This window comes from Equus caballus, chromosome 23 (assembly GCF_041296265.1).
Source record: "Equus caballus isolate H_3958 breed thoroughbred chromosome 23, TB-T2T, whole genome shotgun sequence".
Taxonomy (NCBI): Eukaryota; Metazoa; Chordata; class Mammalia; order Perissodactyla; family Equidae; genus Equus; species Equus caballus.
The window spans coordinates 10,238,113-10,310,201 of record NC_091706.1 but is presented as its reverse complement, the minus strand read 5'-3'; the positions used below and the strand labels follow the sequence as shown (position 1 = coordinate 10,310,201).

At 35.3% G+C, this 72,089-nt stretch overlaps 1 protein-coding gene across 1 annotated transcript; it reads left to right on the top strand.

The window, feature by feature from the left end:
- The first annotated feature begins 55,432 nt into the window (after positions 1-55,432).
- On the top strand, positions 55,433-56,663 carry OR2AJ14 (olfactory receptor family 2 subfamily AJ member 14). The gene is made up of 2 exons (XM_023634841.2): positions 55,433-56,330; positions 56,569-56,663. Exons 1-2 carry the CDS (start codon positions 55,433-55,435, stop codon positions 56,661-56,663), a joined length of 993 nt encoding a protein of 330 aa, XP_023490609.2.
- Positions 56,664-72,089: the final 15,426 nt, after the last annotated feature.

Here is a 72,089-nt window from a genome sequence, read left to right as displayed (position 1 = left end):
GTAAGAGACCACCAGAGACTAGACTATATTATACACGAGATTCTAAATACAAACTTCAAGGTAGACACTAAAATAAAGTAAAGAACAGAGTCACAAATCATAGATAAGGAAAAATCTAAGAAACCCAGCATAAGAAATTGCAGTATTAAATGGGTAGTCTAAAGCACACAGGAAAAGAAACACAGGAAAACAAGATAATGAGTGACAGATTGACAGCATTAAGTCCACATGCATCAATAATCACTCTCAATGTGGACGGATTGAACTCTCCAATAAAAAGACACAGAGTGGTAAAATGGATTAAAGAACAAGATCCAACAATTTGTTGCCTCCAGGAAACACACCTCAGCCCCAAGGACAAACACAGACTCAGGGTGAAGGGGTGGAGGACAATACTTCAAGCAAATAGCAAGGAAAAAAAGGCAGGTGTTGCAATTCTCATATCAGACCAAGTGGATTTCAAAATAAGACAGGTAAAGAGGGACACAGAGGGACAATATATAATGATCAAAGGGACACTTCATCAAGAAGAAATAACGCTTATAAATATCTATGCACCCAACACAGGAGCACCAAGATTCATAAAGCAACTATTAACAGACCTGAAGGAACATGTTAAAAACAACACAATAATAGTAGGGGACCTCAACACCCCACTCACATCAATGGACAGATCATCCAGACAGAAAATCAACAAGGAAATAGTGGAGCTGAATGAAAAACTAAAACAATTGGACTTAATAGACATATATAGATCACTCCACCCTGAAGGAGTTGAATACACATTCTTCTCAAGTGTACATGGAACATTCTCTGGGATAGACCATATGTTGGGAAACAAGGCAAGCCTCTACAAATTTAAAAAAATTGAAATAATAACAAGCATCTTCTCAGATCATAGTGCTATAAGGCTAGAAATTAATTACAAGAAAAAAGCTGAGAAAGGCACAAAGATGTGGAGACTAAACACCACGCTACTGAACAAGCAATGGATCATTGAAGAACTTAAAGAAGAAATAAAAAAATACCTGGAAACAAATGAAAATGATAGCATGCCATACCAACTCATATGGGATACAGCAAAAGCTGTATTAAGAGGAAAATTCATCACAATACAGGCACATCTTAACAAACAAGAAAAATCCCAAATAAGCAACCTTAAAGCACACCTAACTGAACTAGAGAAAAAAGAACAAATGAAGCCCAAAGTCAGCAGAAGGAGAGAAATAATAAAAATCAGAGCAGAAATAAATACTATTGAAACGAAAAAGGCAGTAGAAAGGATCAATGAGACAAAGAGCTGGTTTTTTGAGAAGATAAATAAAATTGACAAACCACTAGCCAGACTTACAAAGAAAAAAAAGGGAGAAAGCTCAAATAAGCAAAATCAGAAATGAGCGAGGAGAAATAACAACAGACTCTGCAGAAATACAACAGATTATAAGAGAATACTACAGAAAACTATATGCCAACAGAATGGATAACCTAGAGGAAATGGATAAATTCTTGGACTCCTACAATCTCCCAAAGCTCACTCAAGAAGAGGCAGACAATTTGAACAGACCAATCACAAGGAAAGAGCTTGAAACAGCAATCAAAAACATCCCAAAGAATAAAACCCCAGGACCAGATGGCTTTCCTGGGGAATTCTACCAAACTTTCAGAGAGGATTTAATACCTATCCTTTTCAAGCTATTCCAAAAAATTAGGGAAGATGGAACACTTCCTAACACATTCTATGAGGCCAACATCACGCTGATACCAAATCCTGACAAGGACACCACGAAAAAAGAGAACTACAGGCCAATATCACTGATGAACATAGATGCAAAAATTCTAAACAAAATTTTGGCAACCAGAATTCAGCAATTTATCAAAAGAATCATACATCAGGATCGGGTGGGATTCATACCAGGGACACAGGGATGGTTCAACATCCGCAAATCAATCAACGTGATACACCACATCAACAAACTGAGGAATAAAAACCACATGATCATCTCAATAGATGCAGAGAAGGCATTTGACAAGATCCAACAGCCATTTATGATAAAAACTCTGAACAAAATGGGCATAGAAGGAAACTACCTCAACATAATAAAGGCCATATACAACAAACCCATAGCCAACATCATACTCAATGGGCAAAAACTGAACCCCATCCCCCTGAAAACAGGAACGAGACAAGGATGCCCTCTATCACCACTCTTATTTAACATAGTACTGGAGGTCCTGGCCAGAGAAATCAGGCAAGAAAGAGGAATAAAAGGAATCCAAATAGGGAGGGAAGAAGTGAAACTCTCGCTGTTTGCAGACGACATGATCTTATATATACAAAACCCCAAAGAATCCATTGGAAAACTGTTAGAAGTAATCAACAACTACAGCAAAGTTGCAGGGTATAAAATCAATTTGCATAAATCAGTAGCATGTCTATACTCCATTAATGAACCAACAGAAAAAGAACTCAAGAATACAATACCACTCACAATTGCAACAAAAAGAATAAAATACCTTGGGGTAAATTTAACTAAGGAAGTGAAGGAGCTATATAATGAAAATTACAAGGCCTTTCTCAGAGAATTGGATGACGACATAAGGAGATGGAAAGACATTCCATGTACATGGATCGGAAGAATAAACATAGTTAAAATGTCCATTCTACCTAAAGCAATCTACAGATTCAACGCCATCCCAATCAGAATCCCAATGACATTCTTTACAGAATTAGAACAAAGAATCCTAAAATTCATATGGGGCAACAAAAGACCCCGAATTGCTAAAGCAATCCTGAGAAAAAAGAACAAAACGGGAGGCATCACAATCCCTGACTTCAAAACATACTACAAAGCTACAGTAATCAAAATAGCATGGTACTGGTACAAAAACAGGTGCACAGATCAATGGAACAGAATTGAAAGCCCAGAAATAAAAGCACACATCTATGGACAGCTTATCTTTGACAAAGGAGCTGAGGGCATACAATGGAGAAAAGAAAGTCTTTTCAACAAATGGTGCTGGGAAAACTGGAAAGCCACATATATAAGAATGAAAATTGACCATTCTTTTTCACCATTCACCAAAATAAACTCAAAAAGGATTAAAGACCTAAAGGTGAGACCTGAAACCATAAGCCTTCTGGAAGAAAACGTAGGCAGTACACTCTTTGACATCAGTATTAAAAGGACTTTTTGGACACCATGCCTTCTCAGAGAAGGGAAACAATAGAAAGAATAAACAAATGGGACTTCATCAGATTAAAGAGCTTCTTCAAGGCAAATGAAAACAGGATTGAAACAAAAAAACAACCCACTAACTGGGAAAAAATATTTGCAAGTCATATATCTGACAAAGGATTGATATCCTTAATATATAAAGAACTCTCACAACTCAACAACAAAACATCAAACAACCCAATCAAAAAATGGGCTGGAGACATGAACAGACATTTCTCCAAAGAAGATATACTGATGGCCAATAGGCACATGAAAAGATGCTCATCATCGCTGATCATCAGGGAAATGCAAATCAAAACTACACTAAGATATCACCTTACACCCGTTAGAATGACAAAAATATCTAAAACTAATAGCAACAAATGGTGGAGAGGTTGCGGAGAAAAAGGAACCCTCATACACTGCTGGTGGGAATGCAAACTGGTGCAGCCACTATGGAAAACAGCATGGAGATTCCTTAAAAATCTAAAAATAGAACTACCATACGATCCAGCCATCCCACTACTGGGTATTTATCCAAAGAGCCTGAAGTCAGCAATCCCAAAAGTCCTGTGCACCCCAATGTTTATTGCAGCACTGTTTACAATAGCCAAGACGTGGAAGCAACCTAAGTGCCCATCAACAGACGAATGGATAAAGAAGATGTGGTACATATATACAATGGAATACTACTCAGCTGCAAAACAGAACAAAATCATTCGATTTGCAATAACATGGATGGACCTTGAGAGAATTATATTAAGTGAAATAAGCCAGCGAGAGAAAGATAATCTGTGTATGACTCCACTCATATGAGGAATTTAAAACTATGGACCAAGAACAGTTTAGTGGATACCAGGGGAAAGGTGGGGTGGGGTGTGGGCACAAAGGGTGAAGTGGTGCACCTACAACATGACTGACAAACATTAATGTACGATTGAAATTTCACAAGATTGTAACCTATCAATAACTCAATTAAAAAAAAGAAACTTACTTGATGCTAGGTTGCCACAAACATTTAATTTGTAAAAAAAATTGCAATATATGAAAAATACAATAAAGTAGAATAAAACAAAGCATGCCTGTATTTATTTTTGCCTTTTAAATATTTTTATATCAAAAATTTTATTCAAAATATTTAATTCATTTTATATAGAAATTTAATGTATTTTAATACTGACTCTGTATTAGATCACTTTGCTATATTCATATATTTATGTCAGTTTTTTTAAGAAAATTAACTTGCATACTTAATCAAAGAACACATGTAAAGAAAGAAATCACAATGGAAATTGTCAAACAAATATTAATAATAATAAAAAGTAATGACATGTAACTAGTCAAGACATGCTATAACAACAATAAGAAATCAAGATTCAGAAGATTTAAGTGGTGAACCTAATCAAATATTTAAGGAAAAAATATACAATGAAATATATCTCAGCCATAAAAAATGACAGAATCATGCCATTTGCCACAACATGGATGGACCTTGAGGATATTGTGCTAACTGAAATGTCAGACAGAGAAAGATAAATGCCATACGATTTCACTCATATGTGGAAGGTAAACATATAGATAAGGAGAACAGATTGGTGGTTACCAGAGAGGAAGGAAGTTGGGGGAGTGCAAAAGGGATAAAGAGGGACAAATATATGGTGACAGATAAAAGGGCACATATATATGGAAATGGCTTTTCGTGGTGAATACCAAAACTGCCCAGGATACATTTGAAAATCACCTGTTATAAATTGAAACAAGAAAATAGCAACTTGAAAATCACAATCAACAGATATTTACACTCAGATAATACAGATGTTAGATTTATTTGACGTGCACTTTAAAACAGCTATTATAAAGTTAATTCAATGAGCAATTGAAAACACAGTTGAAATAAAACATATAAGCTAGCAACAAATAAATAAAAATTCTCAGTAAAAACAAAACTAGAAGATACAAAGTAGAATCAAAAGGAAATTATAGACCTCAAAAATACAACACCAAAATTAAGAAAAAAAGCATTTTGGAAGGGTTAATTAGTAAAACGGAAAAGATAAAGGGAAGAATCAGTGAATATGAAGGTAGAATAATAGAGATTCCTCTACCTGAAAAAGAAGAAAATAAACTTAAAACCCATGAATACAGACCCTAGGACCTATAGAACTATAATTAAATAACTAGTATTCATGTAGTCATATCCCTGCCAAAAAGAGTATAAATAGGGAGGCTGAAAATGTAGAAAAGTAATCAAAGAAATAATGGCTGAGAATTTCTCAAATTTGGCAAAAAACATAAAATTAAAGATTTAATAACCTGAAAAATCACCAAACAGGAAAACCCAAGAGAAATCCAGATTGCAACACATCATTATCAAACTTTGAAAAGTGAAGACAAAATAAAATTAAAACAAGCAAAAAATGACTTTACATAGAGAGAGAAAAAATTCTCAGTGAGTTTCTTATCAGAAACCATTAAAACCCAAAGGAAGTGAAACAACACTCTTCAAGGGTAAAAAGAAAAAAAAACTATATATGTAGAATTTTACATCCAAGGAACATATTCTTAAGTAATAAAGGGAGAAACAGGCATATTTGAAATAGGGGAAAATGTAGCAACAGCCAACCTACCTAAACGAATAACTATATGAAGTCTTAAAACAGAAAGGAAATGACAACAGGAGGAATGTTAAAGTATCAAGGAGAAAGACAAAAGCAAAATACACGACATTTTCCTTCTCCTCAGTTCTGTAAATTATATTTAACAGTTCAAAAGAAATTAGAACATTATCTGATGCTGTGCTCTATGTATTAAAGGATGTGATTATGACAATTATGCATAAACCAGAATGGGTAAAGAGACTAAAACGAAGATAAGGTTCTAAATTTTGCTCAAACTTAGAAATGTCAACACCAGTAGAATATGATAATTTATGTTTATATTATATAATGCCTAAAGAAACCACTAAAACAAATTATAATGCAAGACACACTGAAAGAACGGATAATCAAAATGGAATTAAAAAATAATTTCAATTAACCCATAGGAAACCAGCAAAAAAACATAGGCAAGAAACACCAACAAAAATGAAAGACGTCTGAACTTATCCATAATCACACTAAAGATAATAGTGTAAACACACCAATTAAATCACAAAGTCTGGCAGAATGGATAAAAAAACGCATTTAACTATATATTTCTACAATAACCTCAATTCAAGCATGATGAAATACAGAGATTGAAAGTATAATTATGGAAAATTATATGCAATGGAAATATTAATCAAAAGAAATTGAGTGGGTATATCAATAGCAAAGTAGACTTTAGAGCAAAAACATTTACTTTGGAGAGAGAAGAAAGTTACATACTATTAAAAGGGTTAATTCACCAGGAAAACATCCTAGTCTTGCATGTGTGTGCATAAACAACAGAGCTGCAAAATATGTGAGGCAAAACCTGCTGAAAATGAATGGAGAAATAAAGAATTATAGTTGTGACATCAAAAATCATCTCTCAACAATGGATAAGACAACTACACAGAAAATCACCAAAGGTGTAGAAAAACTCAACAAAAGCCTTATTACTGGTAGAATTGTATCCTTCCCCTCCCTGACTCCCCCCAAAAAAGATGTTGAATTCCTAACCTCCAGTTATTTTGAAAGTGAACTTATTGGGAATTAAGATCTTTGTGGATGATCAAATTTAGTTAGGGTCATTATGGTGTGCCCTAAAACCAATATGACTGTGTCTTAATAAAAAGGGAAAATTTGAACACAAAGGTACACAGAGGGAAGATCCTATGTGGAGATGAAGACAGAAATCAAGGTAAGGCATGTCTATGTCAATGAAAGACAAAGATTGCCAGCAAAGCATCAGAAGTTAAGAAAGAAACATGAAACTGATTCTCTTTCAAAGACTTCAGGAGAAATCAATGCTGCCCAGCATCTTGATCTCAGAATTCCAGCCTCTAGAATTGTGACACAATGCATGTTGAGTAAGCCACCCAGTATGTGGAACTTTCCTTTAACATCCTTAGTAACTAACACAAGTGCTAAAAACATTTTCAAAAAGAAACAATTGAAATTTATAGATTACTTCACCCAAAACTCGTAGAATATGCTTTCAAGTGTGCAATGAATGTTAACTATAATATAGTATATCTTGGGCTATTTAAAATAATCCTGAGAATTGTTTTTAAATTTATACAGAATGTGTTCTTCAACCACAATGGAATCAAACTAGAAATTAATGTTAAAAATAACATAAAAATGTATAAACACTTGGATAATAAATGCCAGCATATTATATATAATTATTGAGTCAAAGATAAAGTCATAATAGGAATGAATAATACAATCAAATTGAATGCAAGTGAAAATACATGTCAAAATGCGTAAGACACAGTTAAAAGAATGCTGAAAAAATTTATAACACTAAAGGTATATATCAGAGAAAAATGTATCAAATGAACAAACTAGAAAACTATGAAAAGAAAATCAAAATAAATTTAAACAAATCAGAAGGAAATAATAAAAGTCAAAGCAGAAATCAATGAAACTGAAAACAAAATAAAGACAAAAATCAATGAAACAAAAAAGCTGATATTTTGAAAAGATAAATAAAATGAATAAGCCTCTATAAAGATTGCCAAAAAGTAAAACAATACAAATATCAGAAATGAAACAGAGATATCACTGCATAACACTCAGGCATCAAAAGGATGATAAAGGCATTCCTCAATAAACTGAAAATTTATATTAGACAACTTAGATAAAAGTGAAGCATTCTTCAAAAACTTCAAACTTCCACAAGCTTTCTTATATAAACAATACAAATAGCTCTGTAACAATTAGAAAACTGAAACAATAATTAAGTCCCCTTTTCCCCCAAACACTTCAGGCCTAGAAGATTTAGCTGAAAGGGTCAATCAAATGTTTAAAGATAATTAGCAATTCTACATAAACTCTACCAGCAAAAAAAAAAGAGATAATACTGCCCAATTCATTTTGTCTGACCAATATTACCCCAATACATAAACCAGACAGCAAAAAAAAATAAAATAAAATGAAATGGGGCGGGCCTGGTGACATGGTGGTTAAATTCACATGTTCTACTTCAGCGGCCCGGGCTTGATGGGTTTGTGTCCTGGGCTTGTTATCAATATATTAGCAAATAGAATTATATGTCATGACCATCATGTAAAAGTGCTGAAATGCTTCATATTTGTAAGTCAAACAATGTTATTCAGCATTTCAAAGGCTAAAATAAAAAATTACGTGTTCATTTCAATTGAGGCATAAAAAATCCTTTTACAAAATTTAACATAAAAAAAACTTTGGAGTTTGTTCTCATAACTCTTATTCAACACAGTTCTGGAGTTTTTGCCAGTACAGAACAGCAAAACTATATACTTCTATATGGGAAAAGATGATATAACACTTTCTATTTGCAAATAGCATAATGGTCTCTATAAAAAAATATCCTAAGCTTCTACGAAAACACTGCTAGCAATCAGTGAATTCAGGGAGGTCATGTAGCTCAACATATAAAAATCAATTGTAGATTTATGTAGTAGAAATGAACACATGAGACCTAAAATAAAAATTTGAGTGCCATTTTTATTTGCTAAAAAATGTATGTAAACTCTAACAAACTTGTATAGGATGTGTACGCTGAAAACTACAAAATACTCATGAAAGAATTCAAAGAACATCTAATTAAATGGAAATACAAATATGTGCATAGGGTGTAAGACTCAATTTAGGGAAAATATCAATTCTCCTCAAAATGTTATGCAAGTAATGAAATTCCTATCAAAATCATAGCAAGACTTCTTCTAGATATAAGCAAGATTATTTTAAAATTTATTTACATAAAAAGCAAAGAAATTAGAATAGCTGAAATAATTTTGTAAAAGAAAAATAAAGTGGATGGAATCACTGTATCTGATATCAAGGCCTACTATATAGATACAGTAATTCAACATCATGGTTTGGTGAAGGGATAAACACATAGGTAAATAGAAATATATCTCATATGAACAACAACCTGATTTTTGGCAAAAATACAGTAGAGGAGTCTTCTTCAATCAAATGAAACTCACTACTTGGATATTAGTGAGAAAAAATGAAATTAGACTTACATACCTACCTTAATAGAAAAATTAACACAAAATACATTATAGATTTAGATGTGAAACAAAATTATGAAAGATCCAGAGGAAAACATATAGTGAGGAGTTCTTAGATATAAAACCTACCGCATGATTCATAAAAGAAACTAAGGAATTAATTGACTTTAACACAAATATCCATAACAAAATTTCTTGTTATTGTCAAATCCTGGAAACGAACCAAATATCCATCACCAAGTGTACAAAGTGAGGAGTACCTATAAAATAAAATAATGCTCTGCCATAAAAAAAAACATGTATTGAGAGACTCAATAAAATGTATCAGTGAAAGAGTACAAAAAATAAAGACACGGATACTATAAGAGGAAAAGCAATTGGTTATGAATGGAATTTATAGTTATGTAAATTGAAAAATCTATGTGATTTTAATCAAATTTCAAGATTAAATGTTAATATTCAGGTTATATATATAAAACTTAAGAAATTTTCTCTACATAATAGCAGCATAAATTGGAAAATTTAATTTTAATTATTCTATTTATAATTGGATGACAAAATTTAAAACATTTAGGAGTAATCCTTTCTTCTTGATGAGGAAGATTCACCCTGTGAGAATTTCCTCTTTTTGTTTTCCTTGAGGAAGATTAGTTTTGAGCTAACGTCCATGCCAATGCTCCTCCATTTTGTATGTGGGACACTACCACAGCATGGCAGGTGAGTGAAGCAGGTCCATGCATGGGATCTGGACCCATGAACCCAGGCCACTGAAGCACAGCATCTGGACCTTTAACCACTTGGCCACAGGGCTAAGCCCCAAGGAGTAATTTTTTAAAAGTTGTATTTGATCACTATACTGAAATTTACAAAAAAAATGCTGACAGAAATGTAAGAACTTTAAGTCAATAAATAAAATTTTAATTTAACCAGAGTTAATTTATATATTAATACAATTAGAATCTTAATCTCAGTATGTTACTTTCAATAGAAATTTATGAAGTTACTTCTACATTTATTTCATATATATATAACAACTTCAATATGGAAATTATTTTTTTCTACAAATGATGAAGGAAAAACAGGATATCTCCATGAAAATTTGGACCTCTATCTAAGAATATACACAAAACTTAATTTGGAAAGGATTATGAAGCTAAATCCAAGAGTTAAACTATAAATCTCACCTGGAATAAGAATATATTGCATAAAAAGGAAACAGAAAACAAAATGATAAAAGAAAAAGTTGATGCATTTAACTTTATTGGTACTTTAAAAAATGATAACCATCCAAAATAATGATGAAAATATAAGCCATAACCTGGAAGAAAAATTTTTCAATGCGAATATCTGAAAAAGCACATTTTTTGAAAAGAAAGAAATAAACACATGAACTTTAACAGAAAGACAAATTGTTATATAAAAAATGAGTGAATGTCTTAAAAAGTCACATGAAAATGAAATGAAGATATATGGATGATGAGAAACAATGAAAAACATATTTAACACCATTAGTGATAAGGGAACTATAAATTGAAAGTAAGTCGAGATACCACTCGACATCAACTACAAAATCTAATATTAAAACACAATAAAAATTTCAAAATGAAAGCCAGAATTCTCATGTTTTTTTTTAGGTAGGTAAAATATTTAACCACTTTGAAAAATATTTTTGCAATCTTGTATAAAGTTAAATATACTCCTCTTCTTTGAAGGAGCAATACTAGTCCTAGATATCCAAGAGAAAGAAAATAAAAACATGTCCACAAACTAATTACAATAAATTTTCACTACAATAAAAAACAAATGAAAATGCCCATCAACATGAAAATGGATTAACCAGTGAATTTCATATGATATGACATTGCTCATAAATTGAGAGAAACAATTTTGGATTTACACAACAAAATTTCCTTGCTCCCCTTCCCAGTCAACTTCCTCCCTATATGTGACCATCAATTCTTAGTATTTCTATCACCAATAATTGATTTTCTGGAGAAATAATAAAGAAGAAGTGAAACGTCAAATACAAAGAGAACAGTTTGAAAGCTATTGGAATAGGTCAAAGAGGAAATGAAGATCCCAACTAGGCACTCCTTATAGTATCTAAAAAAGGAGACTGGATGGAACACATATCATCAAGTGTTAACTAATGACTGAATAGGTTTGACAGAAAAGGTAGGTTCCTCCAAGATTTCTGTATAAAAGACCACACAAGAATCCTGATATTATCTAATATTTCCTGTTAGAACAAAATGTTCTTTTGAGTTGAATATTTAAGAACCATTTGCCCTATCTTTTTCTTAATTTATAAAGAAAAGATGTGTTTCATGTGGCTATGGGAGGTGAAAGCAAAAAGCTTATTTCTAGTCAAGAGATATACTCTATGTGATATATATATATATGTGTGATGAATATATTTAGTTATATATTTAAATATATATTTATATGTAAATATTCTTATATACATTTATATATAAAAGTATATATATAACATATACACGTTATATAAATATCTATAGATACACATGTATATATTATAGACAAACATGTAAAAGATCTTTGGAACAGAATTTTGAATTTTTGAGAAAACTCCAGAGGCCAATGTGGCAAGAGAGGAGCATGCAGAAAAAGGAGTGTCTCCAGATGTAGATGGAAAGGAAGCTGGGATCCCAGCCATTTGCAGTGTGCTGGCTATGGTAACAACTTTGGATTTTTCCCCAAATAATAGAGAGGTAGTGGATGCTAGATAGCAAGAAAGTATGAAGTCTACATTATAAGGAGAGTTCACCAACATTTTTATTTTTCTCCCATAAGACTAGGATTTTAACAAACTGCATTTTAGTAAGTCAGTCTGTGAAATGTTTTTACTAGCTTTGTTTCTACTTATCATTTATAAGGCAGAGATATATGTTCCTTTGTTCCTAGATTTTACAGTAGAAACAAAATCTTTATCTATGTGTGTTATTTTCCTATGATTTTATAAAATATGGGCAAAATTGTTCTGTGAATTCAGTGTTGCTATTAAGAATGAACATTTCTTTTCCATAGTGTCATATAATTGGAATCAGAGAGAATCTTGGAACATTTCACTTAGTGATATAGATTTAAGTTATCTCCAGACTTTTTCATAGCTAGATAACTCATTTCTTTTTATCAGTGAGTATTTTTTTTAGGATTGGCACATTACCTCACATCAGATGTCAATCATTTTTTTCTTCTTTTTTCTTCTCCCCAAAGCCCCTCAGTGCAGAGCTGTTATTCTAGTTGTGAGTGCCTCGGGTTGTGCTATGTGGGACGCTGTGTCAGCATAGCCTGATGAGTCGTGCCCAGTCCACGCCCAAGAACTGAACTAGCAAAAGCCTGGGCCACTAAAGCAGAGTACATGAGCTTAACCTCTCGACCATGGGGTCAAGTAATAGTCCATTGTATCAATTTGGCACAGTTTATTTATCCATTCATTTCTTGAGAGACCTCTTGGCTTCTTCCAAATTTTGGAAAATATTTTTTAAAATGCTATAAACCTTTATGTGCAGGTTTTTAGGTATGCATGCGTCTTCAATTCTGTGTAAATACTAAGAAATGTGACTGACATTTTATATGGTAAGAGTATGTTTAGTTTTGTTAGAACATGACAATTTGTCTTCCAAAGTGGCTGTATTATTTTGAATTTGAACTATCAATGAATAAGAGTTCCTGTTACTCCAAGTTCTTGTCAGGATTTGTTGAATTTTGATTTCTAGCCATTCTAACAGGTGTCTAGTGATGTCACGCTGTTATTTTAATTTGCAATTCTCTAATAACATACAATGTTGAATATCTTTTCTTATGCTTACTTGCCAACTGCCTGTCTTCTTTGGTAAGGTATTTCTTCAGATAATCTACCCATTTTTAACTGTGTTTTATTGTTTTCCTATTGTTGAGTTTGAAAAGTTCTACATATATTTTGTATAGCAGTCCTATATCAGATATGTGCTTTGCAAAAATGTTCTCCCATTCTGTGATTTATATCTCTATTATCTTGGCATTATCATTTGCAGAGCAGAAGTTTTTAATTTTAATGAAGTTCAAGTAATCCAATATTTTTGGATTGAGTTTTTGTAGTTATATCTAAAAAGCGATCACCAAATCAAGATTATATTAGAGATCACTGAGGTTATAGCCTATGTTGTCTTCTAAACTTTTTAAAAATCATTTTCTTGAGGTCGTATTGGCTTATAACATTGTGTAAATTTCAGTTGTACATTATTATAGTTCAATTTCTGGATAGAATGCATCATGTTCACACCTAGAGTCTAGTTTTTATCTGTCATAATACATTAGTGCTCATTTAACACTTCTGCACCTCACCTAACCATTTCCTCTCTGTTAACTATGATTCTATTCTACTTATCTATGTTTTCGTTTATCTTCCATATATGAATGAAATTATATAGTATTTGTCTTTCTGTGTCTGACTTATTTCACTTAGCATAATACCCTCAAGGTCCATCGATGTTGTTGCAAATGGTATAGTTTGGTCTTTTACACGGCTGAGTAGTATTCTATTGTGTGTGTGTGTATATATACATATATGTACATATAGTCTATATATATACATACTACATCTTCTTTATCTATTCACCCATGAATGGGCAATTGGGTTGCTTCCATCTCTTCACGATTGTGAATAATGCTGCAGTAAACATAAGGGGTGCATATATCTTTTTGAACTACTCATTTCATTTTCTTTGGATAAATACCCAGTATTGGGATTGCTGGATCAAATGACATTTCTATGTTTAATTTTTTGAGAAATCTCCATACTGTTTTCCATAGTCATTACACCAGTTTACATACCCTCCAGCAGTGTATGAGGGTTCTCTTTTCTCCACAGCCTGTCCAACACTGGTTCTGTCTTGTTAAATATAGCCACTATATCAGGTGTGAGATGATATCTCACTGTATGCTTTATTTGCACTTCCTTAACTGTGATGTATACTATCTTTTCATACTCCTATTAGCCACCTGTATATCGCCTATTAAAAATATATGTTCATAACCTCTGTGGGTTTTTTATAAGCTTGTTCATTTATTTTCTGTTGAGTTGTTTAAGTTCTTTATAAATTTTGAAAACTAACTTCTTGTTGGATATATGATTTGAAATCATTTTCTACCATTTGGTGGGTTGTCTTTTCATGTCCTCGATGGGTTTTTTTGCCATACAGAAGCTTTTTTTCTGATGTAGTGTCATTTATTTATTGTTTCTTTTGTATCCCTTCCTGAGTAGAATGGTGTTCCAAAAGATACTGCTAAGACTGATGTCAAAGAATGTAGTAACTATATCTTCTTCTAAGTGTTTTAGCCCTTACATTCAAGACATTAGTCCATTTTGAGTTACTTTTTGTGTATGATGTGAAATAATTGTCTACTTTCATTCTTTTGCATGTGCTTGTCCAGTTTTCCTAACATTATTTATTAAAGAGATTTTCCTTTATCCACTGTATGTACTTGGATCCATTGCCCAAAATTAGTTGTCCATAGAGGTGTGGTTTTACTTCTAGTGTCTCAATTATGTTCCATTGATGAGTGTGTCTGTTTCTCTGCCAGTATAATGCTATTTTGATTACTATAGCATTGTAGTATATTTTGAATTAAGGGAGTACGACACCTCCAACATTGTTCTTTACAAGAAATGTTGAAAGGAGCCCTACTATCTGAAACAAAAAAGCAAATGGCAGTATTAATACCTCATATGTCAATAATCACTCTAAATGTAAATGGACTGAATTCAACAATCAAAAGACACCAAGTGCCTGGATGGATTAAAAAACAAGACTCAATATGCTGCCTCCAGGATACAGCTCTAAAGACAAACATAGAATCTGAGTAAAGGGATGGAATCTGATGGTCCAGGCAAATGACAAGCAAAGGAAAGCAGGGGTAGCCATATTTGTATCAGACAAAGCACACTTTAAGACAAAAAACATAAGAGACAAATATGGGCATTGTATAATGATAAAAGAGACATTCCACAAAGAATATATAACACTTAGCAATATATACGCACCTAACTCAGAAGCAACAATGTATATAAAGCAAATATAAACAGATTCAAAGTGAGAAATTTACAGCAACACAATAATACTGGGAGACCTTAAAACCCCAATTATGTCAATGGAAAGATCATGCAGACAGAAATCATGCAAGGAAGCAGTAGCCTTAAATAAAACACTAGACCAGATGGACTGATTAGATATATAGAGAGCATTCCATCCCAAAAGAGCAGAACACAAATTCTTCTGAAGTGCACATAAAATATTCTCAAAGATGACCATTTCTTGGGAAACAAAGTAAGAATCAATAAATTAAAAGAAAAGATTGAAATCATACCAAGCATCTTTTCTGACCATAATGATATGAAACTAGAAACCAATTACCAGGGAAAAGCTGGAATATCACAAATATTTGGAGACTAAATATCATACTACTTAACAGCTATTGGATCAATGAAGACATCAAAGGAGAGATCAAAAATACCTGGAAAAAATGAAAATGAAATCACAACATGCCAAAATTTTTGGCATGTAACAAAAGTGATACTAAAAGGGAAATTTTTAGCAATACAGGTGTTACCTCAAGAAATAAGCAAAATCTCATATAAACAATCTTAAACTACCTAAAAGAACTATAAAAAGAACAAAGACAAAAGTCAGTAAAAGTACAGAAATAATAAGCAATGAGAGAAGAAATAAACAAAATAGATATGAAAAAATGCAATAGAAAAGATCAATGAATCCAAGAGCTGTTTTTCTAAAGGATAAACAAAATTGACAACCCTTAGCCAGACTTACTAAGGAAAAAGAGTACTCAAATAAATAAAATCAGAAGTAAAAGAGGAAAACTTACAACAGACACCACAAAAATACAAAGGAGTATAAGAGAATACTACAAAATGCTATATGCCAAAAATCTAAAAGAACTGGATAAATTCCTAGAATCATACAACCTTGCAAAACTGAATCAAGAAGAAATAGAAAATCTGAATAGACCAATGACAAATATAGAGTTTGAAATAATAATCAAAAACCTCCCCAAAATAAAAGTCCAGGACCAGACAGCTTCTCTGGTGAATTCTACCAAATATTCAAAGATTTACTCACTACCATTCTCAAACTCTTATGAAAAATTGAAGAATACAAGATGCTTCCTAACTGTCCTTCTAAATGTTTGACAGTTTTATTTTTTACATTTAGAAATATAACGCATTTTGAATTATTTTTTGTAAAAGGTATAAGGTCTGTGTTTACATGCTGTATTTTTGGATAGATACCTAGTAGTGCAATAGCAGGATCATATAGTACTTCTAATCTTTTGAGGATCCTCCATAATTGTGGGTTCACATAATGGAGGGTTTCCATTCCCACTAGCAGTGTATGAGTGTTTCCCTTTCTCTACATCCTCTCCAACACTTATCTCTTCTTGTCTTGTTAATTATAGCCATTCTTATGGGCATGATATGACATCTTATTTTAGTTTTGATTTGCATTTCCCTGATAATTATCTATGTTGAACAACTTTTCATGTTCCTGTTGCCATCTGTAAATCTCTTTTGTCCAAAGAACATGATAACACAAATGCATAAAGATATATGCACCCCTATATTCATTGCAGCATTATTCACAAAGTCAAGTCATGGAAACCACCTAAGTGCCCATCAAGGGATGAATGGATAGGAAAGATGTGGTATATTTACAGAATGGAGTACTATGCAGCTATAAAAAGATGAAATATTTCCATTTGTGATACTGTGAATGCACCTTGAAGGTATTATGCTAAGTGAAATAAGTCAAACAGAGAAAATCAAGTACTATATGATATCACTCATAAGTGAAAGACAAAAACAACAACAGCAAATAAACACATAGCTACAGAGATTAGATTGACGTTTTCCAGAGGGGAAGAGGAGAGGGAGATGGGCAAAAGGGGTGATTAGGCACAAATGTACGATGTTGCATGGTAATTAGCCTTTGGGTGGTGAACATGATGTAGTCTACACAGAAATACAAATATAATGATGTACACCTGAAATTTACATAATATAATAAACCAATGTTACCTCAATAAAAAAGAAACTGTACTTTTTGTTTTATTATTAGTGACATTATCAGTATTTTTATTTATAGTTAACAATAAAGTGTATAAAACTATGTATAAACTAGTAAACTAGATGAAAGTCTGGAAATATAAAACTATTGGGACAAAAAAGATCAGTGGTTTCTTAAGAACTTGGGCAAAGACATGGAGGGATGAAAAGGTTAAACATGGGAGATTTGTGGGCAATGAAACTATTCTGTATGATACAGTGATGATGGACACATACAATTACACATTTGTCAAATCCCATAGAATGTGTAACACAGTGAACCTTAATCTAAAACATTGACTTTAGTTAATAAATGTACTACACTAATACAAGATGTAAAAAATAGAGCAAAGTATGTGTGGGAGCAGAGGGACTATGTAGTAACTCTTTGTACTTTCCGATTAAGTTTTCTGTAAACCTAAAACTGCCCTAAAAAATAGTCTACTAGTTTTTTAAAATGTGAGGGAAAGATTCATAGAAAAGTTAAAATATATGCAGCTTCATATGCGAATTAGATGAGATTATTATCAAGCTTTTAGCTCACTGCATGGCACTTAATGTATATCAAGATTTAAGACATATGGTGAGAGTCATGATGATGAATATAATAATGATGAGGAGGAGGGGAAAAATGGATATCCCTACACTGATGTTGTAAGTGTCAATTTACAAAGAACTTACGCAAACTCAGAAGAATAAATAAACATTTCCGTTGGGATCGGGGAATGAAGACAACTGTGTAGAAAGTTTCCTCAAAAAGACATTTGAGCCAATGTTTGAAGGAAAATTAAATCTGACTAGACAGAGCAGAAGATGAACAGTTTTCTCAGAGAAGAAGTGGCATTTGTACAGCAATGGATATATTGTGTAAAACTGGCGAATTTGGGAAACTGACTAATAAACACGTCTATAGCGCTGGATGAGTGGCAAATACAGGAGATGAGTCCACAAGCCGGAAGTCCTTTAAATATGACCTACAAAATTATTCCTTAATTTAGATCCTAAAAGCTTAAAGAAGGAGTATTGGATTTTCTTTATAACAATTAACTATTTACTTTACGTATTCAGGTTAATGCCATTGCAAATATTTCTAGACTGTTTATCAGTATGTTGTGAGTTCATGAAGATGCATGAGTTTAGATGTAATTTTGGATTAAGAAATTTAGGATTAATAGTGGTTAGAGACAAATTATTCTGGAATTATTTAGCTATTTAAGCACTTCAGGAAATTTGTATTGTGTACTTTAACACAGAATAAAAATAGAAAAGCATATTTTTACTGCCTCCTCCATCAAAAAAATTAGAGTGAGAATGAATACTCTAAAGTTTATGTTATTATTGTTGCTATGAATATTAACTTTTAAAGTAATCATGTAGATGTATATAACCATCAAAAAATGCCCAAACATAAAGCAATTTAACAAATAAATAACTTCCAAGATTTACATGACAAAAGCACTCTCCAGATATTTATAAATTTCCAGAAACATTGAATAGAATTTTTTGTATTACCTCGGATATTTTATTATGTTTCCTAGATCAACAAGTAATAAAAATATTTTAATTAGACTTTTGTACAGACTGCAATAATCTCCTGATTACAAAAAGTGAAATTAATATAAGAAATCTCTTTATAAATATGAAATCTGTTATGATTTTTATTATGCTGTTTAAAAAGTATTTGCTGTACCTTATACTTTGTTATTAAAATGTAGTTGCTATTTGCTTATTTATTTTGTTGATTGTTTCTTTATTGTGCTATCTTTGTCAAAGTAAAATGCCATCTGCCTCTAAGAAAGAGAATAACTATTTTCTTGTTTGAAAAATGTCACCTTTCAAAAGTATAGATATTATACAGAATCAATTAGTCAGTTGTACTTTAAATAGAACACATGAATGATGTTCATTATTTCCACCATATTTAATATACTGGATATATTGTTCAATGATTTCAGGATAGTAGTTGAAGTAATTTTAAGTAATAGAAGAATGGGGAATAAAAAGTCTACTTAATTATGATTGTGATAATTACATATGTATAAAAAACAATTGACGCCACATGAAAAGTGTTCAATTTAAGAACGGAGTTCAGTGAGATTATTAGATCCATTTATTTAAATTAACCAACCAAAAGAAAATGATCAAAATGAGATTATATGAAGAGTTAAAAAACAGAAACAAAGTATATGTAAAGCTAAACATTTTTAAATAAAATGAGAAACATTAGTAAAATTATAAAATATGAAGATACTGATTACTAATGGTATAGATGTCAATTCTTACTCAAATTAGTGCATAAAATTAATGAAACACTAAAATATATGTTCAGAATCTTTGATGATTTCTTAAATTTAGTGTAAAATTTGTATAGTTAAGTGAAGAATAGCTAATTCATGAAGAGTGCAGAGTAAAGAAATTCCATTTAAGATTTTCTAAAATATACTAGTAAACAAAAAAGGAAGATGCTTATAGGTGAGATAATTCAAATGGACTAATGGAACACAGTAGAGAACTTAGAGACTGATTAATATATATAGACATCTAAAATGTAATATGTAAGCCAAAAAATTAATGGTTAAACTCTATTGTTTACTAGTTGATGTAAATACAAGGGGTAGCATGAGGGAGATATTCAGGATGATGTAATAGTTCCATAGTTTGATTGACATAGTGATTATAGATACTCACAAATGTGATGAAATCATATAGAACCATAGAACATTAATGTTAACCATGTTAATTTTCTGGTTTTTATATTGTGCTATATTTATGTAAGATGAAAGAAGTTTCCACTTTTTTTTTTTTTGCAAGGAAGACTAGCCCTGAACTAACTACTTCCAGTCCTCCTCTTTTTGCTGAGGAAGCCTGGCCCTGAGCTAACATCCAAGCCCATCTTCCTTTACTTTATAGGTGGGATGCCTACCAAAGCATGGCGTGCCAAGTGGTGCCATGTCTGCACCCAGGATCCAAATCGGTGAACCCTGTACCACTGAGAAGTGGAACATGCGAATGTAACTGCTGCACCACCAGGCCGGCCACTAGAAGTTTCCACTTCTAGCATGATAGTGTGAGGAACTCCACAGGCCTGCTCCTCATTGAACATAAACTTGAAATAATAACAATTAGAGTGAAAGGCAACAAAATGGAAAATTAAATTAATAGAGAAATAAACAAAATCAAAGCTGTGTATTTGAAACGATCAACAAAATTTACTAACTTTTCACTAGATTAACCACAAAATAATAATGAGAGAGGGGTCAAAGACTCATGTTGCTAGAGTCACAAATGAACATCAGGACATTACTACTCACCTTACAGACATAAGAATTATTACACAAGCAGACTTTAAAAAATTAAATGCCAAGGAGTTAAATCACTTAGACAGAATAGAGAAATTAGTAGAAAGACAAACTATCACAACAGACTGACTAAAATAAACACAATCTGAATAGACAAATGAAAATTAAAGTGACTGAATTAGTAACCAAAATCTATACACAAACAAATCCAAGACTCAGATGGCTTCACTGGAGAATACAATCAGCTGTCTAAAGAAGAAATAAAATGAATTTTTCACTAAATCTTCCAAGAAATAGAGGAGGAGTTAACACTTCTTTTCTCATTCTACGATGTTAATATTTCAGTGATACCAAAATTCATACTGGGAGCCAGGCCCATGACTGAGTGACTAAGTTGGTGCACTCCAACCGTGTCCAAGTTGTGCCCTTTTGAGAAGACAGGCCTGTGCCCAGGTGGCAGCCTCGTTGACTGTGATCTGGACTACAGACCCAGGAACTGTCAGACGCTTTCTGGACTCAGTTACAGCCCTCTTTGGCCATGGTCCTACCACGAGCACCATCCACCCAGGGACCTAGGAGGGGTCATGCCTGCCTGTGCCTTGGGTAAAAAGCCCAATGACTTCAATCCTTGATGTGAACCTTGTAGCAGCTCAGAACCCAATTCCAACCCCTCTTAGCCATGATCTGAGAACTCTTATGCCTGCCCAGGGTCTCACTTGTAGACAAAACTGTCCATATACCTGGAAATAGGCCCACAGACGTCTATCAAACTATAAATGCTGAAACAACCCTGCAACTCAGCCCCAGCCCATCTCAACCATGGTCCAAAGGCAGTCCTGCACGCCCAGAATTCTGAAGAGACATGTCTACCTATGACCCTGGAGGCATACCTGCAGATATTGGTCCTGGCTTTGGACCCTGAAAGTGCCTTTTGAGCCAGCCCCATCCCCGCTCAGCTTTGATATGGGGCCAGTCCCACTTGCCTATGGAATTGCCCAATGGCCCCGTGGAAGACCTCCTAAGGATATGACAAAACATTGGTGCACACCAGTAAAAGGCTTGTTTCCCTTGCCTTAGTAGACATGGTATTCATAAAGATACTGCTAAAGCTGATGTCAAAATGTGTACTGCCTATGTTTTCTTCCAGAAATTTTATGACATCAGGTCTTACATCCAAGTCTTTAATCCATTTTGAGTTAATTTTTGTGTGTGCTGTCAGAAATGGTCTACTTTCCCTCTTTTGCATGTAGCTGTCCAGTTTTTGAAATGCCATTTATGAAGAGAATATCCTTTCTCTATTGTATGTTTTTGGATATTTTGTTGAAGACTAAACTGTCTATAGATGTGTGGTTTTATTTCTGGGCTTTCAATTTTATTCCACTGATCTGTGTAACTCTTTTACTGCCAGTACCATGTTGTTTTGATTACTATAGCTTTGTAACATGTTTTTAATATGGCAAATGTGATGTTTCCAGCTTTGTGCTTTATTCTTAGGATTGTTATGACAATTCGGCATCTTTTTTTGTTCCATATAAACTTCATAATTTTTTTTTCTTCTTCCATGAAGATATCATGGGGATTCCAATTGCGATTGCACTGAATCTGTAGATTGCTTTAGCTAATATGAACATTTTAACTATGTTTATTCTTCTAATTCATGAAGATGGGATATATTTCCATTTCCTTATGTTTTCTTCAATTTCTTTCGATAATATCTTATCATTTTCAGTGTATAAGTCTTTAACTCCTTGTTTAAATGTATGTCTAGATATTTTGTTCGTTTTGTTGAAATTATAAATGGGATTATATCCCTGATTTCTCTTTTTGCTACTTCTTTATTAGTGTGTAGAAGTGCAACTGATTTTTGTGTGTTGATTTTGTATGCTGCAACTCTAATCTATTAATTAATTATTCTAACAATTTTTGGTAGTTTCTTTACAGTATTCTGTATGTAGAATCATGCCATCCACAAATGTCGACAGTTATACTTCTTCCTTTCCTACATAGATCCCTTATATTTATTTTTCTTGCCTAATTGTTCTGGCTAAAACTTCCAGAACTATATTGAATAAGAGATGAGAGAGTGTCCTTGTCTTGTTCCTGTTCTCAGAGGAATGGTTTTCAGTATTTTACCATTGAATAGGATGTCAGCTGTGGGTTTTTCATATATGGCCGCTATTATGTTAAGGTACCTTCCCTCTATATACATTTTATTGAGTGTTTTTATCCTAAATGGATTGTGGATCCTGTCAAATAACTTCCACGCACTTATTGAGATACTTATGTGAAGTTTATTCTTCATTTTGTTAACATGCTGTATCACATTGGTCGATTTGCAGATGGTGAAGCACCCCTGCATCACTGGAAGAAATCCCACTTGATGGTGGAGTATGATCCTTTCAATATATTGTGGTATTTGGCTTGCTAATATTTTGTTAAGGATTTTTACATCTGTGTTCATCAGCAGTACTGGCCTGTGATTTTCATTTTTTGGTGTGTTGTCTTTGTCTGGTTTAGTATCAGGGCAATGTTGGCCTCATAAAATGAGTTAGGAACCATCCCATCTTCCTAAAGTTTTAGGAATAGCTTGAGAAGGATAGGTAATAAATAATCTTTGAATGTTTCATAGAGTTCACCAGAGAAGCCAACTGGTCCTGCATTTTTTGTTTTTGAGAGGTTTTTCACAAATATTTCAATCTCTTTAATTGTGGTTGGTCTATTCAGATTCTCTATCCTTGATTCAGTTTAGCAAGATTGTTTGATTCTAAGAATTTATCCATTTCTTCACGGTTATCTCATTAGTTATTGCATGCCTTTTCTTAGTATTCTCTGAGAATCCTTTGCATTTCTATGGTGTGTGTTGTAATTTCTTCTCTCTCATTTATGATTTTATTTATTTAAGAATTCTCATGTTTTTTCTTCATGAGTCTAGCTAAAGACATCAATTTTGTTTATGTTCTCAAAGAACAAGCTCTTAGTTTTATTGATCTTTTCTATTTTTTTAGTCTTTATTTTTTTTGGCTCTGATTTTTATTATTTCCTTCCTTCTACCGATGTTGAGCTTTGTTTTTCTTTTTCTACTTCTGTTGGGTATACTTTAAGATTACTTATTTGAGATTTTGCTTATTTGTTGAGGTAGGCCTACACTGCTATAAATTTCCCTCTTAGTTTCACTTTTGCTGCATGCCACAAGACTTGGGATGTGGCGTTTTCATTTTCATTTGTGTCCAGGTATTTTTTTTATTAATATTATGATAGATTACAACCTTGTGAAATTTCAGTTGTACATTATTGTTAGTTATGTTATGGGTACACCACTTCCCCCTTTGTGCCCTCCCCTCATCCCCCTTTTCCCTGGTAACCACCGATCAGTTCTCCTTGTCAATGTTAACTTCCACCTATGAGTGGCGTCATATAGAGTTCATCTTCCTCTGTCTGGCTTACTTTGCTTAACATAATACACTCGAGGTTCATCCATGTTGCTGCGAATGGGCCAATTTTGTCCTTTTTATGGCTGAGTAGTATTCCATTGTGTATATATACCACATCTTCTTTATCCAATCATCAGTGTCTGGGCATGTAGGTTGGTTCCACGTCTTGGCTACTGTAAATAATGCTGCGATGAACACAGGGGTGCAAGGGACTCTTGGGATTTCTGATTCCAGGTTCTTAGGATAGATACCCAGTAATGGGATGACTGGGTCATAGGGTATTTCTATTTTTAACTTTTTGAGAAATCTCCATACTGTTTTCCATAGTGGCTGTACCAGTTTGCATTCCCACCAACAGTGTATGAGGGTTCCTTTTTCTCCACAACCTCTCCAACATTTGTCGCTCTTGGTTTGGGATGTTATTGCCAATCTAACGGGTGTAAGGTGATATCATAGTGTAGTTTTGATTTGCATTTCCCTGATGATTAGCGATGATGAACATCTTTTCATGTGTCTATTGGCCATACTTGTATCTTCTTTTGAGAAATGTCTGTTCATGTCCTCTGCCCAGTTTTTGATCGGGTTGTTTGCTTGTTTGTTGTTAAGCTGTGTGAGTTCTTTGTATATTATGGAGATTAACCCTTTGTCAGATAAGTGGCTTGTAAATATTTTTTCCCAATTAGTGGGCTGTTTTTTCATTTCAATCCTGTTTTCCCTTGCCTTGAAGAAGCTCTTTAGTCTGATGAAGTCCCATTTGTTTATTCTTTCTATTGTTTCCGTCAACTGAGGAGTTATATTGTCCGAAAAGATTCTTTTGAAACTGATGTCAAAGAATGTACTGCCTATATTCTCTTCTAGAAGACATTGTTTCAGGCCTAATCTTTAGGTCTTTGATCCATTTTGAGTTTATTTTGGTGTTTGGTGAAAAAGAATGGTCAATTTTCAATCTTTTGCATGTGGCTATCCAGTTTTCCCAGCACCATTTGTGAAGAGATTTTCTTTTCTCCAATGTAGGCCCTCTGCTCCTTTGTCGAAGGTTAGCTGTCCATAGATGTGTGCTTTTATCTCTGGGCTTTCCATTCTGTTCCATTGATCTGTGCACCTGTCTTTGTACCAGCACCATGCTGTTTTGATCACTGTAGCTTTGTAATATGTTTTGAAATCGGGGATTGTGATTCCTCCGGCTTTGTTTTTCTTACTCAGGATTGCTTTAGCAATTCGTGGTCTTTTGTTGCCCCATATGAATTTTAGGATTCTTTGTTCAATTTCTGTAAAGAGTGTCCTTGGGATTCTGATTGGGACAGCATTGAATCTGTAGATTGCTTTAGGTAGTATGGACATTTTAACTATGTTTATTCTTCAAAACCATGTGCATGGAATGTCTTTCCATCTCTTTATGTCGTCGTCAATTTCTTTCAAGAAAGTCTTGTAGTTTTCATTGTATAAATCCTTCACTTCCTTGGTTAAATTTACCCCAAGGTATTTTATTCTTTTCGTTGCAATTGTGAATGGGATTGAATTCTTCAGTTCTTTTTCTGTTAGTTCATTGTTAGTGTATAGAAATGCTACTGATTTATGCACGTTAATTTTATACCCTGCTACTTTGCTGTAGTTGATTGTTTCTAATAGTTTTTCTATGGATTCTTTTCGGTTTTCTATATATAAGATCATGTTGTTGCAAACAGCGAAAGTTTTACTTCTTCATTACCTATTTGGATTCCTTTTATTTCTTTTTCCTGCTGAATTGCTCTGGCCAACACCTCCAGTACTATGTTGAATAGGAGTGGTGAAAGTGGGCACCCTTGTCTTGTTCCTGTCCTCAGAAGGATGGTTTTCAGTTTTTGTCCATTGAGTATGATGTTGGCTGTGGGTTTATCATATATGGCCTTTATTATGTTGCGGTACTTTCCTTCTATACCCATTTTATTGAGGTTTTTTTATCATAAATGGATGTTGGATTTTGTCAAATGCTTTCTCTGCATCTATTGAGATGATCATGTGGTTTTTGTTTCTCATTTTGTTAATGTAGTGTATCACGTTGATTGATTTGCGGATGTTGATCAATCCCTGTGTCCCTGGTATAAATCCCACTTGATCATGGTGTATAATCTTTTTGATGTATTGCTGTATTAGGTTTGCCAAAATTTTGTTGAGGATTTTTGCATCTATGTTCATCAGTGATATCGGCCTGTAGTTCTCCTTCTTTGTGTTGTCTTGTCAGGTTTGGGGATCAGAGTGATGTTGGCTTCATAGAATGTTTAGGGAGTACTCCATCTTCCTCAATTTTCTGGAACAGTTCGAGAAGGATAGGTATTAAATCTTCTTTGAATGTTCGGTAGAATTCTCCAGAGAAGCTGTCTTGTCCTGGACTCTTATTTTTGGGGAGGTTTTTGATTACTGTTTCTATTTCCTTACTTGTGATTGGCCTATTCAGATTCTCCATTTCTTCCTGATTCAGTTTTCGGAGGTTGTAGGAGTCTAGGAATTTCTCCATTTCTTCTAGGTTGTTCAATTTGTTGCCATATAGTTTTTCATAGTATTCTCTTATGATCCCTTGTATTTCATTGGTATCTGTTGTGATTTCTCCTCTCTCATTCCTAATTTTATTTATTTGCGATTTCTCTCTTCTTTTCTTGGTGAGTCTGGCTAAGGGTTTGTCGATTTTGTTAATTTTTTCCAATAACCAACTCTTTGTTTCATTGATCCTTTCTACTGTCTTTTTTGTTTCAGTATCGTTTATTTCTGCTCTTATTTTTATTATTTCCCTCCTTCTACTGACTCTGGGCTTTGTTTGTTCTTCTTTTTCTAGTTCTGTTAGGTGTCGTTTGAGGTTGCTTATGTGAGCTTTTTCTTGTTTAGTGAGGTGAGCCTGTATTGCGATGAATTTCCCTCTTAGGACTGCTTTTGCTGCATCCCAAATGATTTGGTATGTCGTGTTCTCATTTTCATTTGTCTCCAGATAATATTTGATTTCTTCTTTAATTTCTTCAATGATCCATTGTTTGTTGAGAAGCGTGTTGTTTAGTCTCCACATTTTTGCACCTTTCTCTGCTTTTTTCTTGTAGTTGATTTCTAGTTTCATAGCAGTATGATCAGAAAAGATGCTTGATATTATTTCAACTGTCTTGTGTTTATTGATGCTTGTTTTGTTTCCCCAAATATGGTCAATCCTTGAGAATGTTCCCTGTGCACTTGAGATGAATGTGTAACCTACTGTTTTTGGATGAAGTGTTCTATATATATCTATTAAGTCCATCTGGTCTAATTTTTCATTTAATTCTATTATTTCCTTGTTGATTTTCTGTCTGGATGTTCTGTCCATTGGTGTTAATGGTGTGTTGAGGTCCCCTGCTATTATTGTATTGTTGTTGATGTCTTCTTTTAGTTCTGTTAAGAGTTGCTTTACAAATTTTGGTGCTCCTGTGTTGGGTGCGTATATATTTATAAGTGTTATGTCTTCTTGGTGGAGAGTCCCTTTGATCATTATATACTGTCCCTCTTTGTCTTTCTTTATCTGTTTTGCTTTGAAGTCTACTTTGTCTGATATTAGTATAGCGACACCTGCTTTCTTTTGTTCATTATTAGCTTGGAGTATTGTTCTCCATCCCTTCACTCTGAGTCTGTGTTTGTCTTTGGGGCTGAGGTGTGTTTCCTGGAGGCAGCATATTATTGGGTCTTGTTCTTTGATCCATCCTGCCACTCTGTGCCTTTTGATTGGAGAGTTCGATCCATTTACATTTGGAGTGATTATTGAGATGTGGGGGCCTACCGCTGCCATTTTATGTCTTGTTTTCCGGTTTTCTTCAATTTCCTTTCCTTCTCGTCCCATGGTTTAATCTGTTCTGATGAAGAGCTGCTACTCTCTGTTGTTGTCCTTCTACTTATCTCCTCTGCTCTTGGTTTTGTAGCCCCTTTCCTTTTTCTGATTTTTCAGGAATGAGGGTTTTCCTGAGGATTTCCTGAAGGGGAGGTTTTGTGGCAATGAACACCCTTAATTTTTGTTTATCTGGGAAAGTATTTATTTCTCCATCGTATTTGAAGGATATTTTCGCCGAGTAGAGAATTCTCGGCTGTAAGTTTTTGTCCTTCAGATTTTTGAATATATCATTCCACTCTCTTCTAGCCTGTAAAGTTTCTGCTGAGAAATCTGCTGATAGCCTGATGGTGGTTCCTTTGTAGGTTAATTTCTTCTGCCTGGCTGCCCTTAGTATTTTCTCCTTGTCATTGACTTTTGCTAGCTTCACTACTATATTCCATGGGGTTGGTCTTCTTGCATTGATAAAGTTTGGAGATCTATTGGCTTCTGTCCCATGAAGTTCCATCTCTCTCACCAGATTTGGGAAGTTCTCAGCCATTATTTCTTTGAATAGGCTTTCTGCCCCTTTCTCCTTCTCTTCTCCCTCTGGTATACCTATAATCCTTATGTTGCATCTCCTAATTGTGTCTGATAATTCTCGGAGAGTTTCTTCATTTCTTTTTAGTCTTACTTCTCTCTCCTCCTCTGCCTGCAGCATTTCTATATTGCCATCTTCCAAATTGCTAATTCTTTCCTCCATATTATCGGCCCTACTGTTCAGTGCATCTAGATTTTTCTTAGTCTCCTCTATTGTGTTCTTCATTTCCAGTATTTCTGTTTGGCTCTTCTTTATAGTATCAAACTCTTTTGTGACATAGCTACTGAACTCGTTGACTTGTCTATCTGAATTCACTTTTAACTCATTATTTTAATGATGGCTGTTTTGAAGTCATCGTCATTTAGGTTATATATTTCATTTTCTTTGGGATTTTTTTCTGTGTATTTGTTATTTTCCTTCGGAGATTTAATGTATTTTTTCATATTGCTTGATGTTGTCGATTTGGGCCTCTGCATAGAGATAGAGTTTAGTTACTCCTCCATTTGTTTCTGCTGGTGTGGTGGGGGAGAAGCTGTTTATACTGCACTGACCAGGAACCCTATCAGCTGTTGCTAACTGGGACTGGGCCCCTCCTCATAGTCACAGTGGTCCTGTGGGTTCCCTCTTCTGCTGTGGGGGCCACCACAGGGGGGCTTCAGGCTGCTGGTGTCTACTGTTGCAGACCACCTAGACGTGCTCCCTCCTTGGGGTCTGCAACAGTGTTATGGGCTTTTCCAGTGGCCGGGGTAGCATCACTTATATTTGCTGCTCCATCACTGTTGGAACCCACAAAATCTCCCTTGTCCACTATGGGTCACAGCAGAGCTATTGGCATCTTCTACAGTCTGGTTAGCTCACCTAGCTATGCTACTTTTGTCCTGGGGTCTTCCAGCCTTGTGGCTCCAGATGGGTGCTCTCTACTAGTGCTGTTCAGAGGCTTTCACTGAGGCTGCCGTGAGACTGTAGGGTTTCCCCCTAGGCTACAGAGCCGCATCTCTGGAAATCCACCCCACCCCAGTCCTGTCCCCCAGGATCTCGGGGATAGCCATCTGGGGGATAGCCAGAGACATTGATTTCAGTGGTAGCTGTCCAGCTGCTGCCCTGCCTGATATTCTCCTCTCCAGGACCCTCCCAGTGTTGTGGATGCTTGGTAGGGCCTCTCCACTAATGGCAGACGAGAGTTTTGTCTGCTGCCTGGGCTGAACTCTGGAGCTTCCCTCCCGGGCCGTGTAGCCAGCCGCTGGAACTCCACCCAGCCCCAGTCCTCTCCGAGGAGATCTCCAGCAGTCCTGAGCCCCAGCGGGCAGGCAGCAGCAGCCGGTAGGCCATGGCGCTGCTTGGGACTCTCTCTAGGACCTTCCTGGCATTGTGAATGCTGGGCGGTGCCCCTCCACTAATGGCAGACAGAGACTTTTGTCTGCTGCCCGGGTGGAACTCTGGAGCTTCCCCCCCAGGCTGCGGAGCCAGCCACTGGAGCTCCACCCAGCCCCAGTCCTCTCTGAGATCTCTGGCAATCCTGTGCCCCACTGGGCAGGCAGCAACAGCTGGGGGGTCGCTGCGCCCTCTAGGATTCTCTCCAGGACCTTCCCGGCATTGTGAATGCTGGGTGGGTCCACTCTGCTAATTGCAGACAGAGAGCTTTGTCTGCTGCCCAGGCAGAACTCTGGAGCTTCCCCCCCAGGCCGCAGAGCTGGCTGCTGGAGGTCTCCCCAGCCCCAATCCTCTCCAAGATCTCCTGCAATCCTGTGCCCTGCTGGGCATGTAGTGGCTGCTGGGGGTCCACTGCGCCCTCTGGGATTCTCTCTGGGATGCTCCGGGCACCGTGAACACCAGGCGGGGCCTCCCCGCCAATGGCAGGGCGAGGCTTTCCCCGCGGACACAGGTGTGTAACTCTGGAGCTTCCCTCTGGGTTTAGGAGTAATTGCGGGGGGCTTAGGTAGGGCTCTGGTCACCTGTTTCCACCGTCGCTCCTCTGGTGTGCTCTCCCTCCTGCCCTAGGTGTATGTTGATGTTCTGGGGCGTCCGTTGGAAGAAAGCCGCTTGCAGGTACTAGGCTGTTCGGTCAGGGTCAGAGAGTTTTCACCTATGTCTACCTCCTCCCGGAGGGAAGTCCGTCTGCCTTCCAATGTATAGCAGCGTGGGTCTCTCAGACGTCCTGGGATGCTATATGGATATCCTTTGTTAAGTGATGAATGTCCAAATAATTGTAGACTCGAAGGGGGAGAGACAAAGAGGACTACTCACAGTGCCATCCTGTCTCCAGGTATTTTTTTATTTCTTCTCTGATTTTTTATTTTACCCAATAGTTGTTCAGTGGTCTGTTGTTTAATCTCCACATATTTGTGCCTTTCTCAGAGTTTTCCTTGTGGTTGATTTCTAGTTTCACAGTGTTGTGGTCAAAAACGTGCTTTATATGATTTCAGTCTTAGATTTATTGAGTCTTGTTTTGTTGGCCTGTTGGTCTATCTCTATCTCTGAGGTTGTTCCACATGCATGTGAGAAAAATGTGTATTCTGCTGTTTTTGGATAGAATGTTCTACGTATGTCTACTAAGTCCATCAGATCTAGTGTTTCATTACAGGTCTCTGTTGACTTTCTGTCTGGACATTTGATCGATTGATATACATAGGGTGTTGTGGCACCCTACTATTATTATATTGCTACCAATTCTCCCTGTAGATCTGGTAATAGTTGCTCTATATCCTTTGGTGCTTCTGTGTTAGGGGCATATAAATTCATAAGTGTTGTGCCCTCTTGGTTGAATGTTCCTCTTATTATTATATACTGGCTCTCTTTGTCTCTCATCATATTTTTTATCTTGAAGTCTGCATGTTTGATAGAAGTATGGCCATGCCTACTTTCTTTTGTTTGCCATTTGCTTGGACTATCATCTTCCATTTCTTCACTCTGAGACTATGTTTATCTTTAGAGCTGAGATTTGTTTCTGAGAGACAGCAAATTATTGGGACTTGTTTTTTAATCCACCCAGTTACTGTGTCTCTTTTCATGGGATAAGTCAATCCATTTATATTTTAAGTAATTGCTGATTTAAGAGGGCTTAATGTTTCCACATTATCTCTTGTTTTCTGGTTGTTCTATATTTCTGTCGTTTCCTTTCCTTTGTTTTTATCACTTCCTTTCAATTTGGTGGTTTTCTGTGGTGATTTTCTCATTATTTATGATTTTTGTCTCTGCTCTGATTCTCCGTTTACTTGTTGCCTTGAAGTTTGTATAAAAGATCTCAGATTAGATAGTCCATTTTCTGATGGCCTCTTATCTCCATTAGCTTAAGCATCTTCTATCACTTTCCTTTTCACCTTATAAGTTATTGCTGTCAAAAATAATTTTTGTGATACGAGTTTATGACTAAATTGAAATGTTTATAGCTATATTGATGCTTTCCTTCTCTATGTATTTATGTTATAATTAAGTGTTTGATAACTTGTTCTGATGGACTGTTGCAATTTTCTGATTTTGTGTATTTATCTCCTTGCTCAAAATTTTGTAAACCTTTACCTTTCATTTCAGGTATGAGTACTTCCTTCATCATTTCTGGTAAGGGAGGTGTAGTAGCAGTGGATTCCCTCAGCTTTTGTTTATCTGAGAAAGTTTTTTTCCTCCATCATATCTGAAGGCTAGGTTTGCTGGATAGATTATTCTTGGCTGAAAGTTTTTGCTTTTCAGTATTTTGACTATATCATTCCATTCTCTCCTATCCTGAAACTTTTCTGCTGAGAAAATTGCTAAAATCATGATAGGGGCTCCTTTGTAAGTTATTTTCATCTCTCTTGATGCCCTTCAGTTTTTTCTTTGTTGTTGGCTTTTTCTAGTTTTAATGTCATATGCCTTGGAAAAAGGCTTTTTGCATTGATGTAATTAGGACTTCTATTGGCCTCATGTACTTGTCAGCCCAGTTTCTTCCACATCTTTGGGAATTTCTCAGTTAGTATCTTTCTGAACATGCTCTCTGCTACTTTCCCCCTCCCTTCTCCCTCTGGAATACCTGCAATCCTTATATTGTATTTCGTAATTGAATCAGATATTTCTCAAATAATTTATTCATGCTGTTAAAATCTTAGTTCTCTCTCCTCCCCCACAGGAAGCAATTTTATATTTCTGTCCTCTTATTTGCTAATTCTGTCCTGCATAACTTCAGATCTATTTTTTTATGATTTCTAAATTACTTTTTATCTAATTAATTGTGTTCTTCATATTCATAATTTCTTTCATTTTTTGTCATTGTTGTTTTACAGCTTCACTCTTTTTTGGTGAAGTATTCTGTCCTACCATTAATTTTAATCCTGAGCCCATTGAACTGCCATTCTGAGTTTTCTTTTAACTCATTGTGTTTCTCTGTGACAATTATTTTGGTTTCTCTGTCATTTAGATTGTAAAGTTCTATGACCTCAAGATAGGTTTATGGAGGCTTGGTATTTTCCTTCTCTGAATTGTCACCATAGGCCTTCATGATGCTCAATGAATTGATCCTTTGCTGGTACATTTGTCATAATATCAGGTCAGAGATTCCACCTGCCACCACTGGGGAGGACAGGAGCTGTGATTTCTAATCCTGCCCCATCTGCTGGTAGTTGTGAAAGTATGGCCACTCTGCATTTGCATGAACTGGCTGCAACCACTTAGCTGGTTGCACTCAGTGGGTGGTGCCTCTGCACTTGTCAGGAAGATTGCTGTCCTGTGGATGGGGCCACTTCACTTCCAGGCAGTTCAGCTGAGCTGCTGCACGAGATGGGATGGTTGCCTATGTGGGGCCAAGCCTTGCCACTCAGTGGAGAGTGATCCCATGGGCAGGGTAGCTGCTGAAAGGTCAGCACTGCTGAAGGGTGGGCTACCATTCTGAAAGCATTTTCATGTGAGCCAGGTTGCCCTCGCCTCCTCTCACAGGTTTTCTGGATTCTGTGAGGACCTGTAACCTGCATTACTCCCATTTTGGAGGGGGAAAGTTCTGCTCCCATAGTTTCACTGCTTCCTGGGGATCCAGTCCACTAACCCTGAGATTTATGGCTAATGGATACTCAGCCAACTTTTTGTGCTATGTAAGGAATCCTATGTTGGTTAGCAAATGTCTGTTTAGCTGTAAATTAGAAGGGAAAGACAAAGGGAAAAATTCACTCCACCAAGATGCTGATGTCACTCCAAAACTTTGAAGTTTCACTGTGTTAAATTAACTGATGGATAATTCATTGAATGTCCAGGTCATCTCTAAATAAGATAAAATATTAGACACTAATTACTAAATATAGGTTTATTTACATTTGGCTTCTTATTACAGACAAAATAAAAGATGTTTGGATCTATTAGTAACCACGTCTTGTATTTTAATAAAAGATTGTACTATAAAGTTGCATATTTCTAGAAATTACAAAAGTACTTATAAATTTGCCAATCCACAGAATGCTGACATAAAATACAGTTTATAATTGCTTATTTCTTAGTTTTCATTAAAAGGTGAGGTCTGCCATGGTTAAAAATTCAAATTATTATATGTGATTAAACCTACTAAAGTTAACAAAGAAAATATATTATTATTCAAGAAAAGTGACATGTGGGGCTGGCCCTGTGGCCAAGCAGTTAAGTTCGCACACTCTGCTGCAGGCAGCCCAGTGTTTCCTTGGTTTGAATCCTGGGCATGGACATGGCACTGCTCATCAAAGCACGCTGAGGCAGTGTCCCACAGGCCCCAACTAGAAGGACCCACAACAAAGAATATACAACTATGTACAGGGGGTCTTTGGCGAGAAAAAGGGAAAAAAATGAAATCTTTAAAAAAAAGAAAGAAACGTGACATGTATGTTTTCAGTAAAGAAGTTATAAAGAATTAACATATTTTTGTTTGTTTTGTTGAGAAAGAGAAACTTCTTCTTATAAAAGGAAAGAAGACATGGGACAAATTCTGAGTGTAAAAAGAAGGTTATAGAAGATTATAGGAAGATTGGTGGAAAAAATTTGTTCAGATTGGCTGAATTAAAAAGAATTTATTTAAGTAAATGCTCAAAAGTAGAGTGGAGCAAAACTAGAATTTGTTTTTGTTTCTCATAAAAAGGTAATTTTCTTAAACTTTAAGCCTTCTCTTGATAAAGATATTATACATTTTTTCTTTGAGTAGTTTAATAGAAGAGTAGGGATTTTATGTTTTATCAAAATAAATTTCCTGTGCTGTTTTTGTCAGGTCTTTAATCACAGCTGCTTAGACTTTTCTTACAGTGATTTAACTTTCTCTGTTAACCTGAAAGTATTTCAATGTCACTTAGGTTAAATGGATAACTAAGAATTGTTTCATGGGGAGCTATTATATTGTGTGGACAAATGTTAACCTGTGTTTAGAAAAATATATAACATTCCTAAAATTCTGATATATCCTAGTGGTCAGTCATAATTCTCGTTACTATCTTAAAATACTATTTCACAAAATAACCAAATTTCTTTGTCAATTGCCATTTTGACGTCTTTTGTCATTTACACACAGTTTTGTCTTACTCTGTTTTTTTCAAATATGCTTCATCTTCAGAGAGAATGATGGAAAGGACTCTAAAACTTCCTCTAGAATGCAGGATTCTGACAAATTTTTGGATCATCAAACTGAACTGTGTAAGAAGTTAGAGAACTCTAATGGAAAAACTGATGACTACATGAACCTGCTAATAGATCAAGATAAAGATTTGATTACATTGGTCTAAATGAACTGATGAATCTGATTATAATTTTATGACTTTTCATTTGAAATATTGCTGACTTTTTCATGTTTCACTTCTTCAGGTTATAGAAAACTTTTTTTGTCTTTTCTCTTAAGCTAACTTATGACTTATAACAATTTGGTAAATTATACCTTTGTAAGCAAAATTAAAACATTTATCTTTTTGCCTGTACCTGATCACTACAAAATCTGAGAAGTGCTAGCTGTGGGTATTCTTATTTTCATGGCAATAGAGTTATTTGCATAAGTTCAATAAGAATCTGTTCTCCTTATAACAGGACACAATTGGAAACATTGGTAATATTACCAAGCTTTGAGTAGAATATTATATATGAGAGAAACATGCATAGATTCAGATGCTACTGAACAACGATTGGTTCAATGAAGAAATCAAAGAAGAAATTAAAAAGTAGCTTGAGACAAAGGAAAATGAAAATAGAACATGCAGAAATTTATGAGATAGAGCAGAAGTGGTTCTAAGAGGAGATTTTATAGCACTACATGCCTACCTCAACAAACAATCAAAAATCCCCCCCAAAAATATAAAGTTGTGCCTGAGGAACTGGGAAATAAGGGAGACACAGGCCCAAATCAGTAGAAGGAAGGAAATAACAAAACTCAGAGAAGAACTAAATGAAATAGAAACTTAAAAAGCAATAGAAAAAAATCAATGAAACTAAGTGGTGTTTCTTAGAAAACAATAAACAAAATTGGTGAACCTTTAGCTAGACTCACCAAGAGAAAAGAGAGTTGCCTCAAATAAAATCAGAAATGAAAGTGGAGAAAATACAATGGGCACCTCAGAAATACAAAATATTATAAAAGAATACTATGAAAAGCTGTACACCAAAAAATTGGATATCTAGAAGAAATGGACAAATTATTAGAATTATACAACCTTTGAAAGCTGAATCAAGAAGAAATAGAGAATTTGAATATAGCAATCACCAATAAGAAGGTCAAAACTGTAATCAAAAATCTCCCCCCAAAATAAAAATCTAGGAACAGATGGCTTCCCTGGTAAATTGTACCAAACATTCAAAGAAGACTCAATACCTACCCTTCTCAAAACCTTCCAAAGAATCAAAGAAGAGAGGAAGCTCCCTCACTCGTTCTATGAGGCCAACATTACCCTGAAATCAAAACCAGACAAAGGCAACACACAAAAAATAAAAGCACAGGGCAATATCACTGATGAATATTGATGCAGAAATCCTGAACAAAATACTATCAAATCAAATACAACACTACATTAGAAAGATCTTACACCATGATCAAATGGTATCTACTCCAGGGATGCAAGGATGTTTCAACATCTGCAAATCAATCAATGTGGTACACCACACTAACAAAATGAAGAATAAAAATCACATGATCTTCTCAATAGATGCAGATAAAGCATTTGGCAAGATACAGAGCCAATTTAAGATAAAAACTCTGAATAAACTGGATATAGGAGGAAAGCCCTCAATCTAATAACAGCTATATATAACAAACCCACAGGTAATATTCTCAATGGAGAAAAATTGAAAGCTATCTCTCTAAGAACATTAACTAGACAAGGATACCCACTTTCACTACTCTTATGTAATATAGTATGGAAAGTCCCAGCTAGAGTAATCAGTCAAGAAATAGAAATACAGAAGTGACACTGTCACTATTTGCAGGTGACATGATTTTATATAGATAAAACCCTAAAAAATCCAGCAAAACCCTTTTAGAAATAATATATGAACACAGTAAACTTGCAGAATAAAAAATCAACATACAAAAATTTGTTCTGTTTCTACACACTAACAACAAAGTAGCAGAAAGAGAAATCAAGAATACAATCACATTTACAACTGCAACAAAAAGAATAAAATACTAGGAAGAAATGTAACCAAAGAGGTGAAAGACAGGCACACTGAAATGTATAAAATATTGTTGAAAGAAATTTAAGAAGATATAAAGAAATGGAAAGATATCCCATGCTCTTGGATCAGAACAATTAACCTCATTAAAATGTCCATACTTCCTAAAGTAATCTATAGATTCAATGCAATCCCTAGCAAAGTTTCAATGACACTTTTCACAAAAATAGAACAAAGAAATCTAAAATGTATATAGAACAACAAAAGACCCTGAATAGCCAAAGGCATCCTGAGAAAAATACCAAAGCTGGTCGTATTACACTCCCTGATTTCAAAATATGTTACAAAGCCGTAGTAACCAAACAGCATGGTATTGGCTGAAACACAGACACACAGATCAATGGAACAGAATCAGGGTCCACAAATGAACTCACACATCTATTGGCCACTAATTTTCAACAAGGCAGCCAGAACATACAATGGAGAAAGAAAAGTCTCTTCAATAAATTGTGCTAGGAGAACTTGACAGGCACATGCAAAAGAATGAAAGTAGACCATTATCTTACACCATACACAAAAATTAACACAAAATGAATCAAAGATTTGAATGTAAGACTTGAAACCATGAAACTTCTAGAAGAAACACAGGCAGTACACTCTTCAGCATCACTCTTAGCAGCATATTTTCAAGTACCATTTCTGACTGGGCAAGGGAAAAAATAGAAAAAATAAATGAACAAATGGGATTACGTCAAACTAAAAGCTTCTGCACAACAAAAGAAATCATTACAAAAATGAAAAGAAAACCTAATAATAATAATTTTCAAACCATATATCTGATAGGTAGTTAATATCAAAAATATATAAATAACTGCTACATCCCAACAACAGAAAAGCCTAACAATCCCATTGAAAAATGGGAAAATATCTAAACAGACATTTATCCAGAGAAGATATACAAATGGGCAACAGACACATGAAAAGATGCTCAACATCACTAATTACCAGGGAAATGCAAATCAAAACTACAATGAGATACCACTTCATACCTGTCAGAATGGCTTGAATTAACATGACAAGAAACAAGGTTTGGAGAGGATGTGGAGAGAAGGGAACCCTCATATACTGCTGATGGGAGTGCAAACTGGTGCAGCCACTATGGAAAACAGTATCGAGATTCCTCAAAAAATGAAGAATAGAACTACCATACAATCTAGCATTTGCACTACTGAGTATTTATCCAAAGAACATGTAAACACAACTCTATAAAGATAAATGCAGCCTTATGTTCATCTCAGCATTATTCACAATAGTCAAGACTTGGAAGCAACCTAGATCCCCCTCAAGGGAAGAAAGGATAAAGAAACTGTGGAATATATACACAATGGAATACCACTCAGCCATAAAAAGGAAGAAATCTGTCCATTTGTGACAACCTGGATGGACCTTGAGAGTATTAAGCTAAGTGAAGTAAGTCAGAAGGAGAAAGTATAAAACTATATGATGTCACTCATAAATAGAATAAAAAACAAGACACAAACACATGGAGAGAGATTGGATTGGTAATTACTAGAGGGGAAAAGGGGAAGGAGGCGGGTGAAAGAATTGATTAGGCACATGTGAATGGTGATGGATTGTAATTAGTTTTTGGGCTATGAACATGATATAATGTACACAGAAAACTATATTCTGTATACATAATACAAATCAGTATTATAATCTACATCTGGAATTTGTATAATTTTATAAACTAATGTTTCCACAATAATAAATAAATAAATAAATAGATAGATAGATAAGTAAATAAATAAACGTAATTGAGTTGCCTAAGTCATAAATGGTCCACATAGTTTGATAGACTTGATTTCATATTTTTACATTTACTTAATTCATGGTGTTAAAGTTTAGAAAACATAAAAGGATAAATGTATAAAGTTACCCAAAATGTTAACAACCAGTGAGAAACCATTTTTTGGAGGCAAGTTTCCTCCATGGCAACCTGAAAAAGGTACCCATTTTATCTCATGGCCATAAAGAAAATTAAAATCACCCAACAGAATAGCCTACTAAAATGTTTAGTATATATTTACAGAATAAATGCATACACTTATCATTAAATGGCTGTTCATATATCATCAAGGTGATTTGTTTACAGATATGTAACAGCCCTCCTTTCCTTCAGTTTTCTAAAAAGCCTTTCAGGAAAGGCTTTCAACTTTGTGGATAAATTCCTGTGAAATTTTAATCCTTAACATATAATTCCTACAGAAAACTGGTTGTTATGCTCAACCCTGGAGTTTGGACACTGCACTTATTTCAAAATAAAATGAAACCAGGTAATCAATGTAGGCAACAGAAAAGACCTTGTTGCATAAAATTAGTTAGATACCAGCTCCCATTGGACTAAACTGCTAATTACGACTCCATAGAACATAATAATATTGATAGTAACATAGACGGCTTTAAATTGATTGGTTTCTTTGAGGTTTTTCATTATATGCACAAGGTTAAAGAATCATATATTAGACACCTCAACAAAGCATAGATTTGCTAAGAAAAATACTCAAATTTACCAACATGAACAAAATTGAGGCTTGTGGATTAGTTTCTTCTTTGTTCCAATAACAGCACAATCCCTCCTGAACAAGGAAGGTTAAATACCTGGAAATTATTACTTTAATAGTCCAAGGCCAATTCACTGCCCCACATGCAGTCCTCAAAGAGAACACCGGTCTGCAGCTCTGGTCCCCTCAGTAAACAGGGCACCGATTACCTCACTGTCCCACATAACCCCGAAGAAATCGCTACAAATATCTCACATGTATGTGCAATCGCCACTGCAGGGAACACTGCATGTTAAGTGGCCTGTAATGAAAAAGGTTAGTGAATTTTAACTTAAAAACACTGATAATATTATTAGCTAGTTGTTTAAAACTAAAGTATTTGAAAACAACATTAAAAATTGAAAGGAACTTCTCTTATTAGCTCCTACATGGAAAGAGCTTAGAAGTGATCATGCTTATGCTTACTAGAGGAACAGTGTGGAACACGATAAAAACTATTGACTTTGCTTTCAACCGTCAGAGGATTGAGGTCTCAGGTCACACTCTAAGCCTGTGTCTGAAGAGAAAGTCAAATCGAGAATATCAGATCTGAGACCTGTTCAAAAGGAGCAGAAATTCCTGGAGCCGTAATTGGGAAGAACACTTAAAAATAATTTGGCAAATTAGTGAGGATTAATTGTTACCAGCTTTGAAGTGGAAAATTTCTGGAGACCACAGTCTTAGTGTGGCAGGAGTGTGGGTGGTGGGGCAGCCACACTTCACAGGGACATGGGACTGGGATTCACACCAGGTTTGCATGATAAAGAGATGAATGTTCCCTCCTGGCTGTGCAGGGGAAGGATGACCACTGAGAGCAAACTCAGAGCCTTCTCCACAACAAGGCCACTGCTGCAGAGGACAGCACTTACCGGAGCTTTGACTGAGCTCAGGGAAGGGTTTTCCCAGCTCCAGCTACCCTGGTCTTCCTCTCTCACCTGAGGAAGAGGAGAGCTGTGAAACATCAGTGAAGGCCACATCTCAAGGACACAGGCCCTGTAAAAGACTGAAATATACACACAAAATTGTGGGAGGCAATTCCACATACATGCTTTGCCACAACATCAACAGGGCTTTAGTATAATAACAGTGGGTTACAGCTGAAACACTTACACGATGTGGACTGTATCTAAGGAGAGTTCTTGCGGAATACCAAAGACTTGGGAAGACAAAAACCTGGGTACCAGGGCAATGTGAAGTGCTTGGCTATGTAAGCTACAGGAAACTTTAGACAGAGTTCAAATCCTAAATGCATTACCATAAAACCTCACAATGAAGCCCTTTAAACTCATGTCCTACTATCCAATATATCATGTCTGGCTTTCATAAAAAGTTAGAAAACATGCCAAAAGGAAAGAAAATGCATATTCTGAAGAGAAAAAGCAAGCATTAAAAGTAGATTCAGATATGAAAAGATTTTGGAATTATCACATAAGGAATGTAGAACATCTGTGATTAGTATCTCCAATAGAGAAACCATATGAAATGCAAGAACATGTGATTAATGTAAGCAAAGAGATAGATATGGTAAGAAAGAATCAACGTGAAATACAAAATCTGAAAATATAGTTTCAAATTAAAAATATTGCAATAGACAGGCCGGCCCCATGGCCAAGTGGTTAAGTTTGCGAGCTTTACTTTGGTGGCCTGGGGCTTCACCGGTTTGGATCCCAAGCATGGACATGACACCACTCATCAAGCCATGGTGAGGCAGCATCCCATCTAGCACAGCCAGGAAGACCTACAACTAGGATATACAACTATGTACTAGACGGCTTTGTGGAGAAAGAAAAAAAGAAGTTTGGCAACAGATGTTAGCTCAGGTGTCAATCTTCAAAACAAAATATAATAGAAATAAAGAGAGCCTTTGAGGGGACACATCAGTAGACATAACATGGTTGAGAAAAAAATAAATGAGTTTTAAGATATGTCAAAATTTTTTCCAAAATATAAAGAAAAAGTGGGGGCTGGCCCCATGGCTGAGTGGTTAAGTTCACACACTCTGCTGCAGGCGGCCCAGTGTTTTCTTGGTTCGGATCCTGGGCACTGACATGGCACTGCAAACCATGCTGAGGTGACGTCCCACATGCCACAGCTGGAAGGACCCACAATGAGAGAATATACAACCATGTACTGGGGGGCTTTGGGGAGAAAAAGGAAAAATTTTAAAAAAGAGTCATTAAAGCAAAAACGAACAAAATTTTAAAAACACAAGAAAAAACCAAGAACTGTGGGATGGTGACAAAAGATAAAGCATACGCATAATTGCAATACCTGGAGAAAAATGAGAGATTACAGCAGAAGAAATCCTTGAAAACAAGTGGCCGATAGCTTTCAAAATTAATAAGAAACTCTATACCACAGACCCAGGAAGCTCAGAGAGCAGAAAGAAGTATAATTAACCAAAAAGTCATCTATGCATATCATATCCAAATGATACAGAACCAAATACAAAGAAAAATTTTGAAACAAGTCAGATGAAAAAATAACATCATTAGAAGAACAGGGATCAAAATTATAGCAGACTTTTTTGTCTGAAACGATGCAAGTCAGAAAAGAGGGAAGTGAAATAAAGTGACAAAATTAAAAAGGAAAAACTAGATTTCTACACCAAGTTCTTTATCTCTCAAAACTAGGGAAAGAATTAAAACTTTCTTAGACAAACAGAAAAGGTAAGAAAGAGGAATTGGGAATAATGTGTTACGGCAAATGAAATGATAAACTGTTATTTGAAGGTTTATATATATACTTGTGAACTATATAGTTTGCTATTAAGTCAACTTAGATTCTTTACAAATCTAAGAAAACATTATAAAAAAATTTTTAAAGTATGATTCCTTTCTTTAGAGAGGAGATAAAATGTGAACTCATACACCCAACACTGGGGCACATAAATATAGATAAAGCAGATGTTAACAGATCTTAAGGAATACACACACACTGATATAATAATTGTAAGGGAATTCAAGCTCCACTTTCAACAATAGAGAGATCATCCAGGAAAAAAATAAAAAATCAGTAAGATAAATATTGAACTTCAACTACACATTTTACAAGGTGGATCTAATGGATATTTACAGATCATTCCACCAGAAATCAGCAGAATACATAATCCTCTCAAGTACACATGCAAAATTCTTCAGAGTAGATCATATATTAGGCCAAAAAAGAATTCTTGACATATCAAAAAAAGGTTGAAATCAGATCAAGAATCTTTTCCTACAAAAACTGTGTAACATTAGAAATGAATTGCAAGAAGAAACCTTGGAATCCACAAATATGTGGAAAATAACATATTTCTGAACAAGAAATGAATCAAAAAGGAAATCAATAGAGAAATTTTAAAAATCTTCATACAGATAAAAATGGAAACATAAAATACAATAACTTATAAGATGTAGCCAAAAATAACAAGAGGGAATTTTACAGCAATAAATGCGTACATTAAGAAAAAAGAAAGATTTAAAAGACAATGTAAATTTAAACCTTAAAGAACTTGAAAGAAAAAAAGAAAGGGAAAGTTCAAAGTTAGAAGCAGAAAGAAAAACATAAAGATTGAGAGGAAATAAATTAAAAAGAAGCTAGATAGACAATAGAGAGGGTCAATGAAACTATGAACTTTTTCTTGAAAAAGTAAACTAAATTGACAAACCTTTAGCTAGACAAAATCAGAGAGTAAGAGAGAAGATGTAAATAATAAAATCAGAAAAAAGGGGAGATATTAGAACTGATACAACAGAAGTACAAAGAATCATAAAAGAGTACTGTGGCATTTATAGGTCAAAAAATCGGATAGCTTGGACAAAATAGATAAATTCCTAGGAATATGCAATCTACAAAAACTGAATCATGAAAAAACAGAAACTCTGAGCAAACCAATACTTATGGAGATTTAATCAGTAATCAAAAACCTTCCAAAACATAGAATCCCACGATCAGATGGTTTTACTGGTGAATTCTACCAAACATTTAAATGTTAACACCAGTGCTTCTCAAAAACTATCACAATTATAAAGAGGAGGGAACACTCCCATAATCATGTTACCAGGCCAGCATTACCTTGACACTAAATTCAGATAAGGACACTACAGGAGAATAAAATTACAGACCACTATCCCTGATGAATAATAGATGTAAACATTTTCAACAAAATATTGGCAAACTAAATTCAACGGCACATTAAATGGATCCTACATTATAATCAAGTGGGATTTATAGGTGAGAATCAAGGATTTCTTAACATATGCAAATCAATACATGTGATACTTCATATTCATAGAGTGAAAGATAAAAATCATATAATCATCTCAAAAGATGGAAGTAAAGCATTTAAAAATATACCACATCCTCACATAATAAAAACTCTCAAGAATGTTGGTATAGAATAAAAGCACCTCAACATAATAAAGGCCATATTCAACAAATTCACAGCTAACTTTGTGCTCCATTGTGAAAAGTTCAAAGCTTTTCCTCTAAAATCAGGAACAAAAGAAGCAAGCCCACTCTCTGCTCTTATTCAACATAGCATTGAGGTGCTAACCAGAGCATCTAGGCTAGACAAAAAAATTAAAGGCATTCAGTTTGGAAAGGAAGAAGTAAAGTTGTTGTAATTTTCAGATGTTATGATGTTATGTAGAAAACCCTAAAGACTCAACAAAAAAATCATAGGAAATAATCAACAAATTCATTAAAATCGCAGGGTATAAAATCAGCATACAGAAATCAATTGTGTATCTGTACACAAACAATGAAACATCTGAAAAATAGAGGAAACAATCTGATTCACAATAGCATCAAAACATAAAATATTTCTAAATAAATTTAAAAAGGAGATATTGTCCCTACACTGAAAACAATACTTTGTGAAAGAAATTGAGAAAGTAATATCACATGGAAAAATACCCCCTGTATGTGGATTAGAAGAATGAATATTGTTAAAGTCCATACTACCCAAAGACCCTCTAGATTCAATGCAATTTCTGTCAAAATTCTGTTGTTAATTTTACTGAAATATAAAAACAAACAAAATTTGTATGGAACAACAAAAATTACCCTGAATAGCTAAAGTAATCCCGAGAAAAAAAGAACAAAACTGGAGGCATCACACTTTATGTTTTCAAACAATGCTCCAACATCCAGTATAGTACTAGAATAAAAATATACACTTAGACCAATGAAACAGATTGGAGAGTGCAAAAGTAAACACCAGCACATGTAATCAACTAACATTTGACAAGGGAGCCAAGAATATGCAATTGGGAAAGGATAGTCTTTCTAAATAAAGGTGTTGGGAGAACTGGATAACCACATACATAAGAATAAAATTGGATCCTTATCTTATACCCTTTACAAAAATTAACTCAAAATGGATTAAAGAGTTAAAATAAAACCTGATACCATAAAACTACTGGATGAAAACCTATGGAAGATATTCCTTTATATTGGTGCTGTCAATGAATTTTTTTGTATGTGACACCAAAATCATAAGCAATAAAGGACAAATGAATGAGAGAGTACAGCAAACTAAAAAGCTTCTGCACAGCAAAAGAAATAATCAAAATTAAAAGAACACCAATAGAAAGGAATAAAATATTTTGCAAATCAATATCAAAACATATAAAGAACCCATAAAATTCAATAGTAAAAAAATTCCGTTAAAAATGGACAGAGTAACTGAGGAGTCATTTTTCTAAAGAAGATATACAAATTGCCAAAGTTATCTAAGAAGGTTCTGACATCACTGATCCTTAGGGAAAATCAAATCAAGAACACAATGAGATATCACCCCACACTTGTTAGAATGGCTGTCATCAAAAAGACAAGAGAGAAGTATTGGTGAAGATACGGAGAAAAGAAAATTTTGTGAACTGCCAATGGAAATGTAAATTGGTACAGCCACTATGGAAAAAAATATGGAACTTCCTCAAAAATTAAAACTAGAACTACCATGTGATCTAGATATCCAACCTTTGGGTAAATATCTAAAGGAAATGAAAACAGGATCCCAAAGGGACATCTGCACACCCACCTTCATTACAGTATTATTCCCTATTGCAAGATATGGCTGCAATCTAAGTTTATTTGTAACAGATCAACTGATGAGAAAAATGTGATATATAAATATAGATTAACTTTGAGTATTATGCAAAGTAAAATAAGTGAGACAAGTAATGTATGATATCACTTATATGTGGTATATAAAAAAGCCAAATGCATGGAAACTGAGGGTAGAGTGGTGGTTACCATTGGCTGAAAGTTGCAGGAATAGGGAGATGTTCATGAAATGATTCTAATTTACATTGAAAAGATAAATAATCTCTGTGTATCTAATGTATAGCACGGTGATTGTAGTTAATAATAATGTATTATATATTGAAAACAATAAGTGTAAAACAAGGAGAAGAAAATAAATAAATAATAGAGAATCAATAACATTGAATCTGTAAAAGAAATTGAAAATAATCCACAAAATCAAAACTAGTTTTCAGAAAAGATCTATAAAAAATATAAATCTTTAGCTTGCTAACCAAGAAGGAAAAAGTTGAGAAGTCACACATTACCAGTAGGAAAAATTCAAAGGGACCACTACTTCAGACTCCATGGAGATTAAAAGGGTAATAAAGGCACACTACGAAGTGCTTTGAGGCCTACAAATTGAAGAAGAGAAGAAATGGACAAAATCCTGACAGTCTTCCTAAAACTCACACAGGAAAAGAAAAGATTATCTCTAAAGACATGAATAAATCTTAAATGCACATTATGAAGTGAAATAATGCAATCTGAGAAGGTTACATCTTGTATCATTCGATTTTATGACATCCTTGAAAAGAGAAATCCATAGAGAACTTGGAAAGATCAGAGATTGCCCCGGGGGAGGTGGGAGGACGAATGGGTTGATTATGTGAAGAATAAGAGAATGCTTAAGGTGGTAAATCTTCTCTTATTGAAATGGTGGCTACAAGACACTATGCACTTATCAAAAACCCACAGAACTTTAAAGATCAGAGTGAACCTTAGTGCATGCGAATTTTAAATGTTATTTAAGATGTCAGCATATACAAGAAGAAATGTAACCTGTGACAAGAGAATCTAATTGAATGACAAATTTATGAAATAACTTTCCTGAATGTCATGGAGGGTAAGGTGCTGAGGCAAGTAACTGGAAATGAGTGGAATCCGTAAGGTTAAAGGCAAAAGGAACTGCGCATATATACTCTACCCTAGTGATAAAGTTGTGACCTACAGTTACAGGTTAACAATTCTGGTCCTGCTCCACATCAATACTGGAAGTGAACATTAGAGTGAAGAGATGGCAGATGTTGGAGCTATGTTTCCTCATGTTACTCTGGAATTTTACAGATAAGCAAGGGGAATAGGCTAGAATGATCCATATGGTAATAAATTAGAGCTGGATAGTAATCTAATCCTTACAAACTCTTTTTTAGCAGAATATATGTATGCATTGTTACATATGAAAGAATTTGTAGATGAGTTTACAAACACCTGTTAGCATGAAAATATTTATTTACTTCCCTCTGTCAGTTGAGAAGCCATGACACCCCACAGTGTCAACAAGCACACCCAATGCCTGGATCTTGGTTTCTACCACCATGGTTTAATGAAAGAAACCAGAGACCCTAGAAGAAATAGCTGAGTCTATGATTAGGTCTTGAAATATTCAGGTAAACTTGGAGGACCTTGTAATTTCAGAAATTAAGAAATTGTTCAAAAAATATCATTTGGTGACATGTCAAAGGGACACAGTGGTCAACTAAAAAGATTTCCCAATCGTCAAGGTTAGAACAACAACAACAAAAGAAATGGAACATAATCCAAAGTATAAAATAAATAGCTGTGAGTTCTACCATATATATCTATATATGATTTAATAAGAAAATAAATGGGAGGGGGAAGGAAAAAATTCTCGTGCTGAAGAATCACAAATAATATTTGTATACTTCACACCCAATCAGGAGAAGTATAAATCCTCATTCCTTAAACTTGTCCTGTAAGTAGTGATTACATCCCAAACAACACAGTATGGAAAAAGAGGGGAAAAAAAGTGGAACTTTACAGTGGGGAAATCTGACAAGATGCTGCTTCATCTTATGCTCAAGGTCAACATCAACAGTGGTAAATCGTGTTGATACCCTTGAAACTATGTAGAGAGAACAACACTTTCCATGTGGTCTTCCTCCCCAAAAAACAGTCTAATAATGAGAAAAAAAACATCAGACAAATTGTAATAAAAGAGCACATCACAAAATATCTTACAAAGACTCAACGACATCAAAACCATAAAAACCAGAGAAATTTGAGCAATAGTCATAGCCAAAAGGAGACTAAGGAGACACTACAACCAAAAATAATGATGGACCATAGATGGGATCCTGGAGCAGCAAAAGGACATCTATTAACAACTAAGGAAATCAGAATAAAGGATGGACTTTTGCTAATAAGAATATATTAACATTGGTTTATCAATTGTAGCAAACCTACCAACAAATTTAAGATAGTAATAATAAAGAAAAGTGGGTGAAGTGTATGTGGGAATTCTTTGTACTCTTTTCTCAATCTTTCTCTAAATTTAAAGTGGTTCTATGAAATAAAGATTATTTAAAAGAAAAATAATATTTTATTGAGTTGAACTTTCTCCATTTGCTAAAATGATAATGTAGATTATTTAGTTTCATGAAGTGATGCAAAGATTAACATTCTAATATAATTGATTTACTATCTAGTTTTGGTCTATGTTAATATAGATTAATTTTCAAGGAAAATTTATGCTATGTGTTCAATTAAGTTTTAAATCTCAAATAGTTGTGGTCACATTACTTGGATATTTGAAAAGCATACTTATTGTTATTTTTCTCTTTGGTCTTCATCATTACGGACACAAATGTTGATTCCACTTTTCCCTGTAAGAATGGTATATTCATCACAAATTGGAGGAAATATACAATAACCTTTATGAATGAACTCCTTGAAAAGAAAATAAAAAATAAGTGAGCCAATTATTTTGTAGTAAGCTCCTAAACTCTTAGGGAAATTTTTTAAAAATATATACATAAACAATACAACTACACAGTTACATTCTATTTTTAAAAATTTTGCTTTTTGCTTTTCACAGATATCATTATCAAACAACTGTAGCAGCCCTGAAGATTAGCTGACTGAAATATATTTCCTCTATCTAATGTACAGCATAACGACTATAGTTAAAATTATTCTGTTATATACTTGAAAGTTGCACCATAACAACAATGACAAAATGTTAATTATGTGAGGTCAAGTATATGTTAACTAACTTTATTGTGGTAAGCATTTGGAAATATATACATGTATTAAATTATACGCCTTAAACTTACCCAGTATTATAATGTCAGTTATATCTCAATAAAATTGGTAAAAAACAAACAAACAGAACTAAACCTGAATAAACAATTACCAGGTACTATAGTTGAGATATAAAATTAACCATCACAGGGACGTACAACAGGTAAGATGTAATCTCTGCTGCTTAGTGGCCATGCTGTTTTGGCAGACCACAAACAAAAGAGAGGACGATTGGCACAATCTTCCTCACCAAAAATAAAATCCAAGTAAATTGATACTTAAGTATACTACTGGAGTAGAAGCAATGAAAATGTACATAAATGGAATGAATTAATAAGTAAAAATTAGTGTATGCATACAAAGGAATATTAGCGTTAAAATGGAAGGAAAATTCTGAGACGTGTTACAGCATGGACGAACATTGAGGAAATGTTGAAATTATGTCAAGTAAAATAAGTTGTGTGAAATAAGTTGGTCCATTTATCTGAGTTTCTTAGAGTACTCAAATGACAGAGACAGAAGGAAGAATGGTGGTTTCCAGGGGCTGAGGGAAGGAAGAGTGAGGAGTTATTGTTTAATGGGTACAGAGCTTCAGATTGAAAGGACAGAAAGAGTTGTGGTCATTAATATTGCTGATGATTGCACAATAATGTGAAAATATTTAATACCACTGTACTGACAGTACACTTAAAATGTATAAAGTGGTTGCAAAAATTAATTTAAGAAATTTGTCCAACATCTTACCGTTACTAAATTACCTATTGATTTTAGACAGGTTTAAAGTTCTATGAAACTTGAACAATGAGCGATGGAAATAATGGAAAGCAAGAAGAGCTCAAGCCAAAGAAATGAATTAGAAGGATTTTGAGATCCATCAGGAAAGTGATACTGAGGGCCGTCCTTAGAGGTTTCATACAGCTTCTAGGGGTGTGGACAGCATGTTAGAGATGTGAGGGAGGGCAGACAACGACGTTTTGGCAAATGCCAAATACTTTTGACAAAGAGGGAGTGTACTTCTACAATGTTTAAAACAACCAAGTAAAACATTCAAGTAGAGTTCAGGTCAGTTTTAATGGTAGGATTGGGCACTCCTCTTTCCCACAATGCACATAAGAAGGATACACATAGCCATCCTTTCCCTTCCTAAAGAACAGAATGTTACCGAATGGACTGTGGATGTTGGAGAAATAGATAAAAATTAATGAGGAAAATGATGTTAACTTTAGACCATGAGTTCTAAGATCACAACCTTAGGGCCTGAAGCTTTGGTAAAGCTAGATAACCTTGGGAATGTTTACTAATCTCTGTGGGAACCAGACAGGCCTTTGATGATTAAAGAAAATAGTTACCATAAGATGCTAATAAAGGCAAGACACTTAAAATCTCTCCTGATATGTAAAAATGCTTCATAAGGCTTAGCTGTCATAGAAAACAAGTAAATTATTGGAATGACTTTTGCTACATTCTTTTACATATGCAGTTTTTTTGGTGATCATTTAATTCACTCATAAATCTATCAAAAATGAAAAGAAGAGAATCTCTAAGATATGTAATTCTAACTTTTTTATCTGCCTCTCTGTAATGTGCAGTCTGTAGAATAATTAGCTTCATCCATCGGCTGCAAATACCCAGGAGAGCTGACCTTGCAGCAAGTGAGGTCCACTAAGTGGCATTCCCTGGAGTTTCCATCTAGTGTCAGAGGAATGTCATAAACAAAATCTTTGACAGATGGTGCATTATCAGGTCCTGAAGAGTGGAAATAAAATATGCTATGTAAAGAGGGAATGATGGAAAAGGAGTCAGAGAAGGAAGTTTCTTTTGCTCAATAAAAGTTTAATCTCACTTTGTTCAGTCAATGTTGATAGAGACTATCTCTTCTCTCCTTGACACCAGGACTCTTTCATTGCACCCTGAAGAATACCTGACCTGTCTCAGTGCCCACACCTGCCTCTACACAAGAGATTACTGTCTGTTACCTTCACTTCCTTCTCTGGATTTCCCCTGGAGACATGGTTCCCCATGTCTTCTTATCAAAGAGCGGGTCATTTCTCTCTGAGAAGCCATAATCTGCACAACTTCAAAGTGGTAACTGCCCTCCATATTTCTCCTTGCTCCTCCAAAACCATTTGTGCCCCTTCTGTCTGTAAGTCTTCAGATAATTTGCTCTGACTACCTGGACTGAGGCATCACTCCATACCTCTCAGTCACTCTGGAGAAATTGACGACAGTTTCTCCCCCTATCACAGAGAAATTTCCTGCTTCTGCCCATTCTAGATCATTTTTTTGAACAATTTTGGTGAGTTATTTCTCATTAACGACTCCACATTTTCATGATGAATAAGACATTACCCTGTGGCTCACAGCATCCTTCTCTAGACTACGTGGAGTTTGTTCCCTATCCAGTTCTTGCAGGGAAGAATGCAGGACCACACATCTTCATTTGCAGATGTTAACTAGCAGTTTGAAAGATTAAGAAGGGGGTGTCTCCAGTTCCACTCCTCTTCTGTTTTCTTTGTTCAAGGTTTTGTCAGTTGGCCACATTCCACTGGCTTCAAGGAGAGCTGAGAAGTGTATGAAAACATATAAGTGGTGCTGAGCCCATACAAGTCTGTTCACTTGAAAGAGGAGGATAGAAGGGATGCTTTAGAGCTGCCACAGCCACACCAGGTACGTACCTCCATAGAGGGAATACCAAATAAAAGCACTGACATAGATAGAACAGGTATCAGATGGTGATTTGTGGATGGTAAAAAGCAGAGATAAAGAGAATTAGGAAGGTTTTCTGATTTCTGGCTTGGGCAATTGTACATGGTGGTACCATTCACTATTTTGGGGGACTTACTTGAGTAGTTCAGTGTTGGGAATGATGAATTTGATGTCACTCTGAGGCACAAATTACAGGATTATCTTAAATTGAAGTGGTAGCCACAAAGGCTAGACGTAAGACCACTGTGCAATAATTTTTGGATATGATGTAGTGCCCTTAAAAGTCAGAATGGAAAAACACAGTTAATGAAAAGATCAAAAGGCTAGCATAAAATGCAGTTGTGTGCAGCTCAGCCAATTGCTTTCAGAATAAGGAGCATTGCTTTGCTCTCTCACCCATCTGTGTGTGTATATTGGTAATGTGCCCAATCACGTATTCTTATTCAACATGCTGAGCTGCTTACTCCACCAAAGAGCCTTATGCACCTATTTTATTTTACCAAAAAGCGAGTACAATTATATTTCTGATTCACCACATTAAATGCACTTCACTCAGTTGTATTCTGTCATATCCTGGCTCTTTCTTGTGCTCTCTCTTTCTCTGTGTCTCTTTCTGTCTCCCATTATCTCTTTCTCTCTCTCTGTCTCTCTAGTATAGAATAGTTTAAACACATACTTAAAACTTGAAAAAAAATAGTGGTATAGTAATAACAGATATACTAATAGAGTAAAAATAGAAACAATAATAATAATCAGAAAACAATAATAATAACTGTTTCTGAGTGCTTCCCATGTGCTAGGCTCTGTTCTATGTGTCTTTGCATGTGTGTGTGCATGTACATGTATGCATGTGGGTTTATGTGCATGTGTCTTTAATGTGTCTTATGTAATATTCAAAAAATACCTCTGAAGCAGGTCCTGTTATCTTTCTAACTTCATAGAAATTCATTTCAGAAATAGTTTCATGTCTGATTAGTGTTTTGTATACAGATAGGACAAAAAATGAAATGTATTCAGAATACTGTATTTGCATTGTTTTCTTGCTTATGTATTTTCAACTCATTAGGAAAGTTTTAATGTATATTACTACTTTTTAAATATAATTCTGTTCACAGCACACTCATTTCTAGGTTAGTTAATATCTATGCCACACATCAATTATACTCATATTCCTTATCAACTCCTTTATATAAGTCATGATATTATTTCCTGTATATTTAGGAAAATTCAGTTAACCTCTGCCTCTCCCATGAAATTCCATTGCATTTGAGTCAATTATCAATTAAAAACAATTACTTTGAATCAATTGCTAACCTACCCAGTAAGTCTGATATTCAAAATTTTTATGACAGAACTTATATTATATCAAGTAGATAACTTATATTTCAGATGTTTTATAAAACTTCAAAAAATAAAAATGGTGTTGTCATTTGTGTAAAATATAAGTACACATAATACTTTCTGGGATTTTCATACAAATACTTTTCAAAGTAAATATTTTTCATTAAGAATTGATTTGATTTTTTTCTCTTTTATTTGTCACAGTCAAAACTTAATATAAAGACATAACATAGGAGCATATCAGTAATTGTTTAATCTATTAATGTGTACCCTTACCAATATTAGTAAATGGTTCACCTCTAGTTAAATCTAAATTTCAAAAAATTCTGAATTCATTATTTGTGTAAAGAGATATCTGGGACAGATGCAAAATAATATATTTCAATCTAGTTAAGTCAGAATTGATGCATGAGTGCATTGCAATCATTGACTAATTGATACATTAGGACTAGTTTTTTTAGGAAAGAAAAGATTGGAATATGACTACAGCTAGAAAACAATTTCAAGCAGGGGTGAAATCAATGGACCATTTGAATAATAACCAGCTAAAAAGAGTGTGGTTCACTAATTGGAATAAACCTATGAAGTCCTAAGGAGTTTAGTAAACAAAACTAAACAATTTGGCTACCTGTGCAAACTAGCTGGATTCCTGGTGAAATTAATTTAGGGTCTCACATAGCCTATCCATGAATGAAATCTTTTTTGATATGGGTGTACATCTTAGCACACACATTTTATTCAGAAGCAGTTATTGCTTGAATGGGGTGGGATATGGCTAGAAAACATAGTTATGGACTATTTTATTTACATTAAATTTTCTTAATATGAAATGGCCTACATGATTTATTACAATGTTACTCTGTTTCATTCTCTTAACCACAGTCTAAGTTGCTGTAAAATAAAGTGGCAATTTTAGGCTCAAAAAAGTTCATGTAGAGAATAATTAGTGAACAAAGGTTAATTTTTACACTGAAGTGACTGACTGAAATCATTCATTTCTTCTTTCAAGTGGTAAACACTTTGCATATATATACTTTTCTTCCTTTTTTTCTGAGGAAGCTTGGCCCTGAGCTAACATCCGTACCCACCTTCCTCTACTTTATATGTGGGACACCTGATATAGTATGGCTTGATAAGCGTGCATAGGTCCACACCTGGGATCCGAACTGGCAAACCCTGGGCTGCTGAAGCAGAGTGCGTGAACTTAACTGCTATGCCACTGAGTGGGCCCAATACTTTGCATATATATAAAGACACAAAATCTTAAACTACACAGTAAAAGTTTCTTTGAAAGAATCTTACATCCAAAAAACTCTTGGCTTTTATTTGTATTGAAGGATAGATCATAGACACCAAATTTGCAGAAATAATTATAAAGCAAATATTGAAGTAACCACTATCCATGTAAAAATGATATTGCTAGCATCTATGATTCCTCAGAAAGAATTAATAAAATATAGTTTAATTTCCATGTTACTAAAACTGACAAAAATATTCTGACTATTGATTTTGAATGAATTAAATGTTTTTTTAGATTTAAAATATGAGATGTTTCAAGTTATCAATACAAAGTTAAATTCATTTACAGTGCTTCACTATTATTATTTTTTGATTAGACTTAGAAACAATACATTCCATTTTCTTTAAGTTTTATCCAAATAAATATTGCATGAGAAAATAAAGTTCCATGGCCCATTTATTTATTCCTGCATTTCACAAATATTATTGCCAGCCACTGTTCCAGGCATTTGGTTTTTTGCAGTGAACAAAATAAAGATCTGCCATCATCAAGATTAAATTCTGGTGAGTGAGATGACAATAAAGGAAAAATATAGTTCATAACTTTATTATTAAATATGCTGAAAGGTTAAAAGTGCTTTGCAAAAGGTAAAATGAGCACAGTAAGGAGGGCCAGGAAAGTGGTGGTGTTAGTGGGAGCGTCGTGATTATAAACAGTGTATTCAGGGGTAGAGCTCTTGGAGAAGGTGACATTTGGGAAAAGACTGGACTTCAGAAAAGAATATGGAATCAAGAGTTTGTGACTCTACATAGAGCTGGTGCCCACTCAATATTATTATTATTATCACCTGATTCAAACAAATAAATGCCCATCTTCTTGAACATGCACACTTTGAAAGCTGGTTGAGAGTCCTTAGACTTTCATGGCAAATTATGCATCACTAGCTCTCTTTTATTATGCAGATATATGGAAATGAGCTTGAGGCTTCCTATACTTTTTATTCCTTTGCTCTTATTTATTTATATTTTTATTTTTTTGGTAATGGGAAAACTTATGATGGGACTTGAGAATCACACTTACAGCAGCGACTTCATTTTGATGGGACTATTCTTTTCTTCCAAAACAAATCTGCTTTTCTTTTCCTTTATATTGATTATTTTTATTATGACTGTAGCACAAAATACAGCCATGATTCTCCTTATCCACAGAGACCCACGGCTTCATACTCCAATGTATTTCCTGCTCAGCCATCTCTCTTATATGGATATCTTGCATGTTTCCAATATTGTTCCCAAAATGGTCACTAACTTTATGTTATGCAGCAGAACTATTTCTTTTGCTGGTTGTGGCTTCCAGATATTTCTATCCATCACCCTCTTGGGTGGTAACTGCCTTCTCCTGGCAGCAATGTCCTATGATTGCTATGTAGCCATCTGTCACCCACTGCGCTATCCCATTCTTATGAATGACTATGTCAGCAGTCTCATGGCTACAGGGTCCTGGCTTGTTGGGACTGTCAACTCCATAGTTGACACAGCTTACACACTCCATCTTCCTTTCTGTGGCTCAAGAGCTATTGATCACTTTTTCTGTGAAGTCCCTGCAATGTTGAAATTGTCCTGTGTGGACACAACACACTATGAACGAGGAGTTTATGTAAGTGGCATTATTTCTCTGCTCATCCCTTTTCCCCTAATCTTTGCTTCTTATGTCCAAGTTCTCCTTACTGTCCTCCAAATGAAATCATCTGAAGCACAGAAAAAGCTGTTTTCCACCTGCTTTTTCCACATGATTGTGGTCATAATGTACTACGGGCCATTTATTTTCACATATATGAGACCTAAGTCATACCACACTCAAGGCCAGGATAAATTCCTGGCCATATTCTATACCATCGTCACTCCCACACTCAACCCAATTATCTACAGCTTTAGGAATAAAGATGTTTTGGGGGCAATGAAAAATATGCTTAAGGGGCTGGCCTGGTGGCTGAGTGGTTAAGTTCACGTGATCCGCTGCAGGCGGCCCAGTGTTTCATCAGTTCGAATCCTGGGCACGGACATGTCACTGCTCATCAAACCACACTGAGGCAGTGTCCCACACGCCACAACTAGAACGACCCACAATGAAGAATATACAACTATGTACTGGGGGGCTTTGGGGAGAAAACGGAAAAAAATTTTAAAAAATCTTTTTAAAAAATATGCTTAAAAACAACTTTATGCATAAAATTATTAAAAAAATGCTTGATCTGTGTGTTTTATGTATTTCTATATTCAATACCTAGAAGACATCCATCATTAGTTTCTCCTGAGAAGAAAATTAAAGTCTCCATCTCTCTAATTATGGAAAGAAGTGGATATTTCCAAACTTTTGATAAAGTTTTCACATGCGATTGCTTTGTAAATACATACCTCAGAGGATGTGCTGTTCCCTCTGAGATCCTAGTTACAATCACCCAAGATTCTTATACTAGGTAAATGAATGACCAATGTCTTCCAGCTTATTCCCACCAAAATTTGAAAAATTTGTAAGAATTGTTTTTTTTAATACAGCTAGACAGAGGTTATACAACAAATGTATTTCCATAAGATTATCTCTAATTTTGCGAAATGTAGTAAAATTATACTTAAACATGACCAAGAGCTGGGCAGGTATCTAGGATGTCAATGTAACTGGCTATAATAATATGAATATAATTATTTTATAATGGAGAGAATACTGTATTCATCAGGATATCTACCATGAAGAATACTGAATGCAGAACTAAAATGTCACTTGTCATGTTGTGTAGGTAAGTAGTGGTGTAAAGTCAGAGAGGAGGGGTCACCCATGGGAGTCAACATAAGAAACAAGGTTTTAATTAACTTTTGACTTTGTTGCATTCTTGTTTGCATTGTTTCCTTTTATATTTTAGTGAAATGGAAATATGAGATCAGAGATAAATTTTTCTTTAATAAAATGAATTTTGTACCTTAGTAACCATCTTTCTATATATTTAGCCCACTGTAGTTACTAATTTTTTCTTTAAATAAAGATTGAATATGTAAAATGTTGAGTTGAGAGTTTCTATCCTATTAGCTTGCCTAGGATATTTTCATAACTCTTAAATTGAGTCATCTCCAAGGTCTACACTTAGTTTTTTCATTATACATAGTGTTGCTTCCTAATGTCTGCTTACTCCACACCTTTTCCTCTTCTCCCTAGTGACCCATGACAAGATTAGATGCCCTTCCCCTCGAACAGAATGTAACCATGAGTATGTCTGTAACTATATCATGATGATATCATTCTCTAACTTTCTCATGGTGGATTTCTTGAGAAAGGGACTATGTATACATCCTTGTATTTCATATCTTATAATATTTCCATCAGCAATTAAATGTGAGGCCTACCATCAATATGATTTAATTTTCCATTTAAAATTTGCTGTTTGCATTCCAAAAAGAGTATCCCATCCGAAACTGACATTCAATCATTTCATCAATGATGAAGTTTTCTTTCTGAGGATGTAGTTATAAGATGGGTTACAGGAAATTTTAAAAGTGTATTCAAAACTAAAGAATAGCACATACTATCTTTGCAGAAAATGAAAGTAAAACATATTTACTAATTTGATAGGAGTGTAATGATACATTTTATATACCAGTAAGTGCAAGATAGAATAAAAACTTTTATCTTCTCCATGAACTCTAACTTATATCACCTTCACTCACCATTTTTAAGAACTCTAACAAGGGGTGGACATGAATTCATAAAAATTGTGACAAAGGTTATTCATGACCTTAGGACATTCCACAAGACCAACTTGCAACTATCCACAGAGAAGACAATATTGTGAGGACACCAGAACATGAAAGTGGAGGTGAAGCACCACCCTGAACCACAGAGACGGAAAAAGATGACATTAGTAGAGTAGGATGAAAATCTACACTCCAACCACTTTGTCCCTTCCCCCAGGCTGGTATGGCATCATACTGAGAGGACCCTTCTGGGCATATGATTTCCTCAGTAGGAAAAAGAAAACCCAAAGTAGACATGTATTCTCCCCCACTATCGTGGGTCTCTTATCAGCAGGCCCATTCCACCCTATCTCATGAACATCATGGAGGCAATCAGCAGGGTTTGACCACTGGATTTCAGCTTGCAATGGAGAAGGGAAGTGATGCATCAGGTAGCACTTGGATCTTGGCAAACTGAATTCCTACTCACAGTGATGTGTAAGTATAAATCCTAACCAGTGACTATGCACATTTGCAGAGAGAGATGGTGGCTCTGCCTGATGAAGGAAGTTGATTGGCATTTATGCTTTATTTGGGTCTGCAAAGGTGAGCCTTTTGGGTCTTGAAGCCTGTTCTTCCACCCCATTCATTTATGGAAACTAATCCCAGCTCCAATTACTGCTGAGTGTATATTCCTGGCCCTACATGACAAAGAAGCCTGGTTGTAGCACTTGGAAAGCTGTGTAGCCCAGCAGCACTGGGAAAGCAGAGAGCCCAACCTATGGTACTTCCTGAATAAAGAGCCAGAATTGTGGCCCTGTCTATCCAGGGAATTTGGTGTGCAGCTCTGGCTGATTTCACACCACAAACAAGACTTTGGAGCCTGTTCTGCCACTCAGCCCAGGACCAGAAGTTAATTCACAGCCCTATTTTATGTAGGGTACAGTCCTTAGCCCCGCTCCAACCAAGAAACCTGGCAGAGCATGCAGGAAGCTGCATGGCACAGTAACACTTGAGCAGAGAGCCTGGCTATTGGTTATGGTCATCTGCAGAGCAAGTCTTGGGACCTTGTCTGGCCAGGGTGCTTGGTGCATGGTTATGCCTGATTCAGAACTTCAAACAATGAGCTTTGCTTGCTTTGGAGCCTGTTTACTACATCTCACCCAAGCAAGGTAGCTAATTTAGAGTCTTTCTTACTGCTGAATGTATACCCAGCCCAGCCCCAAAAGAAAGCCTGACCAGAGAATCCAGGGAACTATGGTGCTCTTCTTAAAGCCACTTTCAGAAAGGAAATCAAGCCAGTGGACCTGTCAAATTGCTTCCAGCCAGAAGTGTCCTCTCAACTCAAATCCTAGGCAGTAGCCTCACCTCAAAATAGACCCTGACAGCAAGCTCCACTGGACCAAAAATGCTACCAGGTGACCCATGAAGAACCTCAAAAGCTGAGCTGACTTTAAAGGACTATTTCTGCCAAAACAAACATGTAAATGTAAAAGTGGAGACTGCTGCTCAAATGCATAGATACCATTGTAAGGGGTCAAAGAACACAAAATAACTGCAAACGTGAGATCATAAAAGGAAACTAATAAAGCTCCAATAACTGACCCTGAAAAAAATACACATTTATAAACTGTCTGACAAAGAATTCAGAATAATGTTCTTAAAGTTTTTTGAAGACAAGGACACACAGCCAACTAAACAATATTGAGAAAACAATATAGTGAAAAAATGAGAAGTCCCAAAAGGCATAGAAATCATAAAAAAAGCAGAAATTATAGAACTGAAGAATACAATGACTGAACTGAAGAATTCAATAGAGAGCTTCAATATCTGACTCAACCATGCAGAATAAAAAATCAGACAGGGCTTTTAAAATTTTCCAGTCAAAAGAGCAAAAAGAAAAAAAAAAGAAAAGTAGTGAAAAAAGCCCACTGAATGTATGGGATACTACAGAGAGAAACAATATCCACATCGTGGGAAACCCAGAAGGAGAAGAGAAAATGAAAGGGATAGAACATATGTTTAAAGCAACAAGGGCTGACAACTTCCCAAACCTGGGGAGAGAAACGTACATCCAGATTCATAAGGCACAATGGCCCTAAATAAGTTGAATCCAAAAAGGGCTACACAGACACATTATAGGTCAATTGTCAAATTCAAAGAAAAAGAAAATATTTCTGAAAGCAGCAAGGAAAAGTGTCATGTCTTATATAATGGAACCCCCATAAGATTATTGGCGGATTTCTCATAAGAAACTTTTCAGGGCAGGAGAGAATGCAATGATATATTCAAAATGTTGAAAGAAAAAAACTTCATCAAGAATACTATACTCTGCATAACTATCCTGAAGAAATGAAGATGAGAAAAAGATTTTCCTCACAAACAAATGCTCAGGGAATTTATTGTTGCTAGGGTTGCCAAAGAAGAAATTATATAGGATGATCTTCTATTAGAAATAAAAGTATTCCAATTAACATTGGAAAAGCATATGAAAATAGGTATTAAACTCCCTATTAAATATAAATATATGGTTGAAGTCAGATTTTCTAATATTTAAGTGGTGGCACATTATACACTAACAACTCTGCTTCAAAGTTAAAAAACAAACATATTAAAACATAACAATGATTACAATAATTTGTTATTGGATGCACAACATGAAAATATATGCACATTTTAATATCAATAATCTAAAATGTGAGGGGGAAATTAAAGTGTCAAGTTTTTGAATGTTATCAATTTTGAGTTGTTATCAGCTTAAAAGAGAGTGTTATAAATATGTTTTATGTAAGCCTCATAGAACCACAAAGGAAAACACTTGCAGTTGTCATACAAAAGATTGTGACAATGAGTCAAAGCATACTACTGCAAAAATCACAAAAAAAGGACTGTAAGATAACAAGCAAGAAACAACAGATCTAATAACAGCCAAACAACAAGATGGAAATATTATGCTCTGGCCTATTAATAATTACAGTAAACATAAATGGATTAAACTCTTCAATCAAAATTAATTGGTTGAACAACACAGAAAAACAAGATCCATTGGGTGATGGCTTCAAGAGACTCACTTTCGCTTTAAAGATGCATGTAGACTGAGAGTGAAGGAAAATAAAATAGATATGTTTTGCAACTGATATCCAAAAAAAGGCAGTAGGAGTGCTTATATCACCCAAAATAGGCTTTAAATCTAAAAATGGTAAAAAAAAAATAAAGCAGATATATAAGGTTATTATACAATAATAAAGAGAGCAATCTTTCAAGAAAATATAACAAGCATAAATATTTATGCGCTCAACATTGGAACTCCTAAATATATAAAGCAAATAAAAAAAAAAGGGAGAAGTAATCAGTGAGACGATAATAGTTGATGACGTTTATACCCCACTATCAACAATAGCTAGATTATATAGACAGAGTATCATTAATAAACAGGAGATCTGAGTAACACTATAGATCAAATGGACCTAACAATCATATACAGAACATTCTATCTAACAGAAACAGAAAACAAATTCTTCTGAAGTACACATGGAACATCTTTTAGGATAAGTCATATATGATGCCACAAACAAGTCCAAACAAAATTAGGAAGATATAATTTATATCAAGTATCTTTAGAGAGCACTTTGGTATGAAACCAGAAATCAATGCAGGAGGAGAGCTGGAAAATTCACAAATACACGGAAATTAAACAACACACTGCTGAACAACCAATGGATCAAATAAGAAATTAACAGGGAAATAAAAAGTGCAGTGAGACACATCAAAATGGAAACACAACATATCAACTTATGAAATAAATCCTAAGCAATTTTAAGAGGTGAGTCAGACGTATAAACACACACATCAAGAAAATAGAAAGACCTCAAATAACCTAACTTAAATAACCTAAATTTTTGTCTAAATGAACTAAACAAAGAAGAAAAAACTGAGCCCAATATTAGCAGAAGCAAAGTAACAATAAATATTTGAACAGAAAGAAATATAATAGAGAAAAGTAAAAGAAAAGATTAAGAAAACTGAGTTGATTCTTTGAAAAGACAAACAAAATTGATAATCCTCTAGCTAGAATAACCAAGAAAAAGAGAGGACTGAAATCAACAAAGTAACTAATGAAAGGGTAGACATTACAATTAATACTACAAAAATACAAAGTGTCTTAAGATATTACTATGGAAAACTATATGTCAATGAAGTGGACAACCTGGTGGAAATGGACACATTCCTAGAAACATACAACCTACTAGGGCTTTTAATTGTTCAGTGATTTTTGATGGTTGCTTCAATCCTCTTACTTGTTATTGAGCTGTTCAGATTTTTTATTTTCTTTTTTTCTTCCTAATTTAGTCTTGATTGTTTCCATTGATTTGAGTCCTGAAGTATGGGCTCTTCATTGGCCTTGACTTTCTGGTCAGATTTGCTTGTCAAGCATGAGTAGGTACTATACTCAGCAGTAGGAAGCACTATGAACTGGCTTTACAGCCTGGGCAGGGTGGGTGGCAGAATGTGCTCCACAGATGGCATGGCTCTTTTGGGGGCATCTTAATCTGGCAAAACTGTGGCCTAAGTTCCCTGTCCAGACAGGGCCACCAGTTTTGCTCTAAGGATAAGCAGACTGGCTGGCTCAGTTCTCTGCTCATGTGCCACTGTAATCAAGGCTGTAGGATGGGCTACATAGCTCCCTGGATGTTCTGCTCAGGTTTACTAGTCAGGCAGGCTGAATACTGTATCAATCAGTGAGTTGGGCTGGCAATTATCTTATTTGCCAGTGTGGGATCATAGAACATGCCTGAAGGCTGGCAAGACTTGTTATTTTGGACCAAATCAGGCAGAAATTCACATCAAGCTCAATGGCCAGACAGGACCACTGGCTGCCTCTGCAAATGGGAAGAGCCACTTTTTAGGGTCTCTGCTCAAGTGATGCTGGGCTACAAAGCTTCCCAGTAGCTCTGATAAGTCATCCAGATAGGGAAGGGTGGGAGGTTACCCTCAACAATAGGCATGGGTATGAATTAGCTTTTCTACTTTTGCAAGGGAAAAAAAGAGGCACCAAAACTGGCAAGGCTCTGGGTCTCAAAACAGGAAATACTGTGCAAAGAATTCATTGAGTAGAGAGGGCCGAAAATCTGGCTCTTATTCTGGGAAGAACTGATGGCAACACTCTTCATTTGAGTGCAGCTGGGCTATGCAGCTTCTCAGGTGCTCTGGTCAGATTTCTTGGTTGGTAGGGCTGGGGCGATACACTCACCAGTAGGTGGGACAATGAAGTAGGTTCCCTGCCTGGAAGTGGATGCAGAACAGTCTCCAATGTCATCAAGGCTCATTGATCAGTGTCTCCTCTCAGGCAGAACTGCATGCTGAGTTCCCTGGCCAAATGGGGCCTCTATCCTTGCTCTGCCATCTTACAAATCCACTGGCCAGCCTCTCCACACAAGTGCTGCTGAGAAATGCAGGTTTACAGGTGATAAAGTCAGGCTTTCTGTTTAGCAGGCCTAGATATGTTACTCAGCAGTAGGTAGGGCTATAGATTACTTTTCTTGGCAATATGTAGTGGCAGAACAGCTTCCAAGGCTGGGAAGGCTCATTGTTTGTTTTTGAAAATCAAGGACAACTGCCCACAGTTTTCCTGGTCACAGGGATATACTGTCTTGTTTTTGCAGATGGCCAAAGCCACTGGTTGAGATTTACATTTGGGTGCCACAGTGAATAGAAACTCAGTCAACAACAATTTGAATGCTGGTTGCTGTAAGCTCTTCTCCCCTTCTTCCTCACAGTCTAATCTCCAGCATTCAAGCCCCACATATTATGTTCAGATCTCTGTGAGGGAATACTTAGGTGAGCATACAAGAAAGTGACCCACAATTACGTCAGAGCTGGATGTCCACCTTGGGCACTATTTCTCCCACCAAGCAAAGTTAATCCACAAAGAAATCAATGTGACACACCACATTAACAAAATGAAGAATAAAAATCACATAATCATCTCAATAGATGCAGAGAAAGCATTTGACAAGATACAGCATCCATTTATGATTTAAAAACTCCAAATAAAATGAGTATAGTAGAAAAATACCTCAACATAATAAAGGCTATATATGACAAAACAACAGCAAATATCATTCTCAATGGAGAAAAACTGAAAGATAACCCTCTAATAACAGGAACCAGACAAGGATGCCCACTGTCACCACTCTTATTTAACATAGTATTGGAAGTCTTAGCCAGAGCAATCAGGCAAGAAAAAGAAATAAAATGGATCCAAATTGGAAAAGAAGTGAAAGTGTCACTATTTGCAGATGACATGATTTTATATATAGAAAACCCTAAATAATCCATTTAAAAAACATTTAGAAATAATAAATGAATACAGTCAAGTTGCAGGATACAAAATCAACCTAGCAAAATCAGTTGCATGTGTAGACACTAACGAGGAAGTAGCTGAAAGAGAAGTTAAGAATACAACCCCATTTAATAAAGGAATAAAATATTTAGGAATAAACTTAGCCAAAGATGTGAAAGATCTGTACACTGAAAACTATCAAACTGTTGAAATAAATTGAAGAAGACACAAAGAAATGGGAAGATATGTGCTCTATGATTAGAAGAATTGACATAGTTAAAATGCCCATACTTCCTAAAGCAATCTATAGATTCAATGAAATCCCTATGTAAGTTCCAACAGCATTTTTCACAGAAATAGAACAAGGAATCCTAGAATATATATGGAACCTCAAAAGACCCTGAATAGCGAAAGGCACCTTGAGAAAAAAGAACAAAGCTGGAGGTATCGCACTTCTTGATTTCAAAGTGTACTACAAACTTATAGTAACCAAGACACCACGCTACTGGCACAAAAACAGACACAGAGATCAGTAGAACAGAACCAAGAGCCCAGAAGTAAACCCACACATATATGGACAGCTAATTTTTGACAAGGGAGCCAAGATCATACAATGGAGAAAAGAGGGTCTCTTCAGTAAATGGTGTTGGGAAAACTGGACATCGACGTGCAAAAGAATGAAAGTAGGTCATTATCTTATAACATGCAAAAAATCAACTCAAAATGGATTAAAGACTCTACTGAAATGTCTGTAACCATGAAACTTCTAGAAGTAAACATAGGCAGTACGCTTTCAACATTTGTCTTAGCAGCAGTTTTTCAAATACTATATGTGACTGGGCAAGGGAAACAATAGAAAAAATAAACAAATTGGACTACATGAAACTAAAAACCTTCGGCAGACCAAAGGAAACCATCAACAAAAGAAAAGACAACTTAGCAATTTGGAGAACATATTTTTAAACCATATATCAGATAAGGGGTTGATATCCAAAATATAGAAAGAACTCATTAATCTCAACAACAAAAACCAAACAACCCAATTAAAAAATGGGTAAAAGATCTGAACAGAGATTTCTCCAAAGAAGACATATGGGTTGCCAACAGGCATATGAAAAGATGCTCAACATCATTAGCTATCAGGGAAATGCAAATCAAAACTAAAATGTGGTATCACCTTGAATGGTCAGAATGGCTATAATTAACAAGACAGGAAACAACAAACGTTGGAGAGGATGTGGGGAGAAGGGAACCGTTTTTTACTGCTGGTGGGAGTGCAAACTGGTGCAGCCACTATGGAAAGCATCACGGAGACTCCTCAAAAAATTAAGAATAGATCTACCATATGATCCAGCTATCCCACTGCTGAGTATTTATCCAAAGAACTTGAAAACACATCGGCATAAAGATACATGCAGCCCTATGTTCATTGCAGCATTATTCACAACAGCCAAGATGTGGAAGCAACCTAGGTGCCCATCAAGGGATGAATGGAGAAAGAAGATGTGGTATATATACAAAGTGGAATACTACTCAGTCATAAGAAATGATGAAATCTGGCAAATTGTGACAACCTGGATGGACCTTGAGGGTACTATGCTAATTGAAATAAGTCAGAGGGAGAAAGTCAAATACCATATGATATCACTCATAAGCAGAAAAGGAAAACAACAACAAACAAACACATAGAGACAGAGATTGGATTTGTTGTTACAAGAGGGGTCGGGGTAAGGAAGGTGGGTGAAAACGGGGCATTAGGCACATGTATGTGGTGATGGATTGCAATTATTCTTTAGCTGGTGAAGGCAAAGTAAGCTACACAGAATTCAAAATATATTACAATATAGACCTGAAATTTATATAATGTTATAAACCAATGTCTCTGCAATAAATAAAATAATTAATTAATTTAAAAAAAGGAAAAAGATTTTGATGTAGTCCCATTTGTTCCTTTTTTCTTTTGTTTCCCTTGCCCGGTCAGACATGGGACTTGAAAAAGTTTCTTCACAGCAAAGGAAACCATCAACAAAATGAAAAGACAACCTAACAATTGGGAGAAGATATTTGCAAACCATATATCAGGTAAGGGGTTAATATCCAAAATATACAAAGAACTCATACAGCTCAGCAACAAAAAAAACAACAATCCAATTAGAAATTGGGAAAAAGATCTGAGCAGAGATTTCGCCAAAGAAGAAATACAGATGGCCAACAGGCATATGAAAAGATGCTCAACAACATTAGCTATCAGGGTAATGCAAATCAAAACTACAATGAGGTATCACCTCAGTCTGGTCAGAATGGCTATAATTAACAAGACAGGAAACAGCAAATGTTGGAGAGGGTGTGGAGAGAAGGGAACCTTTGTTCACTGCTGGTGGCAGTGCAAACTGGTGCAGCCACTATGGAAAGCCGTTTGGAGTATCCTCAGAAAATTAAGGATAGATCTACCATATGACCCAGCTATTCCACTGCTGAGTATTTATCCAAAGAACTTGAAAACACAAAGGCATAAAGATACTTGCACCCCTATGTTCATTGCGGCATTATACACAATAGCCATGACTTGGAAGCAATCTAGGTGCCCATCAAGGGATGAATGGATAAAGAAGATGTGGTATTTATACACGATAGACTACTACTCAGCCATAAGAAATGACGAAATCCAGCCATTTGTGACAACATGGATGGACCTTGAGGGTATTATGCCGAGTGAAATAAGTCAGAGGGAGAAAGTCAAATACCATATGATCTCACTCAGAAGTAGAAGATAAAAATGACAACAACAACAAAAAAACACATAGCATTGGAGATTGGACTGGTGGTTACCATTGGGGAAGGAGGGTTGGGGGAGGGCAAAAGAGGTGATTAGGGTCACATGTGAGGGAATGCACTGTAATTAGTGTTCGGGTGGTGAACATGATGTAATGTATCCAGAATTTGAAATATGATGTACATCCGAAAAAATAAAAATTATAAAAAAAAGGAAAAAGAAAAGTTTAAGCTGAGGGGGCCCTCTTGGTGTGGCTTTGTGCTATCCTGGGGGAGGGGAGATTCAGTCAGAAGGGAGCAACTTCTCTTACCCTTCTATTGTGTGGTCTACAGGTATGCTTCTACCTCACCCCCACGTTCTAGAATGCTCACAATGGTGTCTTGTCTATGAATAATTGATAGATGGTCTTGAAGAAAGGAAGTAAGTCAAGAATGACCTCTGTCACCATCTTAATGTCTCTCCTCCAGGACAGTAGTTGTATGGAATTTACATGTATGAGTGGAAGTGCTGTTTCACAGGATATGAAATGTTTGTGGGTATAAAATAATTCCAAGTGATTTTCATAATTATAGTAACAATTCACATGCACAAAAATATACGATGTCCTGATGACCAACACCTTCTCAAAATTCAAGTGAATACGTCTAAATTAATATTTAATGTTTACATTTCATTCCTTATGTGTCTGGACAATTTAGGTTTTACATAAAATGTCATTGACACAAATTTGCAAATTGAAATTACACTCAGAATCAATCAGGGAAATAAAATAAATTCACAATATACTGAATGAATAGTACATCAAATACAATTTTAAAATCTTAAAGGATTTAAATACTATCTCACACTGATATCTCCCAGATCTATAACTGTTGGCTATGCCACTACCTGAAGCATGTAACCCTTTTATCCATTTGTTAGCTTCAATTTTTAGTTTCCATCTATTTATTTTTAATTTTGGCCTAATAATTCTATATATTCTTGATCTCTTATTAAAGTAATTACAAATTTCATAATGTTCTCCAGTACTTTACCTGTTTTCATCTTGGACTTTAACAGAATTTTTAATATACATTCAACAAATACAATGTCTAGATGTAAATATTCAATACAGTTATTATGGAACCAGTTATTTAAAAAATATACATTTTTGGCAAAAAGGAAGATTTATGTACAGTAAGTTTACAAATCATAAGATAAATCATCACAAATTGAACGCACCTGTATGAAAGTAATAACAATTACCAGCACTTGAGAATGCACCTTAGACCTCTCCTGTTCTCTACTCATTCCTTCTTCCCAGTAGGAACCACTACTCTTAGTTTAAACAAGATGATTATATGTGTATTTTTTTGGAAATTGGATACATGGGCTCCTATCATATGTGTTTATTTGTATCTGTTTTTTCACTTTGTGTTATGTTTGTGAGATTTTCTATGGAGTTATTTTTAGCAGAAATTCATTCACTTTAGTTTTGATATGATATTTTCATTTATGAAAACATATGACTTATTTAAGCATACTAATGCAATTGTTATAGATTAGTATTAATTTTTGGCTATCATGATAGTGTGAACATTCTATTTTCCTTCAGTGCACATATGAATGCATTTCTAATTAGTATGTATCTAAGATTGGAGTTGCAAGTACATAGTCCGTGTATGCAGTGCAAAAAAGGTAATCCAAGACTATTTAAGACATGGAGGTAAAAAAAGTTAAAATAAAATAAAAAATATTAATAATTATGTAAATTAATACAAAATGTAAAACAAATAACTACATCAAAGTGATCAAATTCTAAATAAAAGGAAGACACTGTCAGAAAAATTACAAGCCATTGAAAAGAAATGAATTGTAGTAACTAACGGAGGAGTGTACTTTGTCCATCAATTCGACTAAAAAGAGGAAAAAATGTAAATTCTCCTCAAATTAGTACATTAATTTATTATACCTCCCAATATAGTTCAATCACTTTGTGTTTCTGTGTATGGATAAGCATGTGTGCATTTGAGTGTACAAATTTATTAGCTGACTATAGAATACATCAAGTAATGCAAAAACCAAGAATAGATTGAAGAAAATTTTCTTCCAATTTCAATGAACTAAAAATATTTATTCTATTGGACATAAAAATATTATGAAACTACAATAATTAATGTATTTGTATATCAACATTAGGGTAAACTAAAGGAATAGAATAGGAAATCCATAAATAGACGACATATGTATTGACAATTAATTTATGACAAAGTTGCTCCTGTAAGGCAGTGAGGAAGTGTTACTGTTTTTAACAAAATCTACAGGAACGATTATATAGCAATATATAAAAACAGACTTTTTTCCACATCATATCTAAATTTTAAAAAGAAACCAGATAGTCATAGATCTAAATATTTAAGGAACAACAGTAAAGCACCGTGAAGACAACAGGCAAACATCTTCATGATCTGAGAGTTGTAAAACTATTCTTAATTACAACAGAGCAAACTAAATACAAAGACCGATAAATTGGATTACAGTAAAATAAAGGGCCTATGTTGATCAATGATTTGTTTAAAATATGCAAAGCCATCAAAATGTAAAAAGCCACACCCAATCTTTAAAAAAGTCTTGTATCTAGAATATGGAAAAACTCAATTTATCAACAGGAAATGTCTAAATCTCAATAAAAAAATGAGCAATAACCTTGAAAAGGCCTTTACAATACAGCCAATATTGATGCATAAAGGTCCTCAACAGCATTAATTATCAATGGAATTACAATTATATCCACCATCAGTTACTGCTTCAAACTCAGCAGAGCTAATGTTAAAAAGATGAAAAATCTTTTTAAAAATTGTAAATATATAAAGAAAATAAACTCACTTACATAAACATAAATGTTTGCATAAACATTTTAGAGTAGTCCTTTAGTGTTATCTTGAAAAGTGAACAGTGTATACCCTATAACCTAATGGTTTCATTCATGAGTATAGATTTTAAAAATTCCTGTAAATATTCACCAAAATACATGGAGAAGTATGTCTCAATAACATTATCTGTATCATTTCCAAAGTGGAAACTACTCTACTAACAGTAGAATGGATAAATGAATAATTCTATATTAATTCCATAGACTATTCTGCGTAAAATAAAAATTTTAAAACTGGTTGCTCGACAAAAAACATATAGATGAATCTCACAAATATGATTTTTGAAAAATTAACCAAATGCAAAATAATACATGCTACATGATTCCACTTATGTCTATTCTAATCCATAGTAGGGCAGACTAGACTATAATTTTAGAAGTCAGCAGAGGGAGTTAAGTCACCAAGAGGGCAGAGCAGGAGACTCTTGCTTCTGTACAACACAAAGATCAACAGCCAGACAACTACCCGCGACTAAGAGCAGCTCTGGAGAGCTCTGCCGCCCACTTAAGAAACTTCAGCAACACTGTTGAACAAAAAACTTGAGAAAAACCACACAAAATGAGAGGGACGGCAGTCTCATTTTGCCTTCATTTTTCCATCACCCAAGCCAGGATTGCTCAGTGCCCATAGGCACTCCCCGGTAGAAACAGTTCCCCACACAGGGAAAGGGAGAGTAGGGTGAGAATCTTCTCCAACCTTTGGGCCACTGCAAAGAAGCTCCACTTCTGTTTTTCCCTGCCCAGAAACAGGCAAGGCTGAGACATATAGAAATGACTAGGAGCAAGGAGGAAGGGCGAAAGCTGCCAGTAGCCACCACCCAGTGAGAGTGACCGCTGTTCCCAGTGACCTCTACAGAAAAACCCAACAAGTTTCACCACTGAAGGAAACAACTGCCAGCCTAGCTGCCATAGGCCCTCTGAAGGTTATGCCATCTTCACCCCACATGTATTTGCATTCATTGAGATCAGTTTTCTCAGTCCCTCCCAGCTCCCTCCTCCACCTCCCTACCCCTGCTGGAACCCAGGAACCTCACCTGCAGCCAGCCCAGGCCTCTGTGACTGTGTGACTTCAATATACTACTATAGACCCAGATGGCTGAGCACTGCTGCCTAACACAAGTAGGGGGTAGCCCCAACAGCTGTGCATTTGCACACTATCTGTCTGAAAGCTGTCATACGTCTCTACTGCCATTAGCATGCCTGGGATGAGAATGTGCAGCCACTGGAGATCATGGCAACAGTCTGGTCTCGTGCAGCTACTTGTGGGCCCTGATCCAGCCTAATGGTCTATCACTGGCCTGAACCACTGTGATCACCTTTGGCTAGCCCTATAAAGTATGTTCCTGCACACTCACGGCCTATACCACTCCACTGACCTCCACTGAGGTGTGCCTGTGGCAAGACCCAACAACAACATTAGGAATACTGATAGCCAGGACACCAACAGCTACCAGCATGCCTGCACTTGTTCCCTGTCATTAATGACTGCATGGTCAACACTATGATATGTGGGTTTGCAAATGGCCCCTGCCACCACACAGGCACCTGAAGCTGTTCCCCATAGCAGAGCGTGTGCACACCACTGCCTTTGACCGCTACCATTGATTACACTGATCCCTAGCCCCTAGACTTGCAGGTACTGCTGAGGACCCATATATGCCTTAAACCCTCTGCAGAGACCCTACAGCAGTCACTAAGAACTGCAAAATCATTTACGCCATGGATCATGGTGGCCTGAGTACACAAGTCGCCATGCCTTGCAGAACAGGTGTTGCCATATGCTCATGCACTTGGCAGCCTTAGCTTTTGGACTTGGGGTCACAGCATGCTTCAGCATGCCCTCACCTGAAAGGTGAGTCTTCCCTAACCAAGATCAGTCCACAAAGCCTGGAAAGGTGACAGCTTCCTCAAATACTTGGACACCTATGCAAGCAAGGCTATGTGGATCAGGAAGAATCAGTGAA

Excerpts from the sequence above, each read along its gene's own strand:
- OR2AJ14 (XM_023634841.2), top strand. The coding sequence starts at position 55,433 with ATGGGACTTGAGAATCACACTTACAGCAGCGACTTCATTTTGATGGGA. Across the intron at positions 56,331-56,568 it reads GAATAAAGATGTTTTGGGGG|TTTTAAAAAATATGCTTAAA; the intron begins CAATGAAAAATA and ends TTTAAAAAATCT.